We start from the raw sequence: 60,948 nt of genomic DNA on the forward strand, positions 1-60,948 counted from the left end.
TTCCTCATTAGTTCACCACAGGATCATTGATTTTATTGCCGCAAGCTTATCTTAATAGTGCTAAAACAAACATTTTTGGTATAAGGGACCCTCACACTTCCTCCAGTCTGTTTCCTTAACTTCCTTGCCACAGCCATGTTCCAGAATTTTCTTTCTGCAGTGGGATATCACAATGGGCTTTTCAAAATGGAAAGCATTTCATACTTTTTAAAGCCTACTGCACATGCATGATATGTTACATTTTATGTTTGTGCTTGTGCTTTCATTTTAATCTCTTTCTTGAATTGAAACTCTGATGAAAAGTACCCAACACAAAATCCAAGTGTTTGGTGGGTACCTTTCTTCCAACCTGCCTCAGGAACTTGAGGCAAAGTTCTGTTTCCCACCTCTGCTTACAGCTGAGCTCTGGAAAGATCGTTCTCTGTGCTTTCCATAACCAGTGACATTCCTGTCAGTGATCCAAATATTTCACACATTAACACAGACTCCTGCAGGGGTGGAGAGCAGAACTGTGCAGAACCATCCTGAGCAATCCACCTTCCTGCACTTGGTCTCATTCAGCACACCCTTGTGCAGGTGCCCTGCACAGAGTGAAAGCTCTTCAGCTTCAATTCTCTGCTTTTAGGATGTTTGGGGGGAAAATTGTAAAATGAAACTGAGAAGTATTGGTAACCCTTTCTCAGCTTAATATGAAATAAAAGAATTGAAATATCTTTTTGAATGTGTTTCTGTGAGAATTCTGTGGCGTGCTCTGTTGTGGAGCAATTGCAGGCTGCCCCGCTCTGTTCTGTGCCTCCCACATTTCTTTACTTCCTTGAATTGACTTCTCTTTGTTTTACTTCTTGCTCAGATCCCCAAAGGATCCTGATTTATATCTTAATCATCTTTTCTACTTCCTTTGTTGAATGACTTGCTCTCCATTCAGCTGGGTCCCCAAATCCCACTGCTTCTCCCGCAGCCTTCTCAGTCTCCTGCTTTGTCCCTGCTCCTCTCCCGCTCCTGGCTCACACCCGCTGTCCTTTTCCTGACCTGAGTTTGTAACCTCTCAGTCAGCCATGACTCCTCTTTCTCCACGTCCTTTTTACCAGCAGGCATTAGTTAATTCCCACCCTTACTCTTAAACATCATCTCTCAAAAATTTTTCCTCCTAGACTTCGTTGCCAAAATGATCCACGCTGTGTTAATTTTGTGGCTCATTCCCTGCACCTCCCTTCCGACGGGAACTTGGCCATACCATCTCTCCTCTTTCAGTGCACCCAGATACAGCTGCAAAATTATTTTGGTTTTTTTGCCCTTCTCTATTGTGGCTTCTCGACTTCCTTCAAAAAATCAACAAGATTCTGCTGGTTAGGCCTTATCTTCTATTTTCTGTCTCACTAAGTACTGCAAAATAGAGTGAAAAAAGGCAATTGAGCAACTGACCCATGGATACACACTCTAGAATCCCTGTCCTTAGCCAGTGTTGCTGCTCCTAGGCAGGACGACAGCCACCCATCATAGCAGTGCTCCAGCACAAGTGTGAGAGGGAAATACCCAGGGGCAGCAAAAACTCCACATAAACCCTCTTTCTTTCATCAAGAAAGCAGGAGAAAAACCTTTTTTCTCTCAAACATATTAGTTTTAATCTTTTTAAATTCCCGTTCATTCTCTGAAAAAAAAAAATCAACATATGAAATTGAAAACCATTGAAATGAAATATTAGTCCTTAGAAATACTCCTCAGCCAAACTCTTTAGTTAATTCAACTTAATCCAAACCCAAATTTTTGGTTCCACAAACTGTTCACACGAGAATAAGTCTACACAGAGTCAGATTCTCCAAGGATGTTTCATACTGTTGTTGCTGTGAATAGACTCACACTGAAAGGCGTGGGAGTCAGGCACAGGTGGGAGTGCAGCGCATTCTCATCTTGAGGTATTCACATTTCATTTGGAATGGGAAACAGACTGAGGAAAGGGAGGTGCAGTGTTTGGGTCTCTGAGTTGTTACTGTCAGCCAGACTAATGCACTCATGTACGTGTGATCAAGGGAAGCGGCTCCAGCACATCCCTCCGAGGCGCTTCCCAAGGAGCTGGCAGTCCTGGGCTGGCTGGCATCGCTGTCCCCTCCCCGCACGGTGCAGCACACGCTGCTGTCCTGCTGCCTTCCCCAGCCACACCTGGCTCCGGGAGCTCAACAGTGCACAGGGCTGGCCGAGGGCAGGGTGTGCTGCACCCTCTGATCCACCTCTCTGTCACCCTCCTGTCACCCACTGATCCACCTCTCACCCACCTGTCACCCACCCAGCTCTGCCCTGGCATCAACCCCACGGAACTAGGAGCAAAGAGTGGAGAGGGAAGACTCTGCTGGAGCAATTGCTCGAGAATTAGTGAGAAGTCAAACGTGCAGACCCACAGGTGCAGGGTGTGCACGGCTCAAATCTGGGACTGTCGACGAGCACCTGTGGTAGAATGAATCTGTCTGGAATAGGCTTTTATACACTGACATCACTGTTAGGAATTTTGTCCTTTATTTCAAATACATTTAGCCTTCCAAATACTCTGTCCCAGTCCAAGTGTTATCCTCAGTGCATTTGGAGATGTTTAGACTAGCTTGACCATTTGCCCAAGTTCAGTACAACACCTGATAACTGTGTGTAACCCACAGGCCTTCCTTTATTCTGTCCTTGGCTTACTCACGATTCTACCCCCCTTTCTCCCCAGTAAGCCCCCTTTTCTCTGCCATGCCCATAGGTGTGAAGGGTCTTTGGTGCTTTTCAGGTGTTTCTGCCAGGTGACTGCAGCCAAGGTGCTCCGTGTCCGCTCTTTCACTCCTTCCTCTGCACAGCCCTGACACATCCCTGCAGGCCACAGCACATTCCTGCTCGGTTGCCCATTTTAAAGCTCTGTGCAGTTCTCCTGTCATCTCTGGCAACACAAAGTGTTGCCAGCAGCATTTTGTTGTTTTCTTGAAATAATTTGATTTGCAATTGCTTCCCAATGCGTTTTCCCTGCTTTGCATATTGCTTTGTCTGTGCCTATTAGGCTCTTCAGTTTCAAGAAATTTCTAAACTGTTCTTAGTCCTAAATAATGTTAGGTTCAATTTGAACCACGAGCCAGTATTTCATGGGGAATTGCAGATAAATCAACAACACCTGTCTTCATAAAAGAAATTTAAGACTTTGTGTTCATAATAATTTTCTTTGTGTCTGAAGAAGAAAGCACAGCCATAAACCAAGGGCTGTTCAGCAAGAATTATTTCCAATAACATTAAAATTATTTACAACAGTATTTACAATAAACCTGACAGAATTTTCCTTTACATGTAAATGAATGAACGCTCCAGAAACAACCACAATGTATGTAACTCCGTTTCTCACGTGCACTTCATCCTCATCCATCCCAGGATTGTTTCTGTTACAAAGTCAAAGAGCCAGAATCAATCAGAATCTTTCTCAGCAGGATTTTAAGTCAACACCATTTAAATTAAATGACACTACAAAAAAAAACAAAAAACACCACACTTTTGTACTAGTTATGCTTTGGAATTCTTGTGACAGGAGTAGACATTTAGCTTGATAAAAATCAGCCACAGAAAGTTTAATTTTTGGAATGTTTTTAAGAACCCATGAATTTTCAAATTGTGATTACAATTGTGATTACAATTTTACATGAAACAAAAGTTTCATGGGAAGTGTGAGATATTTTAGATAAATTTAATGCTGTTTCACCACCAGAAATGAAATTTTCTAATGAAAAAACATGTTTGATTTGAAATTTTGGAAATGGGCTACTAGAAATATTACAGCTTAATTTTTTAAAGTTCGAAACAGACAAAATTTCTATTAAAATACTCTTTAACAAAAAGTACATTTTAATTTGAGAAGTGCTACAAGTATTTTTAATTTCATAAAAGGGATAATAATTTTCTTAAATTGTTATTTCTAATAAAAATAGTCCTCTGTCTATGTATTATTCTTTTATGTTGTTCTCCATCAGATCCCTTTTGTACTGAGGTAGGAACTTGCTTATAGGAGCATATACTTTGTTATACAGTAAGCAGGAATATTAGCCAACTTATACATCCTTCTACCTTATGTACCCATGTTTTATTCAGAAGTGCTGAGGTTTATTATGTTTAAAGTGGAAGATTTTTCAGAAGAGCTCTGAGCACAATAAACCAGCCTCCCTGGGCTCTTTTTGTCATTCACAGTGCATTTTGAAATGGCAATATCATCTAGAGACTTTTATAGCCTTTCAAACATTTTAGGAACAACTAAACACGTCTTTCTTAGACTGCAGTGTCTCTCATGGAACACAAACCTCTGCACTCAGCCGAGGTTTGTGTTCCAGCAGCAGGATTTGGCTGGCAGCAGTGAGCAGTCCCAGGGTAAAGCTCCCCCAGCCTGCGCTGGCTGATCGCTGCTCTCCAGCCCAGCCCGTTCCTCCTGCGCTTCCCACTGGTCTCAGGCTGTTTTCCAGGGAACTGGATCCGCAGCAGCACTCTCTGGTCCCTCACTGGCGCTGGAGGGAACCTTGCTGGGAGCAGAGAGAGCATTCATCCCCTACTGGCATTCCTTTAAAAAGGATGAACCCTCTCTGCCAGGCCCAACACTCTTACAGCCTTCAGGTTCTCTGGCCGGGTTCTTAACCCGCAGTGCAGGGACAGGGTGGATACTCCTCCTGTTCTCCAGGGCTCACAGACCTTGGATTGAGCTCCTGAACCTCTGGCATTGTGTCCAACACCCCATTACAATAAACCACAATGGAGAAGAATAGTATCAGAGATGAGGTAATGTTGTTTACTGTGGCCGGAAGGAAGGTTTTCCTGTTTGTGTCTGAAGTCCAGTGGAAACATCCCCACTGGGGCATGGAAAAGTGACGCTGGGCTCACACTGCAGAGGGTTGGTGAGCTGGGCAGGAGTCCCAGAGTTAGAGAAGATGCAGAAAGACTCAGTAATAAGAGAAGAGTTTGTTGGATTTTTATATTTTCTTCTGGCCTGTTTTAGAGTGCTGTCTAATGTATGAGAGTCTCAGTTAACCATGACTGGAAATAAAACCCAGAAAGGATGTTCTGAGGGACTCAGCTTTTGTCAGTTCTGTTCCTACTGACTTTGTCAAGGAGAATTTGGAAACCCAACACCCACACCTGGGTGTCCCCAGGATGCCACCCAAGCTGATCTGGGCACCTGCAGTTCCCAGAGAACATTTGTGGTGTGATTGTCAAAAGGAAAAACAGATTTAAAAAAGTTTAAGGGAATGGGCTGAGAGGACAGGATGGCACACACACATCCTGCAGATACTCAAATTGCAATATGCAGACAACCTCAGATTAAACCCCAGAACTGAGCAGCGACCAAGTCACATTTTTGATGAAATACAGTTGGAGATGTACATCTTTATTCTGGCTTGGGAGCTAATTACATCCTCCAAACTGTCTAAATGCAGCCAAATGGGGTCTCTAATTACCGTGCAGTCACTGCCTTCCCAAACTCTCTTAGACAAAAATAAAACCCAAATCCTGCAACACTGGAACAAAGAGGGAAATGGCACTGAATTGTAAAGCCATTTCACCTGGGTTTCTACACCGACATAGAAAGAAATAAAAATTAGAAATGCACATATTCTTCTTATCTCTGCGAGCAGCTGGCACCAGAGCACTTCAGGTGCCACATCCCAGGGTGGGGAGTGACATGGAACCATTTAGTGTCACCCAAATGCCTGGCCACTGCCCGTGTCTCTCTGCCAGCTGTGCCTTTAGGGCTGGGACAAGCACCGTCAGCTTAATCAGCAGCTTTCTCCATGTGGGAAACAGCAGAGTTCCAGACAGAACATGTTATTTGTGAACTTCCAGGCTTTGAGCAGCAGTGGAACATGACAAAAGAGCTACTCGAAAGAAAAAGGAGTCAAGAGTACATTCAAATCATCACAGGAAGTTTCAAGCATTTCTCACTATTTCCAAATACACTGGGAAATGATCCAGCTCACCCAATGCCCAACAAATATTTATCATATTGGAGAAGATGAAGGTTTTTTTAGAAAATAAGCATCATAGCAATAAATATTTAAGCAAAAAGAACCGTGCTTCAACAAAAATTGTTGTTATTGTTGGTATTCCTTGGTTTTAGCCTTTCAAACAACAGAAGTGGAGCTCCAGCTCCCACCTTTCTCTTTGGTTTGGTTAATGACATGTCATGCAGATCTTGTAGAATAACTGTGAACTATTTATTAGCTCTCTGAATCAACAAACTTCAGTCAAATTGCCATCAAAGGCCTGACAGACAGTCTTACACATAAGTACACCTTTCATAGGCACATCTCCAGCTTATGAAAGGGACTGACAAATAAATCTCAGGGGAGAGTTCTTTAACCAAAATGAACCACAGATCTGATTTTAAGAGATTTGCGGTGACAGGTGGCATTCTTCCTGTTCTAATGTCAGTTTGCATTTGTTGAAAATTATGAAAAATTAGAAGAGGTGCTGCAAGCCAAACAGTCTGACTTAAAAATGGAAATAAACAGACAGAATCATTTCTTTTGTGATTAGTCTGGAGCAAATCAAATCAAGCATCATGACAGCCTGACCAAATTCTAAACGGGACTTTTTGGTCCAGCTGCCTCACAGTCTGCCTTGTAAAGAAGTTTATCAGCATCCATTGGTCTTTGTTTACATCAGGCACATTGCTCCCAGCCTTATAGCCAGAATGTCTGAGGTGACAAAAGCAGAGGGGCTAGAAATGCCAGGTGGGCTTAAATACAAAAATTCTTTCTCCCATTCCTGTCCAGTGAAAACCAGAAATGATGGAAGAAGACATTAAACTCCCACCTCTATCAAGAGGCAAATCCTTTTTCCATTACTGCAGAAAATTTAGTGACCAAGGAGGTGCAGAAAGTTCTCGGGAGCAGGGGCAATCCCTGACAACAAAGAGTGCAGACAGTGCTTGGCCTTTAACGAGCAGATATTTCATTCCCTGGGGAGAGCTGTGGGTCTGTAACAGTGAACATGAGGCATGAACAGACATTTGGGCAACTAAAATGTATCTTCTACCTGTTTCAGGGACCTAGCACAGTGTATAGGAATCAGTGTGTAAAACGCTAACCTTGAAGATTTTCACTATTAAAACCAGGAGTGAGAAGGAGCCTGACATGGATGTAACCCCCCCACCCCACCTGCAACTGCAGGTGATGATGAATCCCAGCCCAAGAGCCTACTGAACACCAGGGGAGTGCTTCCCACTCTGACAGACCATGGCATGGCATTTCCTGTGGTTTGCACACTCGTGGACACTTCTGAGAGCCAGGAGCATCATCAGCAGTGTCTCATTTTCTGTAACAGCCTTCCAAAGTCTTCAGTCAGGCTGAGGAAAACACAAACCTGACACCCCCAGCCAGCAGAAGGAGTGAAGGCTGTCGGAGCAATCCACACTCCGTCCTTGCACTGGGAGAGAGCTCTTGCATTAGTGGGGTCTAGAAAATAATTGCCCAGCCTTGGCTGGTGGGCATTTGATCATTTTCTGCTTGGAAAGATGAGCAAAAATGCTCCCTTCCGACATTCAATTAGGAGAACTGTTTGGTGTCAAAGCGCCAAGGGAATTTTAAGGGACCGGTTATTGCTGCTTTATGCATAATTCTGAATTTGCTGCTCTAATGAGCTCTTCTCTCTATCATCCGTGACTGTCACTCAGCTCGGTGAAAGTGGCTTGGCCTGACAAATCCTGTTAAGTCTCAGAAATTAAATGAGATCTGAAAATGCCCGAGTCCACACCCGTCACACCACATGCTGCTTTGATCAGCAGTGTTAGTCCAGCAGGCTTGGAGGTGAGCCAGCACACCCAGGGCTACCACCCAGCATCAACAGGAGCCACCCCCAGCCCTGAGGATGGCAGGGGCTCCACGCTCCTTGGGATCACCCCCAGGCAGAGAACAGGCACAACCTAATGGAGCAGAGGTTGTTCTATTTATTTATTTTCCAGATGTAACTGCCAGGGAAGAGGGAAAGTTGCAGGATCTCTGTAGAGCTGTTTAGATTCCTTAGCTCTACCCTACAAAAGCCTTTTCCATACAGCCCGTCAGCAGAAGTGCTGTCTCATCTTCATCTTCCACTGGCCAGCTGCAAACAGAAAATTTAAAAAAACAGTATTGGGAGGGAGGGGGAAGTAATGGGCTGGGTGGCTTGTGGCATTGTCCTGTCTGTGATGCTCAGGCAGGAAAAGCTGGAGCTCAGGGGGAACATTCAAATAGAGTTTTGGTTTTAAAACTCTTCAGATTCCCCAAATCAAAGCATGTTTCCAGGAATTGATTCTGACAGTTATGTTTTTAATAATTTATTTTAACTAAAAGATCTCTAATGGTAGACAGAAAAAAGCAGTAGGGTCATGAAAAAATTATCTAAAGGAAAATACAAGGAGAGGTTGAATCCTGTAGTGTTGATTTTAGAGCTGCAAAATAGAAACTGAGCACTGAGTATTTTCTTGCATATCATTAGTAAACCAGGAGCACAAATATCACGAGACCATCTGGAAATTCACCCTGAGGTCCATATGGATCAGCTGAAACTGTATCTGAAACCGCAACGGGCTCATGGCAGCTGTGGGGACAGCCCATCTGAAGGCTGGCAGAGAAAGAATGCCAGAGCCCCACAAGATGCCCCAAACCCTCAAGACCCACCTGCTTCCAGGTGTCCAAACTCCAGTCCCTGGCAGCCTCCAAAGGGACCATTTGCACCGGGAAGACAAAAATGGTGAATGGAAAGCTGATCTGTCTCACGGCTCTCCTTTCTTTGATACCCCCTGCAGCCATTGCAAGCATTTTGAGCCAGAAAGCTCCTGCTAGGCTCACCGGGTGAGAACTCCCGGCCCTCGCACCTCTCCCCATCACTTCCACCCAACGGCTCCTCTCCCTTCTCAGCTGTCAGCTTTAATCTGCTCCCGTGTGGGAACTGCCCTGCTAGTGGCTCTTTTCAGTTTCAGTCAGGCTGAGTTAAGAAGATGCCCTTTGAAGGGTGCCGGGCAGCGTTCCGGGGTGAGGAAGAGCCGGGCCGGGGGAGCCTCAGGAGCTCAGGGGCAGCTGCAGAGGTCACACAGAGCACCAGTGACGTGCTCTGGCATGTGATTCTCATGAGTTCACTGGTTTGATGTGGCGACTGAGCACAAGTCAGCATTTATAGCAGATGACAATCATTCATCGCAGAGGTGTCAGTCACAAACAAAGCGCACAGACGCCGCTCCTGGTTCGGCTGCTCTGGCAGAGCCTCCCCGTGCACTGCAACAGAACAATCGGCTCACCACTCCTGTGGCATCGTTCTGTGTTTAACCCCAACAGCTCCACACACTCGAGTTCTCTCTCGGTGCAGCCACAGAGGTACACAGGTACTTCATCCCGACAGGGTGTAGCAATAACCCATCACACTGAGCTCTGCAGCTGGGCCTCCACAGCAGGACAGCCCTGCCTTGGGGCAGTCAGCAAACAGCTGTCCTGAGAGGGGCTCACTGTCCCTGGCCCCTGGGAGCCCTGTGGCTGAGCCCAGAGCCCCTGCAGAGCTGTGCTCTGGTGGGAAGGATCGGAGAGGTCACAGAGCAGCTCCGCTGGAGGGACCAGAGGTGCTCACCTGTGTGACACTCAAGCAGAGGAGGTGCCAGGTCCCCCAGAGCAGCTGATGCTGGAGCAGATCCACATCCCCACATCAGGTGTACTCCTGCAGCAGCCCCTGTGCTTTGTCCCACGTGGCCACTCACAACAGATGTGTAAATATGAAAAGAGCCTGTGAGACCTGGCCTCTACAAAGGCAGGCTGTGGCACAGCAAAAGGGCACAGCAATCCTGCAAGGGGAGACAGAAACCTGGGACAGTCAAGCGAGACAGGTTATTCATTTGCTGTACATTCTGCAATAAATCAGAAGAGAAGCCAAAACAAATTCCCAGGGCCTCATTTCCATCCCTCCTCCTTTGGGAAAGCAGCTCTCCTGGAAAAGGAAAACCTCGCTGTGCAGCAATGGCAAATGTGCCCCATGTGATGTGCAGCCATCGTTCGTGACCCCGGCAGACGAGTGCAGAGCAGCAGTGGAGCTCGGCACCCGCAGCAGGACAGGAAAGCTCCGGCGGAGCCGCCCTTCCTTCCTGCACACCCCGGCCAAGTCCCACACCCCCGGGCGGGCGGCTCGCTCAGCACCGCCAACGCTGAACCAAGCACTCTGCAACTAAATTTAGAGCTTCTCATCTCACACAAGCACTTCGCAGAATCTCTGAAAAGCTGCCGTGGTTGTAAGTCAAAGCACGAGCAACACATGCTTTTCTGGAGGAAAACCAGCCAGATTTCTTCTTTCAGAACATTTCTCTGATCCTGGACTTTACCTTGACCCAAAGTAAATGAGTGAGGCCCAGGCTGACATAGTCCCTGTTTAAAGCCTGCAACAGTGAAGCTGACACAGCAAATGAGATCTTGGGACAACATCTGATCCCCCTGGCACAGCGGGAAACTGATTCCTGAAGAGAACCCAGATCTACACATTTAACTTGTACTCTCTTAGCTGTTTTTCCTGTTACAAAGATAAATGAAAAGGCAGCACAACCCCCTGCACATCACCTCTAGCCAGCAAATTTCAACTCGGCTGTGACCAAGAGTTTTTCTTCATAATGAGTGTTGTGTTTCTTGGAACTACAGAAAGCCACTCATCCCTGGGAGCCACTTCTCCATGTGCTGGGAATTCTCCATGTGTTTGGGAATTTCCTATGGCCACAGCCAGCTCAAACAGGACTGACCTGCCAGGGGCCTTTGGCCACAGACCTTCCTCCATACCCTGCTGTGCAGGGCAGCCTTGCACAGAGTGCCTGGAAAGTGTTTGTTCTTCCCACCTAAATAAAATCCCACCTAAACCAACCTCTGGAACAGACCCCTTGGGCTGACCTGTGTGGCCTCACACACTGCTCCAGGCACAAGCCTGAGTGGAGCCCTTCAGTCCAGCTCGAGGCTCCAGCTCGTGGGGCTGTTGGTGGCACAGAGAATGCCAGGTCCTGCTTGCATGGCAGACTGGCAACGTTCTCATTCCCCTCTTTATGATTTCTCTTTGCTTTACCATGATATCATTTAGGATCTATTTTTATTCAGATCCCCTGTGAGACCGACTGAGGTCTGTAAAGCCCAATTGGAAATGCTCAGCCAGGAGCATTACAGGCAAAAGTAAACAAGCTATGAGAGTATATTTTTCTTGGCTGTTTACCCTACTGCTGTTAGGACTTACAGGCAGACTGAAGACTCATGTCTTTTTCCTATTCCAGTTTTTTCCAGGCTGATTTGCTACATAATCCCAGAAACAAGTCTCAGAGTTACCATAATTAGGTGTACTCTGAACTCCCACCACCTGACAGACACAAAGGCACCATCAGCCAGAACAACAGCCATGGTTGGTTGTTGGTTTTGTGAGTGACTAAAAACTGCTGGGTACACTTCTTAATCACAGAATCTCAGGATGGTTTGGGTTGGAAGGGACCTTAAAGCCCATTCCATCCCACCCCTGCCATGGGCAGGGACACCTTCCACTATCCAAGAGTGCTCCAAGCCCTGTCCAACCTGGCCTTGGACACTGCCAGGGATCCTCAGTGGGGGCTGCCTCATCTGTTGCATTTCTGATCTCTAGAGCAACCCTCCCTCTCCTCCTGCTGTACATTCCTGCTGTTTTCCTGCAGCAGCAGCAGCCTGATCCTGCTGTCAGCCCCTCCTGGCTCCAAGAGCTCCAAGAGCACAGCCCCGGCTGCCGTGGGAAGCTCGGAGCATCCAGGGTCAGCTGCAATTAAAACACTCTCAGTGTTCATGTGCAGGCCAGCTGTAATGGCAAGAACTGTGGCTATTTATCCAGTCTATGCAAGTGTAAATCAGCCTTTCCTCATCTTCTCGTTTTTTAAGATAATCAACCCCTTTTCCAGTATTCCTGGGAATCATTCATGTTTTAGCTGTCAATAATATGGCATTGAAGAAATTATTGATCAGTAATAGAATTACCTGAGATCCTGCACAACCAATTGAGACAAGCTATGGTTCAGGACACTTCAGGGTACTGAGAAAGAACCCCCTGGGGTCTGATCAGATGTAGGAAACACCAAACCACTCCCACATTGAGGTGTGTGACAAAAGCCCCATCCCAGACAGGCAGCAGGGACAGCACAGCTGCTCAGGGAAGCTCCACAAAAATATTGTTAAGGAGAAAGCCTGAGTTTGGGTTAAACAAGAATAGGGGCAGCTTAGAATAAAGATCAGCTTTGCTAAAATAAAGAAGAAAGGCACCACTTCCACCAAGCTTCTCTCCCGCCCCTTATTTGCATTTTCTGATGCCAGCTCCCAGCTACAGCATGGGAACGGTCGGACCAAGTGATGGATCTGCAGGTTTCTATGGTGATCAGCTCAGAAATTGCCTGCCCAGCCGTGTGTGAAAGGAAGCATCCATGTCAGAAACCGCAGACTGTATGGTGAGAGAAATCCCTGCTCTGGACTGGGGTGTCAGGGTTGTGCTGCAGAGGCCCAGAGCTCGCTCACCAGCCTAGGGATGTCTGTGCAGGACTGTGGAGAGCTGAGAACTCATAAGAGGACAAAAACCCCTACTGAAATACTAGCAGTCACCACTGAGTAATTACACAATATCATTTTAAAAGACTGATACAAACAAAGTACATAATATTTCTAAATATCAGAAATATCAGTTTCCTCTCATGCTGACCCCCACCTGGCTGCACCCTCCTGTCAGGGAGTTGTGGAGAATGAGAAGGTCCTCTCTGAGCCTCCTTTTCTCCAGGCTGAGCCCCCTGCCAAAGGCACATCTGCCAAGAAAAGAAAGGAATTCAATTTCTGTACTTGATAACTGCTGATTGTGTAACCCGTGTAGAAGGTTCTGAGTTCATGTTCACTGTCCTCATGAACTATAGCACAAATCCTTGTCTCTATAAAAGTGTTAGTTCCTTACAAACCTGTAAATCAGAAAGTGAGGGAGGGAGGCTTGGTGAAGAAACAACCTCAAATCCCAACTGCCATACACTTAAGGCAGAAGCACTGATTCCATCTATTTAGGCTATTCCCAGAAGGGAAGTCTGGATAATAAAAATGAGCCCTGGCAACAGGACAAACCTCGTTAATCGATCCAGACGAAGCCACTGGCTGGCATTTTCCAGCTGAGAAACATCAAGTACCTTCCTCTTGAAAACCTTCCCCTGCGGCTGTCAGGGAAGGTGATGGGCTGAGGACACGAGTTAATGCACCTACTCCCTTTAGGAATCAAACCTGGAACTTGTCAATTCAAGTGCAACTGAGAGCAGACACTGATCTAAGTTTAAAAAATAAAAAAAATTTTAAAAGACATGTTTACTCTCAGTTGTTACCCAAACGGGCTCAGAAAAGCCAGCCAGTTTGGTGAAACATAAATGGAGAAACATAAATGCCAGTTCTTAAACATATTAGGGAACTAGCGTGGCTGAGAACAAGGACAGAATACACACAATGATTTTCTTTTCCAAAGGCAATTACTGCAGCTCCCCAGGCCGAATGCAGCAGCTGCAAACCTCCCGAAAGCAGCTGCTCTGAGAGCCCTGGGAGGCTGTGCCCGGGCAGGGGCTGGGGCCACCCTGCGTACGAACCCGGCCTGGGCTGGGCTGTCCCTGTCCCTGTCCCTGTCCCTGGGAGCGCTCCTGGGCTGGGCAATGCGCTGGCAGCACTGGCAACATTGATAGCCCGGCACGGTGCCGCGTCGGGCAGGAGCGGAGGTGGGCAGGAGCAGATGTGGACAGGAGCAGAGGTGGACAGGAGCAGAGGTGGGCAGGAGCAGATGTGAACAGGAGCAGAGGTGGACAGGAGCAGATGTGGACAGGAGCAGAGGTGGACAGGAGCAGATGTGAACAGGAGCAGAGGTGGACAGGAGCAGATGTGGACAGGAGCAGATGTGGACAGGAGCAGAGGTGGGCAGGAGCAGATGTGGACAGGAGTAGATGTGGACAGGAGCAGAGGTGGACAGGAGCAGAGGTGGACAGGAGCAGAGGTGGACAGGAGCAGATGTTGGCAGGAGCAGCAGAGGGCAGGAGCAGCAGAGGGCAGGAGCAGCGGGCCGGCTCCGGGGGCACACCACCGCCCACCTGGCTGTGCTTAGCTGCCCAGCGAGGCTGGAAAAGAGCCGGCAGCTCCCGGCACAGCTCTGGTACAGCTCTGCGGGCAGCACGGCTGGGAGCGCACACGGGATGTTACGGGGCTGGAGCAGCAGAACACCCTGCGGACACCCGAGCGCAGGAAATCGCCTCCGGGAAACCTGGGAGCTCCGAGTGAAACCCCAGCGCCAGCCCTGCTCCCCCAGCTGTGCCTAGAAACACACAGAAGAAACACGTATTCAACACGATCAACAAAGGGTAGAAATTAGTAGCCCATAAACAATAAATAAATAAAGTTATCTATCATTATGTTACAAATAATTCAATAACCATAAACCTTTTAACAGCCAAAGGGAAGTCAGCAGAGTGGTGACTGCTTCTCATCAGAACAAACCCCTTTAATAGCTTAAAGCCTGATTATTAATCAGCATTCATTACTTCATATTAGCGTTTGTAAGTTCCCTCGGCACGGCACAAAGGCTGAGGATCGCAGGTCCCAGCCAGGCGGGGGCACAGCGGTTCATGCAGCGGGTTGTGTTTCAGAGCAGGCAGAGCTGCTGTCACACAGCACCTGTTCCACACCCGTGAAACGAGCGGGGACTGCAGCGGCGGTGATGGGAAACGCACATTGTTGATAATCCTTGTGCAGAGCCCGAGTCCTGAGCCCCGGCTCCCCGCTCCGGGGCACCTCGGTGTGCCTGGGCAGGCTGTGCCCCCGCTCCGGGGCACCTCGGTGTGCCTGGGCAGGCTGTGCCCCCGCTCCGGGGCACCTCGGTGTGCCTGGGCAGGCTGTGCCCCCGCTCCGGGGCACCTCGGTGTGCCTGGGCAGGCTGTGCCCCCGCTCCGGGGCACCTCGGTGTGCCTGGGCAGGCTGTGCCCCCGCTCCGGGGCACCTCGGTGTGCCTGGGCAGGCTGTGCCCCCGCTCCGGGGCACCTCGGTGTGCCACAGGGACCCGGGGCTCCGGACACACCCCCAGGGCACCGACACCGTGCTCTCCTTCCAGCACCCCCAAATGGCACCGCGAGCCTTGCATGTGTTCCTGCTGGGGGAGGACTGGAGGGAGCAGAAGTGGGTGTGGGTGTGTGTGACACACCTGTATGTGTGTGTGTATGTGTGTGTGTGTGTGTGTGTTTGTCTGTGAGTGTGCGTGTGTGTGTGTCTGTCTGTCCTGTCTGTGTATGTGTGTGTGTGTGTGTGTGTGTGTGTGTGTGTGTGTGTGCACTCTGCGTGTGTGTGTGTTTGTCTGTGAGTGTGCGTGTGTGTGTCTGTCTGTCCTGTCTGTGTGTGTGAAGTGGGAGATCTGAGGCAGCCGAGATCAGAGCAGTGTCCCGAGTTCTTCAGTCTCTTCCCCTGCAGAGCCGCAGGGAGGGGCACGAGCAGGGAGTGGAGAGCAGAGCAGGGGACACGGGGCAGCGCTGCTCTGCCCTCGGCCCCCCGAGCTGCCGCTGGAAAGCACCGAGCTGGAGAAGGTGAGAACTTCCCCGTGCCCAGCAGCGGCTGCTGAGCACAGCCCCGGGCTCTGGGGGACACCCGGGAGAGGCTGCCAGAGCTGCCCTTCCAGAACTGCTGTGCCAGAACTGCCCTGCAGGAACTGCCCTGCCACAGCTGCCCTGCTGGAACTGCCCTGCAGGAACTGCCCTGCTGGAACTGCCCTGCTGGAACTGCCCTGCTGGAACTGCCCTGCCACAGCTGCCCTGCCACAGCTGCCCTGCTGGAACTGCCCTGCTGGAACTGCCCTGCTGGAACTGCCCTGCCACAGCTGCCCTGCTGGAACTGCCCTGCCAGAACTGCTGTGCCAGAGCTGCCCTCCCAGAACTGCCCTGCTCGGTGGGCACAGTTCTGCCCTCCCACAGCCCAGCCTCGCTGGAAACATCCTCAGGGAAGCATCGGTTTCCCATTGCTGCAAAACAAGAGACCAGTGTAGTGTCTCCTAGAGAGAGTTTGCATAAATCAAAATCTGATTATGCTACATTTTGAATGCTAGATTTTCCACAAGATGGTGAAGCACAGTGATCTATAATCTGTTTCGCATTGAATTAATTGTAATAAATTACCATAATCCTCCCTGAGTCCTGCAATCACTGTTTTTCACATTGAACCTTTCCTGATGGTTTAAAAAAAATCATTTGCTTTTTCCACGAGGGTAGTTATTAGACTTAAAAATAATACCTGCCCTTGGAAGAAAGCTCAGCCCGAGCTGAGTACCTCGTTACCTGCTGGCTCAGCCCTTTGTTAATTTGGTAAGTGCTGTGATGTACTACCACAAAAGCCCATTTTCAAGTCAGTGTGTTTCATCTTGCAAAGAGATTGATTTGAAATTGACCCCGTTTCAAGTGACTAAAAATTGTAAGACTTTCTAATTAATTCAATTTTGAGCCTACTCACATCATACGTTTTCCATCCCACCTCTGGATCCCAGAGAGTATATCCAGTTTTATTCAGAGGGGAGGGTGGGGCCACCCAAAGAAACTCATCCTTCCTTCTGAGAAGTTTCTACAGTCTAGTACTTATACCAAGGCAACGCAGCAGTCTTGCTTCCTGAAGCATAGAGCTGAAAACTGGGGGTTTTTAGTTTTGAAACATGTATGTTTTCATCTATGTGACCACACACCCCTGCAGTGACCCACAGAGGCTCACAAAGCTCCCGGGTGCAGAGGAGGCAGCAGGGCAGGAGGGGAAGGCAAACTCAGGGCACCTTTGTTCTCCCTCCAGTTCTGACATAGTTCAGGGGCTTATGTAGCTCTTGGCAGCCACTGAAAAATCAAAAAAAAATCAAGTGACGGCTCTGTGTAACTTGTGCTCTTTGATTGAGCAGCGAGCAGCTGCAGAGGCAGCGTTTGGGATGCAGCCCCCATCCCTGCTCCGAGGGGATGTTCCTCAGAGCTGCTCACCCCACCAGGCTCCAAACCCTTCTCTTCCTGCCTGGCCACCACTGCCACTGCTCCACACGATCTCTGCCTTTTGAAACAAACACATGAAAAAAAAAAAAAATGTAATACACCTGTTGGCATTTCAAGATAGAGTCACAATTTACATGAACCCAGTGTCAACTCAGGGTAAAATCACCTATAGAAAGGGATAAAAATAAGTTTACACTATAGACAAATGAGAATTCAGCTACAGGCACAGGGGAAGAAAGGCTTCCTTTTATAATGAAATTACAACTTTTTGGAAAAAAATAACACTACCAGGTGCATGTGAAATATTTAAATTGAGGCTGTGGTTAAATTTGCCTAAATAAGGCTCTGATTTCAATTAGAAATCTCTGATTAGGGACACACATCCACAGAATGAGAGAATATGTCAAGTTCTAATTCAAACAGTGTTAAGTCAGTGCACAAACAGAACTTCAGTCATGAATTTATATTAACAATTCTATTGTTGGCAGTGGGGACACCAAACACATTTGCTTAGGTGTGTTTACATCCTGGAATAACACAGTTTATGTCTCCATGTGAGTATGCACAAACATGTTTTCCAAATGAACTCCAGTTCCTCATCAGCTAATTGCTGTTAACTAGTGAGTGCTGAAAACAGGAGCGATGCCTCGGTGTCTCAGCACACCTGGAACAGCTGCACATCGAGCAACCCCAGCCTCCTAAAGCCTGTAAGGAGTCCAGGAATAATCTGTCCCCGGGCTCTCAGCAGTTCATCAGGCAGGTTTGGCTCCCTGTCCCCATCACAAGGACACAGAGGTGACACAAGCCTGGCTTCCCTTGCAGACCGAGCTGCCACAAAGCAGACAGGTTGGACAGGTCAAGGCCTCACCTTTAATCACCATGGGGACCTTCTGGTTTAGCAATGCTGAACTAATCTGTGCCAGGTCAAAAGTGCTTGAAGAGAATCCAGAAAACTCTTTTTAGGTTCTTATTATTGGCTAAATAAACACCTCATTTTCTTATGCTACTGGCCTGATAGTCAGTGAGTGCAGGCACACCGTTCCTAATTTTCTGTGCTAGAAGTAGAAAAATGTGGATGTTTCCCAAGTTGTGGATACCAGATACAACTTTGTACATATGCATAAATATTTACGCTCAGCAATCTGTAACTGTCACTGCACAGGCTGAAGTACAGTAATTCTGTAAGGGAATAAATGCCTCAGTATCTGTGAACTCTAATTCACTCCAGGCTGACCCAGTTCTTTTGGTAATAATCTTTTCCAAGCTGTTTCTCTGCTGAGAGTCCAGGCCTTAGAAATACCTTAAACATACAGCATTCTCCTTAAACTTTATTGCAAAAATATGTGGAGACATGGCATGTATTTCTGGAATCTGTGCAGCCTGTGCTACACAGCAACTCAGATTGAATCTCCTCTCTATTTTTCCCTTTAATTAGAGGAGAAACCAAAAGATCCAACGACCAAGGGGAAAGCAAAACCCACACTAAAGCAAATATAACATTTGAAACAAAAAACCCAGCAGAAAATAGACAGCCGATCTGGGATGCAGCAGAGTAACCCAAAAAGAAGGGAAATCAAGATTGCAAACATTAGAAACACAATTACTCAAGCACTTTGTTAGCATGCTTTCATCTTAACTTTGGTAATCATCAGTAAACTTGGCCAACTCCCCATATGAAATGGGGGTACACGTGATACTGCTGTAGTTCATTCAGGGGATAAAATTATCTCTAATCTCATCCTTCAGCACACACAGCTCCCAAGTCCCCTGAGTCACATTGCAACAATCATCACCAGAAAGTTCCACACAGCTTAAAAGAGATTTTGCTGATTAGTGGTGTAGAGAAGCTCAGTCTAAACATCAAACTCATCCCTGGTGGAGAGCACATGTTGGACAAATGTTTTTTGCACTTTGGAATCAGCTTAGCAATGTAAGGAGGGAAAAAACCCAGTAAATCCATAAGACACACACAAAAGGATGTTTTCTACCCAAAACAGAAGAATGGAGCCCATCTCCCCAGCTCCCAGTGAGACATCCTGCTCCCTGCCCTGCCACACCATGTCTGGCATTTGGGGAACCTGGCTCTGTGTGTCCTGCTTCCCCCACCCCACAAACCACCCCACAAACCACCCCCCAGTCCTCCTTGGCAGATCCCCACCCTGCCCAGCCAGGATTTCATCATCTGAGCTTGCTCCTCCAGCCCCAGCTCAGGAGCCCCAGGCAGCACCACTGGGGAAGGCACCACCAGCACCCAGCAGAGGAAGGGAAACACAAGGCACATTTTGTGTTTTTAAGGTGCATGGAAACATGCAGTCTTGATCTCTTGATCTTGAATGTACTTATTTTATGCTCCTACAGAAAGTGTTTTTGGAATATCTGCAGAGATTTCTCTTTCAAGCTACCTCTCTGGACAGGAATGGATATAATACCTGTCCCCTGGATTGCTGAAATTGGGATAACTGTAGGAACACTATAGAGACAAAGAATTAGATGAATGTACCCACAAATGGGAAACTGGGAAGGCACATCTGTTATAAATACTGACCTGTACCTTTTGCAATCCTGATTCAGAGGGAAGAACAGCCAATTTAATTTCAGATTAGTTTTCACCCAGAAGTCCATTTACAATCATCCTCAAAAGCAACCTAAAACATCTCCTTTCATCTAATTAACATGATTGTATCAAAAGGCAAAAACTGTAGCAATTTTTTGATCATTCTGTCCAGTCTCATTGCTGCAGCATTTCTTGCACAATCATTATTGGTCTGTCAAGCAGAGGAGAAACATCTGGGATCTGTCTGTACCTGGACATCAAATCTATTAACTTAGCGCTTTTTATAATGTTCCCTTACAGAACTTTGTAGAAATAAATGGGGTTTAAATCATTGAAGCTGAAATTACATGTCAGGCACCATTTTCCTAAAAATCTCTCTCTGTCAAGGACTACAAAACAAAGCTATGGCTTCTTGATCAGTCTGCTCTTCACCCAAACCTCCCAAAGACCCAAGACTGCCAAAACTAAAAATAGAGTCAATACAGAACAGCTGCTTTCAATATTTTAAGACTTACTTGAACAACTTGCAAGTTCTAGTTAACTGACTTCTAATTTTACAATGGTTTATGTAGGATCTGGGACTTGTTGGATAGTGCAGATTAAGGATTTGAGTTCTTGCTTTATGCACCACATGCACCTCTGGCATGGACAGCAGCAAAGCAGGCTGGCTGGAGCACTTGTACCCTTCAGAAATTTAGAACAGCCACAGAGAAAATGTGATGGCTGTTCTGGAGCTTTCTGCACAAACATCCCTGCTCATCATCATTGACCAGGATTTGCTGGGTGCTCCTTCAGCACCATAATGACTGTTCCATAAGGAATGGTCCAGAACTGAGATCACTGAGATCACCTGTGGGAAGGGAGGAATTCTGATTCCACTCCCAGTGAAGTCAGATCACACACACACACACACACACACATACACACACACACACTCTCCCTTGGGAAACACAGCAAGAATTTTGATTACAGACTAACAAACTCTACACAAATTAAAACACAAAATCAATAAAAAAACCCTGAAACCCCAATACATGCAGCCCCAGCAACACACTTGCACTCCATTTCTCATCACTACAGCTCACTTGAATATCTTTGGCTTTTTGCACTACAAGTTTGCTTTCAAATCCCTCTCATCTGCTGCACACAAGGTTACCAAAGACTGTCAGCCCCAAACACAAAGTTGGACAGTTTGGGCAGATGCTGGATTCCTGCAAAGAGGAGGTTCTCAAACCTTGTTGTAGCAATGTGACAGGAAGAAGAGTCTTTGACACATTTTGCATGAGGCTGGAAACACTGTAGGAACAGGCTGTAAGCTATAAATGTTGATATTTAAAACCATTTCCCCTTGGAACTGAGCTCACACACGTTTGCTTCTCGAGCAGGTCTCAGATCTGACCAGAACAGGAACAGCTCTGCCCAAGGGGAGAGCGAGGGCTCACTCAGAAGGCGCCTGGGTTGCTGTACAAACCTGGATGGGGACAGAGCTTCCGATGGCAGCAGAGCTCCAGCTGTTTCCATTTACCTTGTAGGAGTCATCCGTGCACGTGTGCCACTCCTTTTAGCACAAAATTCTGAAAGAAAATGCAAGTTTCTGCATTTTGTCACTCCTCAAGGAAATCTGACCCCGAACAACACCTGCACACAATGAGTACCCAAGTGAGGAAGTCATAAAGAGCCAGCTGCCCTTTATTTAAAATGCCCTTTGCAAACAACTTGCTGTACATTCTTTTGAGAGAAGCAGAACCACCAGGATCCCACAGCCACAGTTCCACATCAGCTCCAGCACCATCAGATCAGCAAATCCTGAGCATCGTGTCGAGCAGAAGCACATTGCTTTGGGCCTGGGGCTGAGCACACATTACAGTCACGGACACCGGGATGCCAGACACGCTTTCTTGCAATAGAACAAGCTTGGAGTTTTAAAAATACAATCATTATATACAGCAAAATATGTGGTCACAAGACCAGCCTTAAACCAAGGCCTTGTTTACACAATTTCTGCAATGTCAGGAAGTATTTTGGCCGGGAATGTAATTTTTCTTCCAAAACAAGTAAATATTTGCAAGTCTCACTGTGAAAAGAGTGATATACCACCTCTGTATTGACACGGGTGTAACATATTCCCACAGGGAAAAGGAATAAAGAGTACCTTTATATTGATACAACATTTCCCTCAAGTGTCGAAGCTAATATAGCTTTCATCACTCAGTCAAGTTAAAGCAGGATGATTTTTTTCAGACTTTTTATAGACAAGGCCTATGTTTAACAAGCACCAAAACACTTCAGAGTATTTGGAAGATCAGACTACTGAGCTCTACACTTTGTACTGTCCTCACCAGTCACAGAGAACATGGAATGCCTAAATACATTCAAAACCCTGATCAGACAGTGCCATGGCTGCTTAAATGAATGCTTCACTGTTTAACAAGTACACCTTTTTGGCCAGAACTAGAATGTACCACAGAAAGGCCCAGCACAGCACAGAGCTCAGCTGGCTGCCTCTGCCAGGCTGAGCAAAGCTGGACTCTGTGTGCTACAAACACCCACTTTTGCTTTATTCCTCAAGCACAGCTCAGGCAGTGGGGAAAGAGGCACTGGGGAACGTGAGGGATCTGCTGGCTTCTGGCACAATTAATAAATAAATACCTGCTTTTATCAACCAGAGCAAGCTGCTGCCAGTGCACTGATCTAGAGCGAGGCCTGCTGGGTGCTAAAACTGCACATTCCAATTGAATTTAAGGCAAAATTGAACCATGGCAGTAACTGAGATGTAAATTTATTTCTTTTTAACATCAGACATGCAGTTTGTAAGCTGCAGATTGTGGCAGCAGTCAAGCTTCCTTAGCTTTCAATGCAGTACTGGGGTTAAAAGGAACCCCTTCTGTCAGTGTTAGTCCCCTGTCCTCCCAGCATGGGAGTCCCCTGGCTTTTAATGAATTTTTAGGAATTTCTGGAGGATGAGCTGCGACGAGGTTTTCAATTTCCACTTAAAAACGGGGGTAAATTAACGTGTGTGTTACAGGGAGAGCCCAGGCAGCAGCAAGGGAGCCAGCACTGGGGCTGCTTCTCCAGCCCTCTCTGTTTTTCACTATCACCCAGACTGACACAGCCCCACTGACTGGTCCCTGCTGGAAGGACACACCTGAGCTCAGGAGCAGAAACACCCTTCCAGCACACAGCCTGCTACAAATTTTCAGTAGATACTTGATGTTACAAAAAGTATCCAAGTCTGACTAAAGCACAAATGGCAATTTCATTTCAATCAGCGGGATTTCAAAAGGTAGCATCAAACTGACACTACACACTCATCTTCCAGGGCTGAGGCACAAAGTTTTCCCACTTAAAACAGGAGAAATTACCAGATTCCCAGAGGAATCATGGCAGTTACTTTTCAGTTGGCCCGATTAAAAACCCCTTTACATTACACATCATCGCTCAACCTTTGTTTTTGAGATGTAAGATAATTTCAAGACTTCTTGGGATATGGGGGGGAAGGAAAAAGAGAGTTGCAGGTTTTGTGTGCAGACCTTTAAAGAAGGGGCAAAGAGAGGAAGGAAGCAGGTAAACAAGCTCCTTGGATCTTCCAGCTGATGGGAGGCACAGGTCTCCTCCCACCCCAGCCCTTCTGCAAACCAGAAAACAAAAAGGTCTGGTTTATCATTTTAAAGTGATAATGCAATGAGACTAAAAGCTTAAATTTCATAAATAATTGACCTTTAGAACTTCACCCCAATAAACCATGCTGCTTCCAGGAGGGAAAATGGCCTAATCTTACAGGGCCTGTTGCAGTAAGCCCACATTACCTGCTTAAAGCTGCCTCTGAGCACAGCCTTCTTCTCACAGCTTGGCATCACACTGGGCCAGGGCCTGAACACAGGCAAAAACCTGCATCAAAAATGACTAAATATTAGGTAAAACAGCAATCTTGTGGTTTGCCTTTTTTAACCACTGCTCTTAGCTAAATCAACCCCTCCAGCTTCCACTGCTATTGAGATATAAATCTGGATTAAGAGCCTGTGTGAAAGTCAGTGTTTCATGTGATACATAACAATGCACAAAGTTGTTTTCTAAAAAACAGCGTCTGTATTAAAATTCTTAAAATGGATAGACATCTCTTCAATTCATGTCCGCAATTAAAATGACAGTTGTTAGAATTTTCTTGGTACATCACAACGATAAGATTTCCTTCTTTGCTGACTGGAGGCACATCCCACGTCAAAATCAAAGGGAAATAGAACCAAAAAAATAAAAAAGCCCTCACCCCCAAAATCCCAAAAGGCTAAATTCTTGTAAATTTGAAGTAAATGAAGCCCGAACTTGCAAGACATGGAAATAACAGTTAAAAGGCTCAGATGGAAATAAGAAATAAATTCCACTAACAATAGGCCCTTTTGTCCTGGCTTGCTCGGTGTGATTACTGCAAGGAAACTGTTAAGTAGTTTTTGGAGTAGTAGATAATGGGATTCTGTGGAGCTTTCACAGGTTGGCACCGGCTGGAACAGCTGAGTTTTGAAGGCACTCTACAGACACAGGGCTGCCCTTGGCCCTGCATCGCTCATGGGAAGTCTTTGCACTTGAGAGAGCTAGTCATCAAAATCAGGTATTGCCAACCCAAACCCAAAACCCCTTGGCACAAAAAGCACCACCGCCCCCCCTCCCCGCCAAAGGAAAAACCAAAACCACAACGAAATCACACACACACGCACACCTAAAAAATTGTGCAGATTTGTAACATTTTCACAGCTGATTAAGAAAAAAAAACAAAAACAAAAAACAAAACAAACAAAACCAGGAGAAAAACCACCACGCTACCACTCTCCTGCAAACTCCCATCCGATACAGCAGGTAAACAAAATAGAGCATTATTCCAGGGATATCGGCGGCGCTGCCCGGCGCCCCGTGCCTGGCAGCACCGATCGGGTCACAGTCCCAGTTCCATGTGCAACTCTCCGGGCGGGACGGCCCCGCACCGCCGCCCGCTTGCATAGAGACCGCGGGGAGCGGTGCCGGGACGGGCCCGGCTCCCCGGGCTGAGGGCACCGCTCCCCGGGGCTGTCCGGGCTGAGGGCACCGCTCCCCGGGGCTGTCCGGGCTGAGGGCACCGCTCCCCGGGGCTGTCCGGGCTGAGGGCACCGCTCCTGGCCGGGCTCCCCGGGGCTGTCCCGGGCGGGTTGCCCGCGTGGCTCCGCTCCCCGGGCGGCGGGACCGGCTGCTCCCGCGCCCGCCGCCGACACTGACAGGAAATATGCCATGACCAAGACTGGACGAAACGTACATGCCGAGAAAAGCCACATTTCCACCACGATGAAATTTTTTCCCCGATGTTTTGTCCCCGAGCGTGTCCGCCGGGGCGCGGGGCCGCCGCCGCCCTCAGAGGATGGCGCAGGAGGCGCAGCACGGCTCGTCCCCGTTGGGCTGCGCCGCGTAGTTCATCTGCCTGACGATCTCGGCGAACAGCTCGTCCACCGAGGCTTTGTTTTTGGCCGAGGTCTCCATGAAGGGGCAGCTCCACTCCTCGGCCAGCGCTTTGCCCTCCCCGAAGGAAACCTCGCGCTCGCCTTCCAGGTCCACCTTGTTGCCCACCAGGATCATGGGCACCCGCTCGTACCTCTTGACGCGGATGATCTGGTCCCGCATGGGCTTGATGTCCTGGAAGCTCTGCTGGTTCACCAGGCTGTACACCAGGATGAAGCCCTGCCCGTTCTTGATGTAGAGGTCCCGCATGGAGGCGAACTGCTCGGTGCCCGCCGTGTCCAGGATCTCCAGCACGGACGGGGACGAGTCCACCTCGATCTCCTTGCGGTAGAAGTCCTCGATGGTGGGGTCATACTTCTCGATGAACGAGCCGGTCACGAACTGCACGGTAAGGGCGGACTTGCCCACGCCGCCCGAGCCCAGCACCACCACCTTGTACTCCCGCATGGCTCCCGCCTCCCTCCGCCGCCTCCCGCTCGGGGCTGCCGCGGCGGGCGGGGACGGGGCGGAGGGAGGGGACGAGGGACGGCCCCGCGCCGGGGCGGGGAAGCGGCGGCTGCGCCTTGCGGAGCGGCGCCGGGACAGCCCCGGCGCCGGGAAGCGCCGAGAAGCAGGAGGAAGGGGATGAGGATGAGGAGGAGGAGGGCGGGAGAGAGGGCGCCAGCGCTGCCGTTACCGGCCCCGGCGCGGCGGCGGGACAGCGCTGCCGCGGCCCCTGGCGGCCCGCCCCGCCCATTGGCTGCGGCGCGCGGCCCGCCCCGTTCCCATTGGCTGCGGCGCGCGGCCCGCCTCCACCCATTGGCTGCTGTGTGGCGCCGCCCGCTCCCATTGGCCGCCGACGGCGAGCGGCAGCCGCCCGCGCCCCGCCCTGCATGTGTGACCCCGCCCTCCGCGGGGCCGCGCCGCGCTCGGGATGACCGCGCGTGCCCTCCTGGCCCGGAACCGCGATCGGAACCGGGATCGGAACCGGGATCGGAACCGGGATCGGGATGACCGCGCGTGCCCTCCTGGCCCGGAACCGCGATCGGAACCGGGATCGGAACCGGGATCGGAACCGGGATCGGGATGACCGCGCGTGCCCTCCTGGCCCGGAACCGCGATCGGAACCGGGATCGGGATCACCGCGCGTGCCCTCGTGGCCCGGTATCGGGATCGGGACCGGGATCGGGATCACCGCGGGTCCCCTCCCGGCCCGGTGGTCCCGCAGCCAGCGCTGCCGTGGTACCGGGGTGGGACGGGCAGTGCGGGTGCCCCACCCCGGTGCCGCCGTTCCGGTGCCCTGCCCGGTGCCCCCTCCCGTTCCGGGCCGTGCCCCGGGACGCGGGGAGCCGGGCTCGGGGTGCCCGCAGCTCGCCCCGCTGGCCCCGGAGGCTCCGCGGGCCCGGCTGCCCCGCTCCGGAGCCGGGCCGCCGGGACAGCCCCCGCTCCCGGTTTCCCGTGCTGCGGAGCGGCACCGACTGATGGCTCCGGCGGGAGATGTGGCCGCTGCCAGATGTTGCCGCTGCTGGCACTTGGTGGCCCGGCAGGGCTGAGTCACAGGGTCTGGCTACGGGCCACTGTTTGTAGAAGTCGTCCCTTGGACTTTCTATGAGACATTCCTTTCAAGAAAGTGTCATTAGTTGTTTTGGCACCCTCCAGTCTTTGCTGTTGCATCTTACTCAGTTCTTTACAATTCTCAGTATTTATTCACGTAATAGTGACATTTAGATCCTTTTTACCACACCTTGTTTCCAAGCCTAATCTAAACACAGCAGCTGGGGCAGGCAAAGTCTAAAGGATTTGACATAGGTTTTGTAAATAATGTTCTCTTATTCCTGAACAATTTTCACAGAGGCTAAATTCTACTGAAATTATTTTTGCAGCATTCAAATGCTGGGGGGAGCATTCATCCCCGTGCTCACTGATCCTCTGGTGAGTACTGTGCCCGTGGTGATCCCCTGGAGCTCAGACTGAACCCCTCTGCTGCTGCCATGTAAGTCTTTGCAAATAAAACCTCTCCTGAGGAGCACAAACGTGTTCCAGCAGCCCTGCTGTGGGGTGGGCAGTGGCTGGAAGAACGGTGTGAAATGTCACACGTGTGGGACAGAGCCGTGTGCTCTCTGTGTGAGACCCGCCCGTGTGCCCGTGTGTGAGACAGAGCCGTGTGTGAGACCCACCCGTGTGTGCTGTGTGGCTGCAGCCATGTCCCGCTCCTGGCAGCTGAGTGTCCCCAGGAAGGATTCTGGTCTGTCAGGCCCCCACCTGATTTCTCCCAGGTGTGCATTTTTCTCAAGCACCTACAAAACCTGTGGGCTGCAGGCTGCTTGTGAGCTGCTGCAGGTGCTGTGCAGGTCAGCCTGGGATGCAGCAGGTATTTTATCTCCTGTGGCAGCTCCAGGGCTGGGCTTTGGTCCCCTGTCTGTTCTGGGCTCTGCCTGCTGCCCATGTAAGCCTTTCCTTGTGCCAGGCTCGTGGGCCATGGTTTCCCAGAGCCGTTCCAGAAACACTGAGCAAGACCTGAGCACTCACACCCATTGTTCTGTGAGTTGTCTGTCCACGGCTGCTTAGTCCATCCTTTGGAAACTGAGTAACTGAGCTCCCTTGTGAGCTTTCAAGCCATTTCTCCACTTGTTCTCATTACTGTTGCTGTCTATCTGATTTTTCCCCTCCTGGCAGTACTCTGGGAGCAGAGCTACCACATCACCCAGCTTGGTGTGAACCAGCCTAAATCAGTCACCTGCTGGCAAGGGCTGGCAAAGTTCTCTTCAAAACCAGCTGTAAGAATTGCTGAAAGGCCACAGTGTAAATGCAGAAATATTTTATTTTCTTGTTCTGTGATCAGGTTTTGGGTATGATGTGGGCTTGCTCACCTTCATCACTTCTGTAGCAAACCCACAGCTAAATTATTCACGTTACACTTTCTCCCCAGCATGCCAGTAGCTGGTTTTATAAAGACCAGACTGTAATGCTGGTTTAAATCCTGTCTATTTAATCCCAATTCACTGCTGGATTGTGGTGTGTGTTGTTTTTTTCAGTGACAGAATAAAATTACTGTCCATTTTTAATTCTACACTATGCTATTAATTGCTGCTGTTTCTGAAGAAGGAAATGTATTGCGTTCAAAGTAACGAATGATCTTTATGCTGTTAGTTTAAATATGGAATATGATTTCTCAAGTGCCAGTGCCCTACTACATGTATTAATTGAATCTCTCATTACCAGCCAGCTCTAGGTAATTAGTCAGTCTGCAGTGCAAGGAGTCTGTGGGAAGTAACTGAAAGAATCAAGTCTGGTTTTCTTAGAAATGAATTCTGGTGCATGGCTACAGACCACTGAGGGATCTGTGGGTTGGAAAGTTTGAAAATCCCTGGCTGAGGGTTCAGACACAGAAGAAGTTAAATAAATCACAAGATGATGCAGCACATAATATTTGAATTATGAAGCGTGCATTGCATTGGGTGGTTGTGCTTCATGAATGGTAGTGGTTTAGCTTCTCAGGAAAAAAATTAATGTTTTCCTGAAACAAGCACTGGTTGGGCAACATGAAGGCATGACAATGCAGCAGGGTCTAGGCAAAATATAATCATCAGAGTTGGCTGTATTAATTTGATTTTCAAAATGATCAAGCATATTTTAAAAACAATTTTAGGATGATTTGATGCTATCTTAAAAATGCCAAAATAAAATTCAGCTGAAAAGCATAAATTTGGTTACTAAGCAGCTCAGCATACAATATTTACATGTATAACCATCTTTGACTGTGCTGAGTAACCCTGCTTGTTCAGTAAAACTGCTCATACAGGCTGAGGTTATTTCTGTGCATAGTTAGAGCGAGTCGTGAGCTGCTGCTGTTAGAGATATTTTGTGCAAGTAAAGCAGTGGCCTTGGGTGGGCTTTTTAATGTATTGTACTTTGCAGGCAGAGATTAAACAAGGGTAGTTTAGATCAGTAACAGATACAATATCTAAAGTTTGAGTACCCTGAAAGTTTGTCAGTGCCTGATGACAAGAAGATTTAATAGTACAAAAAGTGAAAACGACCTTCTAAGCAGCTCTTTTTAAAGATGCACAGTGGCAGCCAGGGATGTGTCACCTCCTGAGACCTGAGCGAGTCCCACTGAGCTTAGTTTGGAAGAGATTTTACAGAAAACCTGTGCTCCACCTGAGGAACAGAGAATGCTGTGAGGAGTGGGCTGAGTTTTGAGGTATTTGTGTTTCTGCACAGTGTTTGCTGCTGGATCTCGGAAGGCCCGAGCTCTGGAAGTGAAACTGAGCTGCAGTCTGGGAAATGCAGGGCCCTGGGTAAAAAGGACCCTGAGAACGTGCTCAGAGTAAGGGGTGAGGATGTGCCTGTCTGAAATCTGAAGCTGCAGCTCTTGGGCAGAAAGAGCTGCTTGCCTTCAGTCAGTTTCTCTGCCCCTGTTAGTGACCACACGTTGAAATAAGGTGTATTAATACGTGGGAAGTTCTTGGGACTGTGAAAGAGACTTCTGAGACCATAGTGCTCTGCCAGGTACTAGCTAGGCAGGGTGGTAATTGAATTTTAAAGCTACAAATCACACTAAATTATGTATTTTAATTTCTCAGCACTGCTGCTGAGAAAATCCCAAGGGAAGTCACGGGCTAAGGATACTGCACATCATTTCATTCCTAAGATGGCAATGTTCCCTGGATATAACAGATATACCTCACCACTCACTTAAGATTAAATGACTTAGCTGGCTCACAACCCAATATAAAACAGTTAAACTGAGAAGATTCAAAATCATTTGGGGAAGAGTTGCTGTTCTGTCACTCCCATGCTGTCAGTATGTAACATTAATATTAATAGTAAACCTAATGGTAAAGGGAGAATAATTACCAAGGGAAGCTAAGATGAAATAATCATTCAGAGTTCAAAGAGCAGAATTGCACCAAATGTTTTCTGGCATTGAACAAATGGAGAAATTGTTCAATGTTTATTCATTTTGAATGTATGAAATTAAGCAAGATTTTGGGGTCTGAATTGGTTTTTAGTGCAGTGGTGTACAAAGAAGTCTTTATTTTGCATTTGGCAGCAGGGTGATTTAGGTTGCTTTGGAGGGGTTGAGGAAGGAGAAGACGACAAAAATAACCTGGCATCCAACAGCATTTAAATACAATATTTAACTTATCTGCACCTTGAGTAATTCTCGATAATTCCATATGTGAATGCATATCTGCAATAAGACTGCCTAATGTGTGTTTATCTTAATCCAGTGGCATTAACAATTCTCATTCCAGAATCAGGGTGTGCTCACAGGGAGTAAAAGGAGACAGCCAGGGTGATTTCTTGGGCAGGTTTCATACAGGTGAGGCTGTTCTGGGGCAGCCCCAGAGGCCCTGGTGTCACGGGCTGCAGGTGACTCAGCTCCTGGCCTGGCTTGGGGAAGTGCAGCTCCATGGGGACTTTCCTCTGCCAAAAGATCCTCAAATGCAAAATACCAAACTTGTGTTTTTTTCAAGAAATAATCACAGCTGCTGGTGGGTGTAAATAAAGTATAAAAAAAAAAAAAAGAAAAAAAGAAAAAAAAGTGACACACATACACAAAAAAGAGTTCATTATTTCCATCAAAAGTCCTGCCAGAGATCTTATCACTATTGCTAAAGTAGCCTGTGCTGCCAGAACTTATCAGATGTTTCCCTTGAATCGGTGTCATAATGCCACTTTATGTTTCTTTATAAAGAACGTGTTCCATGGCGTGCTTCTATCCCACTCCTAGACGTGATGTTTATATTCAAAATATGCATAATTGGCAAAGTTCAGGTCTATTTCTGTGTTCATTATTTGTTGTCAACTCCCTTCTATCTACCCCAGGAGCAGTTTACCTGAAAGGTTATGGGGTTTGGGTAAGTGCACAGAACAGGGAGAGCCCTTCTCTGTTCCTGTGTGCAGCACTCAGGTTGTGTGTAGGTGTGGTGAAACAACTTTTGGAACCATAAACGTAATCTTGATAGCACTTGCATGGAAACAGTGCTATTGTGTGGTAATGAAACCGGTGTAATCAGCCTGGAGTGAAACTGGTGACTAATTCAAAATCAAACTTCCTGTCTGCAGCAAAAGCCCTTCTGGAGAAAAATGCTTCTTCACTGCCCCGTGGCACTGTGTCACATTGCAGCCTTAACTCTGCTGCTGGGAGTGCTCAGATACAGCAGATAATTATCATTTGGAATTTTCACCCTTGAATTTGTTAAATTCCTCAGTCTCCTGACCAGGAGCAAAGAATTTTACTGACAGTCTTCTGTCAGGGCAGGGTGGGAGGAGTGCTTCCAGCTGGGATCTGTGGGGATGAGCTGGGAGTGTTCCAGAGGTCCCAAAGAACCAAAGCACGTGGGTCAGCGGGTGTTGGACTTTTCCTCCCGTGAGGAATCACTGCAACAATCTGCCTTTGGTCTGGGGTCAGTGGTGTGCACCTGGGCTTGGGGGTATTGGTAGGTAGTGAGGTCTGGGGAATTTCCCCACTCTTCAGTCAACTGAGGATACCAAAACCAGGTTTTGGGAAGGGTGGCATTGTTTCATCTCTGAGACATGGGCTGTGCTGTATATAGTGCACAGAACAGCCCCTGCTGTACCTAGCTCTGCTGCTTTGGGTCCTCCAAAGCATCCAGGTGTAAATATTGATTGTATTTGAGCATTTTAAAGTAATTTGGGGGTAAACATATCATTGAAGGAGATAAGGATTTTTGAGGCCCATGTTAGGCTCAGTCTGATGTCAGTAGTTTGCAGCCTCAATAGCTTCCAAATCTCTTTTAATCCTTTAACACAAAGCTATGTTTTCTGTGTTTTTATGTTTAAATAAAGATTGTTTTAGAAGGGCTGCTGCTGTTTCTGGCTGCTCAAGGCTGAAGGGATCATTGTGACTGGCCACTGATTGTGTCACCAGCCTAAAGACTGTTTCATCTTCCAGGCCTTCAGGTGCTGGGCCAGATCAAGGTGAGCATGGGAGCAAACTGAGTCTTGCAGCACTGGCCCTGCAGATAAGCGGGCTCAGACAGCACTACCGAGCTCTGAGAATGAGCAGATAAGGCTCAGTGATGTGGACACCACTTGATCTGTGAGCCATGTTCCATATTGTCAGGCAGGGCAGTCAGGAATGCTGATGTGACCACGAGCCCCCAGAGGATTTGTGTGAGGGCTGGTTGTTGTCACAGCCTGTCAGGACACAGCGGGTCCCCGAGGGCCGTGTCCCTGCGGGCTCCTCACACCGTGGAGCTCGCTGCTCGGGTTCCTGTCTGCGTGCCACAGTCCACAGCTGCAGCAGTGAGTATGAAATATTAGCTCTCCCTGAATGGAGATACATTGCCATTCCTGTATACTTTATTTTGTCATAAATATTTCCATTAAGTGTAGTGACCTCCACTGGTGGCACCCAACTGCTCCCAGCAAAACACACCCAAACCAGTCCTGTCATGGGAGAAGTGCTGTCTTGTCATGTACCAGAAAAAACAGGATAAAAATGACTTCAAGCATGAATTGATTCTGTTTGTGGTCCTTCACTTCACAAGGTGGAGGGACCTGCACCTCACGTGGATGGAGCTGACCTGGCAGTCGTGGCTGATTGGAAGCAGATCCGTGTGCAATCAGGAGCTGCTCCATAGTGGCTGGGGAAGAAAACACAAGTTATTTTATTACAATAAGCATATTTCCCAGGACAGAGTTGAACTCATTTGTTCCACTTGAAAACAGCCAACAAGATCCCTGATCCTAGGACCTGCTCCAATTAATCCTGCTAATGCTGCTGTTCATTTTATTTTTGACTGCTGAAGCAGAGATGAACTTTGAGGCTCTCTCAGTATCACTGAGACAGATGTGGCATTTTAACACTGTCAGCAAGACAAAATGTCAGGATGGTCGGAGTTTCAGCTTTCCTTCTTGAAGGATTTTTGCCTGGTTTTCCCCTGGCAGCAAAGCCTGTAGACTGCTTCCCCTGCCAGCAGATCCTTTCTGGGTAATGGTGAACTAAAGTGAAAACTCCATGCACCGTCACAGATGGCATCCAGGCACAAATGTCTGTCAAAAACCAGTTTATCAAAATCACTGAAAATTCTAATTCTGTTCTCCAGGGTGCTGACAGAAAACTTGATAGCATCAGCAAATTTTGGGTTTACACTCTGGTTTTCAAGGCACTAATACAAACCATAGACAAAGCTCTGGTATGTCTTCCAGTTTCATGGCAAACTACTGACATGTCAGAAGTTTTTAAACAGGTTGTTTATCTTCTAGGTGTTTTCCCAGACTGTTTGATGAAGTGCTGTAGTGTTCAGCCAGGTTTGTGGGCTCTGAGGTGACTGACTAATGCAAGTAGATATCTGAGAGTCGGGCTTGATTTCAGTGTTAACAAGTGCCTTGGAACCTGTCTTTGTTCAGTAAACAACATATTTCATAGTTTGCATCAGATTGAATCCTTCTGCAAATATAAACAAATACTTTCATGGAACAAGAAAGTAAACTCTGTGACACTCATGGCAACAGTGACTAATCAGTTTAAGTCTTTTTATTGCTGACTATTTAAATCAAAGCACCCAGCTCTGTAGTGCAGGGCACCTGAAGCAAGAAGTGTTTGGGGTCTGCACAGCCTGGAGAAGTGTTTGGAAGAGGTTTGGGATCTCATGACTTCTGGGACCTGGAAGAAATGTATCACTTCTCTGTCATGACCTCAGCCTGCACTGTCATTGCTTAAATAATGATTTTAAAGCTCCTGTTACTCTTCCTGACGACAGACTCTCCTGTGAAAAGGCTCGGGGCAGAGCAGGGAGGGTCCCTGTCCTTTGGGGAAGGGCTGTCTGCTGCTCCTGCCAAGCTTCCAGCTGGCTGGGGAAGGCTTGGCACACGGGGACACAGGCAGTGTGTGGGATCTGCTCTACCTGTACCAGTACCTGGCAGCTACAAATACCCCGCAGCGTGAGTCACACCTTGGTGGCACCCAAAGCCTCTCCTGCCACTCCGGGCAGTGCAGGCAATGGGAGAGCACGAGAGCACACCAGAGCTGCCACATTTGACAAGGTGTGGTGCTGACTCAGGGCAGCTGCGGCCAAATCTCACCCTTTTCCTGACCAATGAACAGAATGAATCAGTGGCAACCCAACAAAACCCCACGACTTAAACCTCACCGAGCGTCCTTCTGCCGTCCCAGGAGAGCACCAAGCCCTGCATCCACCTCAGCAGCCAGCTGGGAGCTGTCGGGGTTGGGACACCACGGGCACTCAGCTGCTTGAGAGGATGTCCCAGCACCCTGATGAACGTGTCCTGTGGCTTTGGACAGCACGGATTGGGAAAAAGGAGCAAAAGTTGCCTGGAACATTAAAAACCTCAATAAATGGTAGTGTTGCCTCTGCATTGTAACTGTACCAGGAGTCTGCAAACAGACAGCCTGTGTTCTTACTACAGTTACTTCACTTTTAAAATAGCATACTGGTAGCAAAAGTACAGTTTCAAAGTAAAGTTTGGTGTAGATAAAGACCAAGCCACCGTTCCTACTCCTACTTACCGTATGGAGAAGCCACTGACTGTTACAGCCCTGCCAATAACTGAGCTCACAGCACAATGAAACTCTGTAAATAGTATTTAAGCGTTGACAGTATTTAAACATTTAACTCACCGAGCCTGGTGTGAGTACGCTTTCTTAACATTAGGAAATCTATTGCTTAATTAATGTTTTATGGCAGTTTGCATATATAAAGCACTATATATGAATGCTGAGTATGATTCAGTTGTCAGTATCTGAACATGAATTACATTTCACACAGGGTTTGGGAGAAGAAATTCCATAACATTAGGCAAAATGGCTTATGCATTCCCAGTAATTTTACATAAAATCTATTCATAGTGCCCATTGACTGGAAACAATATATGGGATTCTTTTAGTTGAACTACTTAATTCAGCAGATAACCACTGCTGCTTCATAGTTCACGGATGAGAATGTAAGGGAGCAGCTGAGGCATCCAGCTGAATTCGATTAATGACAAAGGAACGTTTCAGAGGACAGAGGGGACACTGTCCACTGTGCCCACAGCACAATCAGGGAGTGGAAGTGACCACTTGGAGCTGAGCAGTAAAACCAAAGACCTGCTCCAGCCCCAGAACTGATCCTGCCCCAGAACTGATCCTGTCTCAGAGCTGATCCTGTCCCAGAGCTGATCCTGTCCCAGAGCTGATCCTACCCTGGGAGCTGATCCTGCCCTGGGAGCTGATCCTGACCCAGAGCTGATCCTGTCCCAGAGCTGATCCTGTCCCAGAGCTGATCCTGCCCCAGAGCTGATCCTGTCCTGGGAACTGATCCTGCCCTGGGAGCTGATCCTGCCCCAGAGCTGATCCTGCCTTGGGAACTGATCCTGCCCCAGAGCTGATCCTGCCCCAGAGCTGATCCTGCCCTGGGAACTGATCCTGCCCCAGAGCTGATCCTGTCCCAGAGCTGATCCTGCCCCAGAGCTGATCCTGTCCTGGGAGCTGATCCTGCCCTGGGAACTGATCCTGCCCCAGAGCTGATCCTGTCCCAGAGCTGATCCTGCCACAAGGAGCTGTATGATACAGCCAGGCCTGAGTGGTCCTGCCAGATCCAAACTGTCATAGTAATTTTTTCTGACATTCCATCAAAGTGAGACAGTGCTTATTGTTTCTGGGTTTTCTTTTCTGCTTTTGATGATGTCAGAGTTCTTAGGGTCTAATACTGGAGGGCCATTGTGGAGTATAGTCTTAGCACAGCAATTACCAATGAAAAGTGGCAAATTAGGATGAAATAATTGCCTGATACTGTCTAAAACTGACTCATATAGAAATTTCTAACAGCAGAAAATTTCTTTTTGCTGTTATTTTATGAAGTATTGTCAATACTCAAATAGCTAAATGCTTCAATAAATTGCCTTTTTTTCTCTGTGCTGAGTGTCTTGCAACTTGGTGACAATGCTCTGGTTGTTTGTCACCAGAAGGTGACAGTTTGAGCTCATGGAGAAAACTATTGCAATACACATAGTTACAGAACAAGCTCTCCTTGTCCATTGTTTTGGATAAAATCCATGAAATCTCACTCAGAAAGATGTAAAACCAGACCCAAGGGCTCCTGGTACTGGTTAATTGCTATTTCCTGCTGTTTTCCCCTCCTGTTTCATGCTTCCTTGGGGCAGATCCCCTGGAGCTCTCTCAGAGCACCGAGGGAGCTGGTCAGACATCCCGGTGTGAGTGAAACATCTCAGCACCAGAGTGCCCAGAGAGGATCCCAGGCTGGGGCCAGGTCCCATGGAGAACCAGCAGCCTCAGCTGTTTATGCTGTTCTTAGATCTTCAAATTGAGCAAGAGAGGTCTGCAGCCTCTCCCTGCTATCAGCACATCTGCAGAGATAACCAGGGTGTCCCAGCCCCTGCCTGTGCTCTCATTAAACTCCAAATAGCCAAGTGCTGCAGCTGGGGCTGGGTGGTTCAGGGGCTGCTCATGGGCCCCGATCCCTGTGGGTTCCGTGGGTTCTGTGGGTTCTGTGGGACAGACACCCTGGCCAGAGCGCTGGGGTTGGTCACTGTGTGTGCTCCTGGTGCCCTTCCCAGCTCAGGCTCTCCCTGCTGGCTCTCCTGGCTAAACAAGCAGAGCCTTTCCAGGGGTGCAGGGACAAAGAGCTGCCCTGCTCCTGCTCCTGCTCCTGCTCCTGCTCCTGCTCCTGCTCCTGCTCCAGCAGCATTTGGGGGATTTGGTATTTAACAGAACCACTCTGCTGGATTTTACCCATCCACAGCCTGGGTCTGAGACCTTGGAGGGACAGCACTCACCTGGCCACAGCCTTGGATGGGGCAAAATTCCTCACCCATGCTCTGACCTCTGCTGCTGGCCCAGCACAGCACAGCTTGGGCTGCAAGAGGCTGTGGAGGGAGCTGAACACTGGAGAATTAAACTGTGTTTCTCTTCAATTAGTTATTTCTTGTACCTGCCTGCGAGTGATCTTTGGGGTGCAAAGGAAGGAGACAGCAAGGAGTGAAGCATCACTATTTCTCCTGGTGCAGGAATAACTGAGTTTAAGGAAGTCACATATATTTATTTGTATATAATAAGATAAACCATGGTATTGTATATATACATACACAAATTTTGAATATATATTTAAACACATAAATATAGATTATATGTTTTTATATGTAATACATGATATACATACTTCTCTCTTTAATAGAATAGAACTATTCCATATTAAAAATAAATCTAGAATTCTGTATTCTCTACAGTTCTTGCTGTTCTGCCTTGGGAATTACAGGCACCATTCCCCCCCACTTTATTTCCCAGGGATTCTGTGACCTGAGCCCACCACCCACAGTTCAGCCCACAGCCAGGCTGGCTGCCTCCTCCCACAAATCCTCTTTTTCTTTCTTTCTTGGGTTTTCTGTTCCTGATAAAATTGTTATTCCAGTTTCCAGCTCTTCCTAAATGATTTGCAGAAGGCAGTGACAGGTTGCAATTTTAAATCCACTTAGCTGGGTTTTTTGTGAATAATCCTGTTTGACAGGCTTTCCTGCCCTCCCTCCCTGTCATTAGGCACGGCTGCAGCTCTGGCTGCGCCAGGAGCAGGGGAATGGGTTTGCTTGGGGACACAAATGAGAGAGGGGGAGATTTTCAGCGACTGCAGCCGAAACAGAAACAACAGAACTGCTGTCTGGAACCCAGCTGGAAAGCAGCTTGATTGGTTAGATCCCATGAATATCTATTAATTAATGCTTGAGCTGACATTTCAGTATCGTATTTGAATAACTTGCTCTGAGAAAAGATGTAATTTTATTCATATATTTTTTAACAATGGTCTATTAGATAAGATGAATCTCTTTTTTGTTAGCGCTTATGTTAATACTTTCCAATAGCTGGGATGGGGCAGCCACAGCTTCTCTGGGCAACCTGTGTCAGGGCCTCACTCCCTCCCAGGGAAGAATTTCTCCCCTGTCCATCTTTGCTAGCTCAGGAGGACAGCCCAAGGCATGGTCAGGAGCTGCTGCCCTCCTGCTGCAGATGGGCCAGAGCCAGCCAGGGCCATGGGGAGATGGGTGTGGGGCACAGCTCTGTGGCCAGGCCCTCAGAGCAGCCAGGCCCTCAGAGTGCAGGGAGCAGCCAGGCCATCAGTCCCTCAGAGACCATCAGTCCCTTGGAGTCCATCAGTCCCTCAGAGACCATCAGTCCCTCAGAGTCCATCAGTCCCTCAGAGACCATCAGTCCCTCAGAGACCATCAGTCCCTCAGAGACCATCAGTCCCTCAGAGTCCATCAGTCCCTCAGAGACCATCAGTCCCTCAGAGTCCATCAGTCCCTCAGAGACCATCAGTCCCTCAGAGACCATCGGGCCCTCAGAGTCCATCAGTCCCTCAGAGACCATCAGTCCCTCAGAGACCATCAGTCCCTCAGAGTCCATCAGTCCCTCAGAGACCATCAGTCCCTCAGAGTCCATCAGTCCCTCCGAGTCCATCAGTCCCTCAGAGACCATCAGTCCCTCAGAGTCCATCGGGCCCTCAGAGTCCATCGGGCCCTCAGAGTCCATCAGTCCCTCAGAGTCCATCGGGCCCTCAGAGTCCATCGGGCCCTCAGAGACCATCAGTCCCTCAGAGTCCATCGGGCCCTCAGAGACCATCAGGCCAGGCCCCCCGAGCAGCCATCCCCTGCTTGCCCAGGCAGAGTGCTGAGCCCCACGGGGCCCTCGCTGCCAGCAGAGCTCTGGGCAGGTGGCAGCTCTGCTGAACGCTCCCTGGGGAGTGGAGTTAGCAAGGATAACCCAGGGATTGCCATCTGATACCATCATGGGAGGAAGCTGTTTCAATAAAACCTGGTTTTCCGCTGGGAATTTGTGCATTATTCCATCTGCAGTGTTGACTCACAATGAAGTTGGGCTCTCAAGGCAGAGCCGCGTCCGGCAGTGTACAAGGGTTATTCCTTCCTCAGACCTGGCCTGTTCCTCTGCCTTTGCCTCAGGCAGGTGTGTGCTCCTCAGACACACACACAGCCCTGCGGTGCCCAGAGCTGCTGCCAGAGCTGGGCTGAGGACACTGGAGCTGGGGTACCGGGGCCAAGGCCCTTGCTCTGCTCACAGACACCAGAACTGCTCCTGGACCTGTCACCGGGCTGAGGACACGGGAGCACAGCACTGGGGCCAGGCCCTTGCTCTGCTCACACAGACACCAGAGCTGCTGCTGGGACAAGCCCTGGGCCCTTCTCTCTCCCTGCCTCGGGCTGTGGCCAGGGCAGGGCTGCCTGTGGGATGGCCCTGCCTGGGCTGCTGGGTGCAGGGCCGGGACCCCGGCTGGGCACAGGCACCGAAGGCAGCAGCAGCAGCAGCCCTTGGAGCCAGGGATCTCCCCCAGCCCCAAACCATGTGCCAGGCAGGACAGCATGAAGTGGGACAGCTGTTCTTTGGGCTGTGCTTTTCTTCTTGAAGTTTGTTTCCTAGATCAGCCCCTGCCCTTCCAGAGGTGCTGCCAGGACTGTGAGATTTTATTGCATATGGCCTCCATTGTGCCACTGCCCTTTCCAAGCCAAATAAGTGCAGTCTTTCCACCTAAATGCTTTTGACTGGAGTTTTGAACAGGCTGGAGTGAATGTGATGAACACTGTAATAACAGCTGTTAGCTTTAGCCTGCCTGAACCACACACTGCACACATTTACATTGTTGTGTCCCTTCGTGTTGAAGCAGTCTGGGAAAATTAATTTATTTTGCTTCTTATTGATTAGTATAAAAGGTTTTTGCTTACCCTGTGCTCTGCAAGAGATATAAAGCCAATTATTTTGAAAAACTAATGGGAATTTTCAAATTGTAATGGACACGTTTATTGCCATCCTATTTAAGAACAATTTGCCTCACACCAAATTGTTCAAGCAATCGGCGGGCACGACACATTCACTTGGAGATGTTTATTATTCTGGAGGGGAGAGAGGGAAATAAAAAAATAACCTCTTGTTGCCTGTTAATTGCTCATTTCCTGCTTGAGACAGCAGATGCCATTTGGCTGCTATAGGAGAGATAAATGGGCGGGCCAGGTTCTGCCTGCATGAGGAGCCAGAGCTTTGTTCATTTGCACAGAACCCAACGGAAAAAAAAATCATTAGGAAAGGAAGCCAGAGGTAGCATTACTTTCTTAAGTAAGGAATAAATGCAGATTTTTTCCCGCCAAATGCACAAAGGTTCCAGAGCCACCTATTGTGGCACTAAATGATTCAATTTCCCTGTGCTGCTGCTGAGCACAAAAAGCTGTGTTAGATCCAGCGATACCATGGAATCCTGAGCTGGAAGGGACCCAAAAGGACCATCAGGTCCAGCTCCTGGTTGTCTGTGGGATGGAGCCTCAGTGTGAAGGTGGCTGGTGTGGTGCTCTCTGGCAGGGCAGCACAAACAGCCTACGTGCAGCCTCTGAACATTTATAGCACAGCAATGCCATGAGTGTATTTTTGTTTGTGTTATAAAATCTCTGCCTTTAATTTGAGTCTGGAATGGGTTTTAGATTCAGTTATATTTAAAAATGAAAAGAACAAGACCCCACAAGCAAGCTGCTGCTCCTCACTCAGAACTGGTAGTCAGGGAATCGAAAATGAGGGTTTGGTTTTCAACAACATTCAACACCCTGAGCTAAAGAGCTTAACCTGCTGTATTTAACAGATAGATCATTACAGTAATTAGATTACAGCTTACACTGGTAAGGAGCATGTGAGGCTTCAGGTTGGCCTGACCTGGCAGACGGGTGTGAGTTAGGAGCCAGTGACAGCAGCTGGGGCTCCAGAGTGGGACAGCCAAGATAACCCAGCATGGAACAGTGTCCTGAAAACGAGAAGGAGCCTCCTGGCCTTCTGTGTTTGTGAGACCAGAGGGGTTTTCCCTGCAGGAGCTGCTGCAGGCGGGCAGGGATGCACTGGAGAAGTGCTGCGGTTTGTGGTATGGAGAAGGTCAGACTGGAAACCTTCAGTGATTTCTTCTGGGTTTGGATTCCTTGAGTGTAAACTCACAATCCACAGCAAGCAGAAGTGCAGAGCAGGGTACCTGGGGCAGCACAGCAAAGGTAATAAGCGCAGCCATCGTTGGAAGGTGCAGGGCTCAGCGTCTCGTGCTCTTTAGTGCAGAGATAAGGCACTGAACAGCCCCACCCTGGTGGGCAGGGCTCATCAGCCTCGCTCCATCTTGTGCAAGATGGGATGAATCACATCCTGGGCCAGGAGGGGAGAAAGCACGTTTGAACCAGCAACAAATCCTCGAGTACCTTGAGTATCTGTGGCAGAAGACATTGAAATCCAAGGAATATCCGAATCCCACACTGGTTTGTAAGGGGCCTTAAAGCCCATCCCATCCCAGCCTCTGCCATGGGCAGGAACACCTCCCGCTGTCCCAGGTAGCTCCAAGCCCTGTCTGGCATGACCTTGGACATTGCCAGAAGCACTAGAGGCACTGGAAGGGGCTCTGAGCTCTCCCTGGAGCCTTCTTTTCTCCTGATACCTCCCACAGCCGGTGGGGGGCTCGGGCAGCACAGGAGGTGGTGGCAGGGACAGAGTCACTCTCTGACCGGACCCGCTGCTCTGTCCCCAGCCCCACTGTCCCTGTCCCGCCGCGCGGGGGGCCCCCAGGAGCACCCCCGTGTTCCGTTCCTGCCCCTTCCCATCCCGCCGTTCCCATCCTTCCCGTTCCCATCCCGCCGTTCCCATCCTTCCCGTTCCCATCCTCCCCGTTCCCACCCTCCCGCTCCGCTCCGCTTTCTCCGGCCGGGAAGGAGCTGCGGACGCCGCGGGCGCCACCTGCTGCTGCCGGGGCCGGCGGGAGCGGGGCAGGGACGGTGCCACAGGCGCCCTTTGGGGGCAAATCCTCGGCCAAGGGACTCCCACTTCCCTCGGGACACCTCCACGCGTCCCTCCGGGAATCTGTCCCACGGGGCGGGAGCAGCCGGGTCTCTTCAAAACGAAACCTGGAACTCCAAAATTTGTGAGTTCTTTCCCAATCCCACAAACCGATGGCATTTAATTCCTTTGCGATGGAATTAAATTTAGTGGCATTTAATTCCTTCAGGCTGAGAATTTCCCCGTAAGTGGCAGGAAGGCGGCCAGGGAAGAGCGGCTTTTGTGTCCCTTGCTTCCCTCGGATGCTGCCATGAGCCGCGTCCCTGCAGGAGTCACTGACCCCGCTGGGCCGGGCGTGACACCAGGGACACTCTGCTCCTCTCCGGCCATGGATCCACAGCCGCGGGCCCTGTCCGGAGACACCCCACGAGTCTGTCCCCATGGGCCGCACCTCACCCTGGCTCCACGGAGAGGGGTGGGAAGGAGGGGGATTAGATGGGATATTGGATGGGATGGAGCGCAGGGACACACAGGGCACAGCGCTGAACCAGCAGCCCGGCAATGCATCGCGTCCTGCGGACACGGACACCTCTTTGGAGCTGTCCTGCTCCATCCCCCCGTGCCCCTGGGCACAGCCCTGGCTCTCGCATGTCTGTCCAGGGTGTGACGAGCAGCAGTCTGGCTCTTGGGTGATTTTTCTCCCCCCACACCACGTTTGCAGCCCTCGGAGCCCGGCCGCTGCTGCCTCGCCGTGGCTCCTCGCCAAACGTTACTCACCACACGCTACAAGGTATTTATATTTAGCCAGTGCAGAGACAATATCACCAACTTAAAAATAGGTATAAACGAGGCTGCAGCTCTCATGAAGGCTCTGGGGTGCACAGGAGGGGCCGTGGCTGTGCTCAGCCGGCGGGCAGGGCAGTGCTGCTGTGGTACCACCATGGACCAGTGCCAGAGCCAAGGCCAAAGCCACCTCTGCCCTCGCACACCTGGGCTGGCACCGAGCCCTGCCGGGTGCTGAGGCTGGGGATGTGCAGGGCAGCCCGTTGGGAAGGGAACCCCATCTTCCCACTTGCTGCTTTCGGGAGGTGCCCGGCTCTCGGAGCCCCCCGAGCACCCCGCGGGAGCCGGCGCTGCGCAGTCACCATGGAGATACCGGCAGCTCTGGGTCCATCCTTCGGGGGAGTGCAGAGGAACGGAAAGGCTGCTTTGCAGCAAAATTATTAGCTATAATTTTTATTTCTATTTAAAATATTATTTTCATTCATCCCCTTCTTGCTCTTTGTAGATCCTGGTGGATATCCCTCCCAGCGCGGGCTCTCCCCTGCCCCACACAGACCCAGCGTGTCGGCCACTGAGGCGGGGCTGGCTCCCCTGCAGCTGGGGACATCGGCAGCTGTGCCAGGGACTCAGAGCTGAGCTCGGCACAGCTGTGCCCCCGGGCCCTGAGGCAGCTCTGTGTCCCTGCCTTTGCAGGCTCCACCGGGGCTGCTCAGGAGGGGCAGCAGCCAGAGCCAGCCAGAGAGAGCTCCCTCACAGGCTTTGCACGTGGTTATGCTTCCCATAAAGGGGGTGAATCTCTAAAAATTACCTCTGTTTGGAAAGTTTTGTCAGGGACTTTCACACCCCTCCCTGAGCCACCCCATTCCAAGGTGTTTCGGTGAGGGAGCTCATCCTGGGATTCAGCCAGGTCTCCAGTGCCGTGGTGCCTACCCATGGGATACTTGGCTTTTCTACTTTGTAGAAAAAGAACACACTACTCTGTGTTGTGCTAAACACGGGGAAAATCTGAGTCAGAATGAGACCAGCTCCATGGAATAGGGACGGGTGTCATTCTCTGTCCACACTTGAAAGGAGATAATGCTGCCTTGAACTGCCTGACACAGTTCCTGTGCTGCTCCTGACATCCTGAGGGGAATGAGAGTGCAAGTGGCACTTATAAAATAACCTGTTGTTCCCACAGCTCCCTCACTGCAAAAGACAGATCAGCTTTGGAAGGCACAGGCCATCAAAAACAACAAGCCCAGCGGTTGCCAAGCATCTGTGAGTGGTGGGCAGAGGCAGCAGGCACTCGCAGTACCTGAGGCACTGCAAGCCAAGGGATGCATCACCATTCCCACAGGGAGTAAAACCCCTCCACACTAAACAATGCTTTGTCGTGTATTTGTAAATTGATTTGTGATACATTATTTAGGAGCTCACATCATAAGACCATCATTCTTTTAGAGGGATTAGGAAATTGTTAAGATCAGGAGGAGCAATACATCATCTTTCCAAAAATAAAACACCTCATGATTTTAATGTGACTTCTTGTTACTGACACACGTGAACAGCCCGTGATAGCAGAACCCCTCCCTTACCCTGCCGAGGCTCTCGGAGAACGTGACATTTACCCTGCTCCATCCCAGTGGATTTCCTTTCACATGGGATGGATGTTTGCTGAGTGTGCTGCTAGAGCTCTAATTTGCACTTCCCAAACATCACGACTCTTTTCTCAGCCCCATTCCACCCACCTCGTTTGGGGGTGCTCATCCTGCCATGCAGGTTCTGTGCTTTTCCCTGTGCCGCTTCCCGCTGTCTCGGGCACACGTTGGTGTCCCTGCCCTTTTTGTCACACCATGTTATTCCCCACACCCCCGAGGGTTTCTTCCCTCTGCTGCCACGGGAGCTGGTGCCCACAGCCCCTGCCAGCCCCCAGCTCACAGCCCTTCTGCTCTGGGCTGGGTCAGGCTGAGTGTGAGGAGAGCAGAGGTGAGGAGCAGCGGTGCTTGGGAAGGGCTGGGAGCTGCCAGCACCATGCCCAGCCCATCCCACACACACTGCTCGTGGCGTGTGACATCCAGCACCGAGGTTTGATCCCAACCCAGGAGTTTTCCTGGCAGAGCTGCTGCTTCTCATGAAGTCCAGCTGGAGAGCGGCAAAATCCAGAAGGTTTCTAAGCAGGAGAGACTCAAACCCTTCAGCTGTGCTAAGTGGGACTTGCCTAAAACAGCAGTGGGTTTGTGTCTGTGAAGGTGACACAGAAATACTTTGACATCTCCTTGCTTCAGCTCCTTAACAGCGCTGACATATCTTCCCTGAGTTTTTATAAATAACAAGTGTAGAACACACAGTGGTTGTAGGGAACTGGCTCTAGCAGCAAATCTCCCCTAATGGTTTCAGTTCCTGTGGGAAGAGGGATTCTTATCCTCAATGCATTTGTCAAAGAAGCTTTGCTAAGATATAAAATTAAGCTACTTTATTTTTTTTCTTATTTTTAAATGGTACTAATCAGCTTAACACCATGAAAGACACCATGGAGAAGTTGCTTTGTAATTTTAGAAAACCTTGGAATCCTGACCTCACTGTGGAATTACCCCAGGGTGCCGTCTCCAAAGCTGTGGGAGGGGAAGGGGATGTAGAGGGACACATCGTCCTCCCCAGTCTCTGCTGGACATTCCCTGGGTGGGGGTCCCCATGGATCCAATGCACCTGGGATGGACGTGGGGACCCCAGGGTAGCATCCAGCGTCCTGGGGTGTCCCCCCAGAACAGGAGGTTCCATTGGAGCTGGGCTCCCTGCTCACAGCCAAGGAACTTTCACTGCTGCGTTTGGGGCTTCTCCAGAGCAGGTTTTATGGTAAAGGCACATCAGTGCAAAAGGGATGTGTCCTGGTCCTGTCTGGTTCTGATATATACAGATAATCTGTTTCATTTAAAGAAAGTTTACCCATAATTATTCCTTCCCGAAGTCTGGACATGAGCTTCTGTGTGCTTCCAGCTCCCTGCCCTGGATCTCGGCACGGATCCTGTCCTTGGCTGCAGCATCGCTCTGGGAGCAGCCTGTGCACTGCAGCAGCTCCTTGGTGGCCGGCAGGGGGAAAAAACCACCCCAATGTTTAAATAAACCTGCAGATTAATGTGGATATTGCAATGGAGCAGCACCCGCCCTCCTCCCGCACTGCTCCAGCCCTTCCATCTGCATTCCCGGCTCCTGGAGTATTTCTAACCCCTGGATGTGTGCATCCCCAGGAAAGCAGGAGGTCAGTGGCAGCCCCTCGCTGGCACACTGCTGGGGGCAGCAGGGCTGGGGACTGACCTGGAGAGACCCTGCCAGAGTCAGTGCAGCTCCCACAGACCCTGCTAGACCCCGCAGCCCACTCGGGAACAGCTCTCTCCCAAAGTGAGAAATCACATTTCCAGAAGAAGGGATCCTGCTGCAAGTGTCTGGGGAGCATGAGGTGCAGGAGCTCGCTCCGAGTTGGATTTCAAGCCGCAGGCAGTGAATGCCCCGGCAGAGCTGAGATGCAGCAGCTCAGAGACATGTGGAAGGGAAGGGAGAAAAAAAACAAGTGAGAATAAACCCAGCAAGATTCCTCCTTCCTTAGGAGGTTATAAATGCAGTCTTTGGAGGCCCAGGGATGCTGATTAACTTGCACAGGCAGACAAAGACCCTGACATCAATTAAATACTGCTGATGAGGTGAGGTCAATAGTAATTATAACCTGCTCATATCTTCACACACTAGAGACATGTTTAATCTTTTTATTGAAAAGCTTTTTACTGAAATTAAGTAGTATGATAATTTCCTGCAGTGTCCTGTTTCTAATTAAGTAGGTGGAAAGACAGGTGGATTGCATTTCATCAGCAATACCTTTAGGACTTGTTTGCTGTTTTGGCTGTTCATTTTTTTAAAAAAAGGTCTTTCAAGTGTCTTTGAAAAGGGACCTCACACACCAGTATTTATTTATACCCCCTTTCCACCATGAGCCTCAGAGTCAATGACCATGGCCGTAGGACAGCCGTGCTTTTGTGTTTTCCAGGGCAATCCCTGCTGTGTTTGTGGCTGTGCTCCCTGAGGAGCAGGAACGCCAGGAGGTTCGGGAGGAATGGCACATGTTGGAGCTGCAGAGGGAGCTCTGGCTTCCACCTGCACACGGTCTCTGCCCCTGGGTGTCTCCCACAGGGCAATTCTCAGCCCCGCGCAGCTCTTGTCCCCAGGGCAAGCCCAGGAAGGAAAATCCTGTTTTTTCCTGGCTGGGGCCGTGCTGCGTGCCCGGGGGACCGGCAGCACCGGGTGCCACCGCGGGCAGAGACGGGCACGGCTGTGCCAGCTCTGCCACCGCTGCTGGGGCTCCGAGCGAGCCACAGCGCCGGAGGCGTTCACAGCTACCTGTGAAACCTCACAGCCCTTAGCCCAGGCGGCTCGGAGAGAGAGCAGCTCCTAAATATAGTCCTGGAGCAGCGACAGCAGCAGGGCTTGGGAAGAGGTTTGGAAGGGAGGCTGGGAACTGGGAGTGCTGGAGAGGGGGCGGCCGCCAGTTCACACTTGGCTGCCGGAGCTGAAAGTGCATCCAGGAAAGGCAGCGCAGCTCCTCCCTCGCTGCCGGCTGGGACCGCTCGCAGCCCCCTCTCCTTCCTCTGAGCCCCTCTCCTTCCTCTGAGCCCCTCTCCTTCCTCTGAGCCCCTCTCCTTCCTCTGAGCCCCTCTCCTTCCCCTCATCCCCTCTCCTTCCCCTCATCCCCTCTCCTTCCCCTCATCCCCTCTCCTTCCCCTCATCCCCTCTCCTTCCCCTCATCCCCTCTCCTTCCCCTCATCCCCTCTCCTGCCCTGCAGCCCCTCTCCTGCCCCCTCTCCTGCCCCTCAGTCCCTCTCCTGCCCCTCAGCCCCTCTCTCTCCCGGGCTGCCTGGGGGCTGCTGGCACCAGGAGCCCTGGTGGGGAAGGGCGAGGGCCGGTGCCAGACGGGAGAGGGCAGGGACGGCTCCCACCCGTGCCCGGGGTGCTCCGGCAGCTCCCCTCCTCGGCTCCTCTCTGCTCCTTGTCCCGAGGCTGGCTTTGTCCAAAGCCTCTGCTGCCTCCAGCAGCGGCAGCAGGCACCGGGGGCATCGCTGCTCCTACTGCGGGCACAGGAGAATCGGGGGCTGTGCCGGTGCCCCAGCTTTGGGACCACATCAGGTCTCACGGCATCATCCCGGGGCTGCTGCTCATGAGGGGAGTCCCTGCTCCCACGGGATGAACCTGCTCTGTCCACCACCAGCCCCTGTCTCTGAGCTGGAGCTGGCATCCCCTCGGCATCCCTGGCACCCACGCCTCGGGGTAATGGGGTTCTTGGATCGCGTTTGCTTCATGGTCAATTGGCAGCAAGGCAAATGTATTAGATTTGTCTGGGAAAGTTTTATCCCACTTAAGTAGCTTTCACAGAGAGCTGATGGAGTCAGTGCTTCTGACTCGGTGCTTTGCTGCTCCACAATTCCCACGTGGTTTGGGGTATCTCCACCATTCCCTGCCACCCTTCTGTCCTGATGGCACCATCCCCTGAGCCCGGGGGATGAAGCAGATCCTAAAGGCAACAAGGCTCAGATACAGCAGTGACCAGAGGGGTTGAGACACTTGTGGTGGTTTGGCGACCCTTAAGAGAGGCAGGGAGTGCCCAGCCAGGCCCAGGGCATCCTGCAGAGCCAAGTGGCAGCGCCAGAGCCTCATGAGCTCAGAGGTGTCACTGCCACCTGCCCAAAAAAGCACCTTGTTCAACTGGATACAACATGTGAGCAGCTCTACGGTTTGGAGTTGATGAAAATGAGCACCACACTTTAATCCCTCTCAAAGCAGAGACCTTGGAAACCACTGGAGCCTGACACACCTCTCCAGGGGTTATGTAAAGTAACTGTTCACAGCACGAGCTGACAAATATCATGTACAGTATCTAATAATTAGATGGCACTGAAATATGACTCATTTTCAGTGACTTCGTGTGGATGTTTATACCCTTCCAATGATACTGAAGGAGAGCAGAAGCCTCTGGAGGAGCCCCAGCCTGGCGTGTCCCTGTTCCCATGGGTGGTTCTGGGGCACACAGCCGTGCTCAGCCCCAGGGAATGCAGAGCAGGGGCTGCAGCCAGCCTCACGCCTGTGGTGCAAGAAGAGGGGAGCTGTGGCTGCTGCTGGAAGCATCCTGGCTCCAAAATCCATCTGGGAAGCTCCATGGCCCAGCAAGGCTCCTCCGGCTCTGCTCCTGCCCTGTGACCCGTGTAGCTGCAGATGTTGGGTTGGGGGAGCTCCAGGCTTTGTGCTCCAGCTTTGGCTGCAGGGGCAGGACCAGGCTGCCGAGGCACACAGCTCACACCTTGAGATCTGAGAGCGTTTCACAGCATGCACATTGCTCCTGAGGTTTGCTGTGCACATCCTGTCATGAGTTAACTGCAGTTTGTCTTAGTCTGAGAGGCAAATTCTTCTGTTTGCTGTTTTAAACAATTCAGCCAAAGAGGCGAAGCAAAGCCCTGAATGCAACCCCTCAACTCTTGGAGTCGGATGCTGACAAGGACAATGGTTCAGACTGGCTCTGGCTCCTCTTTCCTTCTGGAGGTTTCCCAGCAGTGTGAACTTTCCAATGCTTCTGGATCTGCTCCTGAGTCTTCCTGGCACGGGCTCTCCACAGCAAGGGACAGCAGCCCCATTTGTGCGCTGCCAGGGCATTTTGTTTTCTGCCTTCACATCTTTTACAGGAAAGAATCAGGAATTTGTGTAAATTACAAGTGTATCTTAGAGTTTTAGGGACATGTGCACATGCACACAGTTACACACACACATATCCATCTGTGTGTAGCCGATGGTGTATTTTTAGATGTGGTGTAAATTGATCCTGTTCATGAGCTCTGGTCAGCGTGAACTGATCAAGAAAAGGAACCACTGAAATTTGTGTTTCTATACATTCAATAGAGGGGATTGATGTCTGAGGGTTTACTTTGGGATCCTCTCCTGGAGGGTGAAAGCAGGTGAAAAGCCAGGGCACCTGTGGTGCCACCCTGTGTCACCACCAGCTCCCAGCGGTTTAGGAGACATTCCTGGCTGACCTGCACCCAGAGTTGCTGCAGGGCTTGGCTCTATTTTGGGTGCAGGTAACTATACTTAGGGCTGAGTCATCCCTTCCAGTATCAGTTACAGGAGAGCTGAAATGAGCAGAGCTGGTGGCCAAAGCCGGTGGCGAGGGACGGGGGCCGCCGAGCCGGAGCCTCTCTGGTGGCTGGGCACAGCAGCAGCCCTGCCCCTGCTCCCTCCTGAGCCCAGCGTGGGCCAGGGGCTGAACTGCAGCTGCCAGCCGAGGGGTGGGTGCTGCCACTGCCCAGCTCCATCCCTGCTGTGGGCAGGGCACCCAGCAGTCCCCACGGGGGCTGTAAAGGCAACATCCCTCTGTGGAGCCATTCCTTGATGCCACCATGGCCTGGCATGCTGCAGAGAGCTGCCAAATTCAGCCAAAAATTCAGGTCTGCTTCCTTACGTACATGCACTAAGGGCAACTTATGCAGTCATTTACTGGGGAATGGGGCTCCCTGGGACTCACTGGCATTTAACCTCTCTTGGTTTTAGCAGCCTGTTGGTGACCCCAGAGCCAAGGCAGCTTTCAGAGCTCAGTAAGGATCGTGCCCGAGGGCTGTGGCAGTGCTGGATCCCGCTGGTGTGGCACCAGCCCTGCCAGCACACAGCACCAAGAAATGTTTTCCTTTGCAGATTTATCCCCATGCAGAAAGGGAAGGGTAGAAAACATTTTCATTGAATCACAGCCAAAGAGACAAGTCAGCTCCTCCATCTGCTCCCCACGAGGGTTTGCCTGTTGATTTGCCTCTGTGGCTCTCTCTGGACCTGCTCACTCTACGTTCCACAAGACACCTGTGGGTCAGGTTTCTTCTGGTTTTTCACTGTTCTCAGCTGTCTCAATCAAGTGACACTTTGCCCAGAGCCTGAAGGAGAGGATACAACTCAGAAACAAAGGAATATCTTGGTGTAAAGCTGTTCTGATGGTACCGAGAGCTGGCTTGAAAACCCAGAATTTTATTCTGAGTCGAGTCCCTCAAGTAATACCTGAATATTGGCATAATTTGTTTTTAAAAGTGTTTAGCTTTATTTTTAGTGTGTCAGTGTCAAGGTGAATGACAGATTTTCAATCTTCCCTTGGCTCCTCCTGCTCCGTGCTCAAAGCTCCCCTCTATCACCCTCGGAGGGGCCAGGAGCCTCTCCATGGGAGAGGAGGAGGAGGAGGAGGATACTGCAGGACCTGGGGCCAGGAGGTGATGCAGTGGGGGTGGTGGGATAGGGGTGAGCAGGGGTGATGGGATGGGGGCTGATCGAGGTGATGAGACTGGGGAGGGCAGGGGGAGGAAGCAATCCTCTCCCAGCTCTCTCCCTTCCCCACAGGACTTTGTTTTAAAACAAGTAGTCTTTTAAAAATCTAGGGCAAGTCAGCCTTCTGCCAAAATTAGTCTTTGTGCAAGAGCATGAGAAGGAATTTTAATGGGTAGCTGGTATGTGGGGATGAGGGGAATGACTGCTTTTACTATCTAAATGCTGTTTAAATAAGGCTGTAACATCAAACAGCTTTGCCACGCTCGCAGCTCTGTTTTACAGGAAGCATCACTGCCACCGCTCACAAATACACAAGAATGTTAAACAACAACTTTTTATTTGTGCCAAACGTGTCCTGACACATTGCTGAGGAGGAGGAGGAGAGCTGCAGTGCCAAGGGAGCTCAGGCAGCACCAGGACCTGCTTCCCTCTGGCCTGGCTGCTGTCCCTGCACTGGAACCCCTCCCAAGCCCTGCAAGGCCATTTTTCCTGTTGGATTGGCCCAGTTGCAGTGGGGGGGGAGCAGGGAGAGGTGAAAGCCATCCTGCTGCACCCATCTGGGTCCTGGGGCCCTGTACAGAGCCCACGGTAGGGATGGGGATAGTGACAGGCCAGTAATACCAAACAAATAAATAATTTGTCCTCTACAGTGCAGAGCTTTATTATCTTCAAGGTATGACTAACTACTCTGGTGTTTTTACTGAGGATATTAAAACTCAATAGTCTGCTAAGAATTTAACTTCTGTGGAGTCTTAAAAGTACTTTTTAATTCCAAAATTAGCAATAACAGAATATTTGGTACAAAACCTGTTTTATAATCCCCAAGAGCTTCTCCCAGCTGGGTCCCAGAGAGACCAAGCGGGCAAATCCTCACCCGTTGTTCCCAGGGCTGTGCCCTAAGCCTCTGGCATGGGCATTTGGGATACTTGGCTGTGTGCAGGAGCATCCCTTCCCCTCCTCTGCCAGTCCCTTGGGTCTGTTTGGGAGATAGCAAGGCTGGGTTCCTGTGCACAGCTCCTCCAGAGCTCTGCCCAGCCCCAGCACCTGACACCACCCCAGCCCACTGAGCCAGCCCTGGCTCCACGGCTGGCTCATTTCTCAGTCTCTGTCTTGGAGAAAAATCCGTTCCCCACAAAAAGCCACTACTGCCAGTGGAAGGAAGTGCGTTTGTGACCAAGCAGCCTGGCTTCCACAGGGAAATCTCTGTCAGTACATGCCTGAATGCCAGCACAGCATGGGGCACAGCCCTGCCACCCACCAGGAACCAACCTGGCCTTGAGCACATCACAGCCTCCTGAGAAACCTGGGCCAGGGTTATACCACCCTCATCATAAGAGTTAGGACCTGGCTTTGGTTAGGGACCGAGGCAGAGTGAGGCTCTCACCCTGCTGGGAAGGTCCCTGGGAGCAGCAGGGCTGGATGGATGTCAGTCTGTCCCAGGTCTGTGCCCAGCTCAGGGAGGAGGGTGCGGGGCAGCTCCTGCTGCTGCTGTGTGGAAGAGCCAGAAACTGAAGGGAGAAGCCATCTATGAATTATTAACATAAACAGCTCTGCTGTTCCGTGGCTGTAGGGGAATGCCAGGAAGGGTAAATGGTGTTTCCAGCTCTTTAAAGAGCAGATTTTCTGACACAAGGAGGCTCCCATGGGCAGGCAGCAGGCACTCAGGGTCCTGGGAATGGGTTTGCTGCTGGGAGTCTCTGCCCAGTTCTGGCTTGGGATCCCCCGCTGCAGGGGCAGCAGGACACAGCACCCGTGGGTCACTGGCACAGGGACAGCGCTGTTCACAGGGAGTGTGGTGTGAGCTGTGTGCTGGGGGATAAAACACACCCAGCACTGCACAGAGCACGGTGTGAGCTGTGTCCCAAGGGATAAAACACACCCAGCACTGCACAGAGCACGGTGTGAGCTGTGTCTCAGGGGATAAAACACACCCAGCACTGCACAGAGCACGGTGTGAGCTGTGTGCTGGGGGATAAAACACACCCAGCACTGCACAGAGCACGGTGTGAGCTGTGTGCTGGGGGATAAAACACACCCAGCACTGCACAGAGCACGGTGTGAGCTGTGTCTCAGGGGATAAAACACACCCAGCACTGCACAGAGCACGGTGTGAGCTGTGTCTCAGGGGATAAAACACACCCAGCACCACAGGGAGCACAGTGTCAGCTGTGTCCCAAGGGATAAAACACACCCAGCCCTGCACTGTTCCCTCGCTGGTGCTGGCACAGCCGCAGGCGGCTCCAGGGAGCGAGGGCAGCACTTGGCACGTTGAGCTGTTCGGGAAGAGTCCCTCAACATCCTGCAATAAACCGAGACCCAGCAGCTGTTGCCAGAGGGAAAAAGACAGTTTCTGTAGGACAGATCAAGCTTTGATCTGTACAGGGAGAGGGGCTGGGAGCAGCTTCATCTCTGGCTGAACACTGGGAATGGGAGAGGGCTTGGAGTGGGTGGGAATGGGGCAGCAAGTCAGGCTGCTGCCTCTGGAACTCCACAGGTGTGACCCCTGTTGGTGCCACCTGTGGAAACGCTGATCCCAGATGTCACAGAATCATGGAATGGCTTGGGTTGGAACAGACCTCAAATCCCACCCAGTGCCACCCCTGCCATGGCAGGGACACCTCCCACTGTCCCAGGCTGCTCCAGCCCCAATGTCCAACCTGGCCTTGGGCACTGCCAGGGATCCAGGGGAGCCACAGCTGCTCCGGGAACCCTGTGCCAGGCACTGCCCACCCTGCCAGGGAACAACTTCTAATATCTGATCTCTATCTACCTTCCCTCAGCCTAAAGCCATTCCCCCTTGTTCTGTCACCACATCTCGACATGTCTCCTTTGTCTTTGAAGGCTAAGCATCACTCATTTATTCACCTATTTTGATTCTCATTTGGTTTGCCTGCTTCCTCTCAAGGTTTTAAATTGCATATATTTTGCAAGCCTTTTATTACCTATTTTTAAAGACATATCACAGCCGGAAGAATCTCCTGGAAACATGAATTAACAACACAAAAGGCAGAAGGAGTGTTTCATAATGACTGAGGTGGCTCCAACACGAGTTGCTCGGTGCAGTGGTGCAGTGCCAGCAGTGCTGGGGCCACACTTTTGCTGCCACTAAAAATAGTTGCAACTTCAAACCCAAATATATTTTTGTTACATTAATTACTCTTTAATTAAAGCAGCTACATAACCTAAGTGCAAATCAAAGGTAGCACCGTCCCTGCAGATGTTGCAGTCAGATTTCAGCAGCATTTACAAAAAAATTGAGCTTAACAATATTAAAATCACAGCACACCAGAAAAATAAGCATTTTCACATACATCCTTGGAACACACAATAATTCACAGCCACATATCCTTGGTATGTGTCTTCAGTCCCGTGCCTCCAGGGTGTTTGCAATTGCTGTGCCCATGCAGTCTGGCTCCAGACACCCCAGGAGTGCCTGGAGCCCACGTCCTTCCTCACCCAAAAGAGGAGAGCAGGCTCAGGGAAGCTCCCCGTGACCCCTCCTGGGCTCACACAGCCCAGTGCTGAGCTTTGGCCTCTGGGGGTGCAGAGGCAGCACCGGCACAGGGGCTGGCAGCCACCAGAGCAGCCCTGCAGCTTCCCCAGCCCCTTCCACGCAGGGCAGGGCTGGGCACGGGCTCAGCAGCCCACCCAGGACACCTCACTGCCCAAAGCAGGGCCAGCTGCTGCTCCTTCCCCACCCTGCCCAGGAGCTCAGTTATCTGGTGCTGTATGAAGAGGGTTAAAACGAAACAGTCCACGGTGCTGTGTTCTGTAAATGTACAAACTGACAGCAGTTCACCTGTGGGTTTCACACTGACTTCACCTTGTGTTAAAGGTATGTAAGAGTTACTGGGCATAAATGGGAAAAAACATTAACCCATAAGCTGCAGGAAGCATTCTCATGAATGAGAATTGGTGCTGGTGTGGATCTGGAAAACATTAAGCTCTAAATAACTGTTTATTTCAAACTTCGTGCTGTCTTAAGAGAATGATTTGTAATTAGAAGATTCCCAAACATACCCAGGGGGAAAATAGGTTACAAGCATGACCACAAAATCAGAACAGGTTTAGTCTCATTTGCTAGTCAAAGACTGCACAGCATGAGGGAAGGTGGAACTTCTAGATGGTCAGAGTATTGAGATAATGAGCTGAATCTTGTGCCTAGTAATCATAACCCATCGTTGTCACTGATTATTAATTACCAGCCTAAAGGCTGGAGCTGCAGTTGCATTCTCTTTGCATTTTGGATGGATTAGAAACTCCAGGTGAGTGGTCAGGGAAAGGCCTCTCCAACTACACCCACCTCTGAGGTTTCTGGATAACCACAGGGAGCACCCTGGGCCCCTGCTGCTGGTGCCTTCCACAAAGCCATCACAGAAGGGATCAGTTTGGTGACAGCTCCAGCGGAGCCCTTGGCTCCAGCCCTCACTGACCATTCTCCCAGGTGAGTCCCAGTGTGTGCTTCTGGCACGTCCCAGGGAAAAAGGAGGTGTGGGAGCAGACAGGAATTTGGTGATTTTGCACCAGCTCCAGAGACCCCATGGCAAACACAGCGAGGCTGGAAAGGCGAGCAGCAGCTCTGCAGGAGGGTGTGAGGCTCAGCCCCGGTCCCAGCGGGGCTCGGCGTGTGCAGCTGGCAGTAACAGGGCATGGAGAGAGCAGGAGCCTGTGCAGGGCACAGCAGCTGCCAGCCCCACAACCAGCTGCGAGTGAAAGGTGCTCAAGGACCTGCCCAGCGTGTGCCCAGGCTCCTGATCCGTGTGCCCAGGCTCCTGATCCGTGTGCCCAGGCTCCTGATCCGTGTGCCCAGGCTCCTGATCTGTGTGCCCAGGCTCCTGATCCGTGTGCCCAGGCTCCTGATCCGTGTGCCCAGGCTCCTGATCCGTGTGCCCAGGCTCCTGATCCGTGTGCCCAGGCTCCTGATCTGTGTGCCCAGGCTCCTGATCCGTGTGCTCAGGCTCTCAACCCATGTGCCCAGGCTCCTGATCTGTGTGCCCAGGCTCCTGATCCGTGTGCCCAGGCTCCTGATCTGTGTGCCCAGGCTCCTGATCCGTGTGCTCAGGCTCTCAACCCATGTGCCCAGGCTCCTGATCTGTGTGCCCAGGCCCTCAATCCGTGTGCCCAGGCTCCTGATCCGTGTGCCCAGGCCCTCAATCCGTGTGCCCAGGCTCCCAATCCGTGTGCCCAGGCTCCTGAGCCGTGCCTGGGAAGCTGCAAGCATGGCTGCCAGGTAGTGCCAGGGACCATGTGGGGTATCCAAGCAGGCCCTGCTGCACGCTCCCTTTGGCCAGCCCAGTGCCCAGTGCCAGTGCCCAGTGCTCAATGCCCCATGCCCAGTGCGCCATTCCCTGTGCCCCATGCCCAGTGCGCCATTCCCTGTGCCCCATGCCCAGTGCCCAGTGCCAGTTCCCAGTTCCCAGTGCCCCATGCAAGCTCAGCCCCACAGGTGCACAGGTCTCAGGGCCCCCCACAGGTGCCAGTCTCGCCAGCCAGGCTCTCCCTGCCCCGCTGGACACGGCTCTGTCCTGCCCCTCGGGCTCGGAGCACACCGGGAAGGGCCGGACGCTGAAGGCACGGCTGCAGAGCCCGGCCTGGCCGGCGGCTCCGCGTCCTGCTGGGGCTGCTCGGCACCTGTCTCCAACCTGGATTAGTGGAACTTTTCATTTCCTAACTGAAAGCCAGAAATCGACCACAAAATGCTTGGAAACGAACAGGATTTTCAAACAGAGAAGCAGATTCAAAGAATATCCCATTTTTATGCTCCCTCTGCGTGTAATTCATCTGCCATTCCAAACAAGACGTGCCTCAGCTGAATGAAGCCTCAAATAATCACATAACAGGAGAAGTCATTTATTGTGAATCAGGCTCTTTCTGTGGTATATAAATAGTCTGTGCTGTTCCACAGGCTTTGTCAGTCAGAATTAATTAGCAATTGACCCTTGCTTGAGATTTCTTCACTACCTCTACATTTTTCATAGGGCTAAATGAGCTCTCCACATTGCTTTAAGAGGTTCTTCCTAAGCTGGAGCTTCATTTACCTCTAGGCTATAAATCAGTAGTTTAATTTATCACTAGGTTACATATCAGCAGTGAATAGTCAGGGTGGAATTGAGTTTATTATAAAGATGTTCTGTTAGAAGACACAGTATTACAGTGATTGAAACATGCTCTTCAATTTTCCATTAATGCCCAATTCTGAGTATGACCACAGAGAACCACACTTTACAAACTTTACATTTAGCATTCTAATAAATAAGTTCAATAAATAGGGACTCTGCAGAGGAAGCCGTACATGTCAACAGAAGCTGCTTAACAATGTTGTCAAAAAATAACTAGAGCTACTCTCATTTGTAACCAACCACTGGAAATCGGTAAGTAAAATATGAGTATTTTACTCTTATGATGCAGACCAGAGGAACAAAGATCTGTTAAAAATCACCCTTAGGATTACATCGAACTTAATTTTGTACACTAAATTCATAATTCAGAGCATGCTTTTATACCGCTTTTAGCACAAAATATTTCCAAACACATTTATTAAAAATATGAGAAACGAGTGAGACTGCCCATGTAGAATTTCATCTGTGCCTGATCACTAGCTCTTGTGTTACACAATGTTGCAGTTTGGCTAATTTTGGAAGAACTATTCCCCATTTGGAGAAGATCTATAGTAAAGGGCCGGATTTAGCCTGTAGTATATTGCAACATCTTGTCAATACAGTAATTTATCTGTCAAAGTACAAAAAAAATTAATTCCCCCCAATCACTGTTCTATATATATATATAATATATCATATATATATAATCCATTTATATGATCCATTTTAGTAGTGACTGCTGTTGGGACACGGCTCCCGTGCTATCTGCAGAGCCTGCAGGAGCAGAAGCGCTCAGCTAGCAGAGGCAGGAGCACGCGTTCCCTGCCGGCCCAGCCGCTCCCAGCGCGCCCAGCTCGGTTCCAGCGCGGTGCCAGCGGCGCCCGGGGACACCCGCGGTGCCCAGGGCCCGGCACCGCGGAGCCTCGGCCGCCGAGGGGCTCGCCGTGAACAGCCCGTCCCAAAGCACAACCATGCACACACCAGTACAGCCTACCTGGACTAGAACACCGGCACTGAAAGAGGACTGAACCATAAATGCCACCAAACTATCAAGTAATTATCAGCACTATAGATGAAAAAAATAATAAAACTGAAAATGATAACTGCATCGTGACTTTGATTTAAATCCTTGAGTACAACAGCGAGTGAGCAGAAAGCCTGGTCTGTGACTGAGCCTCAGAAGACAAGATACTGCTCTTATTTTTATTTCCTATTTTTAAAGACAGGCTGACTGAGAACATTTTCAAACGTGGGAGACTAAGTCATTAAACCAGATGCACTTGGATCGCTCTCCTCCTTTAGGGGATTTACTTCATTTTACTTTATCTGACACAAGTCAGAAATAAATGAAACTACTGAAGGAAAGCTGAATTTTGACACATTATTTTCCATTAAAATTCTTCCACTGACTTCGTTAAGCTTTTTCTAAGACCAGAAAATGAGGCTTTATCTAAAAAAGAATTTGAGACTGGTAGATTTTCCTCACACACTTGTAAGCCCTACAGTCTCCTACTGCCTCAAAGCAGAGGATATTTTCAAACCGTTCCCAAATCTTCTGCATTTGTTCACAAACTGGTATCTCCGTTCTGTTTATACTCTGTTAAAATATTGAGAGTCATTTCCTCACTTTTGGACTGCACATTGTGCTCGCTCCTTCTGGATGATTTCCTGGTGGCCCTGGAAAGCCGCCTTCGGAAGGTGTCACCTGCCAGGAAGTAAAGGATGGGGTCAACGCAGCTGTTGAGGCTGGCCAGGCCCCTCGTCACTTGGTAAGTGGCATAAACCTTATCGTTGAAGGCACACATGTCTGGGGTTTGAAAATCCACCCTGGCCCTTAGATTTAAGGTCTTCATCACGTGGAAAGGAAGGTAAGACACTGCAAAGACCGTCAACACAATAATGACCAGGTAAATGGATTTTCTCCTGAGAGGAGAATTGTCCAAATCTTTGTAAATCAAAGCTTTCACGATGAGCCCATAGCAACCAAGAATCACTATGAAGGGGATGCAGAACATCAGCACTGTGGTGCACATGCTATAAATGAAGTAACTTCTCAGGTAATCATCAGCCGTTGTGTCGTAGCACGTTGTGGTTTTATTTTTCCTTATCCCTGTTCCCGAGTAGAAGAGTATTGGAGAAATCACGCCCACCACGAGGACCCAGACCAGGCTGCTGATGTACACCGCGTTCTTCTTCTTCAGCCTCCCCAGCGACTTCAAGGGGTGCACCACTCCCGTGTACCTGTGCACGCTTATGCAGGTTAGAAACAGGATACTGCCGTACAGGTTCACGTGGAAGATGAACCTCTGCAGCTTGCACATGATATCTCCGAAGATCCAGTCCGTTTTGTTGAAGTAGTAAAAGATGAGGGCGGGCAGAGTCAAGACATACAAGAAATCGGCTAGTGCCAAGTTGAACATGTAAACTGAGATGCCGCTCCAAGGCCTCATGTGGAAGACAAACATCCAGATAGCCACGCTGTTGCCCAAAAACCCGGTGATGAAGACCAGAATGTAGACGGTGGGCAGATAGTAGAACTGGAAGCCGGTTTTGGTCAGGGAGCACTTGGTGGTGACGTTTCCCGCAGACCAGCCGCTGCTGGATAACAGGTTGGGTTCAGTTCCGTTCAGAGCAGCAGAGAGAAGGACTTCGGTCATGATCCTTTCCCCAGAGTCACATAGGTCTGAGGCGAAGCGACGAAGTCTCTACAGGCACTGTAACACATCTGAAAAAATAAGAGAGCAAAGGAAACCTAGCTGGAAGGTGAGCCCTGCCCTTCTTTTCCCCGGCGGTTTCCAAGCGGCGGTACCGGGCCCCGCTCCGCTCTCCGCCCCGCTCCCGAGGAGCCGCGCACGCCGTGCCACCGCGGGGACGGGGACGGGGACGGGGACGGGAACAGGGACAGGGACAGGGCGGCGGCAGGATCGGGGCCGAACGGGGGCAGGGAGCGGCCAATCCACCCGCGCCCCTCGGCGATCGCAGCCACCCCGCGCCCCCGCGGCTGCCGCCCCGTCCCGCCGCCCGCCCGGCTCCCTCCGCCCGCCGAGCCACCTCCGGCCCCGCCGCACCCCAGCCCGGCTGCCGGGGCCGCCCCACCTGCCTCCTCCTCCTCCTCCTCCTCCTCCTCCTCCTCCTCCTCCTCGTCTCAGCCCTCGCTCGCCGCTCCGCGCCGCCGGCAGCGCCCGCCCGCGGGGGGCGGCGTCCCGGCCGCGGCCGGTCCCGCGCCCATGGCCGGGCAGGGCCGGGCCCGCGGCCCCGGAACCCCCGGCGGGCTCGGAGCGCGGCCCCTCGGCGGGCACGGAGCGCCGGCCCCGCCGGACTGAGCCGGGCGGGACGAGGCGCGGCTCGGCCCCGCTGCGCCGCCCCCCCCACCGCCCCCGCACGGGCGGTGCTGCCGCGGGCACGGCGTGGAACCGGCACTGCCCCCGCCCCGGTACCGCAGCACCGAGCCCGGACCGGACCGTCACACTGCCCCCGCCCCGGTACCGCCGCACCGAGCCCGGACCGGGCCGGACCGCACCGTCACACCGAGCCCGGACCGGGCCGGACCGCACCGTCACACCGAGCCCGGACCGGGCCGGACCGCACCGTCACACCGAGCCCGGACCGGGCCGGACCGCACCGTCACACCGAGCCCGGACCGGGCCGGACCGCACCGTCACACCGAGCACCGCGCCGGGGCGAGGCGGAGGGCGCGGAGCCCGGGCACGGACAGCAGTGTCTGGCGGTGTCACCGCCCAGCCCCGGCAGCCGCACAGGGAGCGCTGGCCGCAGGCAGGGTCACCTCACGGAGGTGGGGCAGCGTCACTGCAGCTCCCGCAGAGATGGGGCAGGGATGGGGCATCCCTCAGAGGGATGGGACAGGGTGGTGCTGCCCCAGGGCTGAGACCTCTCTGTCCCACGTCTTTGCCAAGGGTGCTGCTCCCGAGCTGCTGCCAGAGGTGGAACAGCCCTTCCCCGA

The 60,948-nt window shown here is 50.5% G+C and overlaps 2 protein-coding genes across 3 annotated transcripts; both read right to left on the reverse strand.

Annotated features, from left to right (window-relative positions):
* Positions 1 to 19,295: 19,295 nt before the first annotated feature.
* RAP2B (RAP2B, member of RAS oncogene family) lies at positions 19,296 to 25,520 on the reverse strand. 2 transcript variants are annotated; one of them, XM_005525143.3, is made up of 3 exons: positions 24,829 to 25,520; positions 23,357 to 23,438; positions 19,296 to 21,124 (listed from the first exon to the last, which is right to left on the reverse strand). In XM_005525143.3, the coding sequence occupies exon 1, from the start codon at positions 25,473 to 25,475 to the stop codon at positions 24,924 to 24,926; it is 552 nt and encodes a 183-aa protein (XP_005525200.1). In that variant the 5' UTR covers positions 25,476 to 25,520; the 3' UTR covers positions 19,296 to 21,124; positions 23,357 to 23,438; positions 24,829 to 24,923. The 2 variants fall into 2 exon arrangements, with proteins under 2 accessions (XP_005525200.1, XP_014109932.2); XM_014254457.2 differs by lacking the exon at positions 19,296 to 21,124 and adding an exon at positions 21,135 to 23,178 and having other exon boundaries at positions 25,162 to 25,520.
* Positions 25,521 to 56,986: 31,466 nt separating this feature from the next.
* Positions 56,987 to 60,528, reverse strand: P2RY1 (purinergic receptor P2Y1). Its single transcript, XM_088061310.1, has 2 exons — positions 60,508 to 60,528; positions 56,987 to 59,712 (listed from the first exon to the last, which is right to left on the reverse strand). Exon 2 carries the CDS (start codon positions 59,642 to 59,644, stop codon positions 58,553 to 58,555), a length of 1,092 nt encoding a protein of 363 aa, XP_087917436.1. The 5' UTR covers positions 59,645 to 59,712; positions 60,508 to 60,528; the 3' UTR covers positions 56,987 to 58,552.
* Positions 60,529 to 60,948: the final 420 nt, after the last annotated feature.

This window comes from Pseudopodoces humilis, chromosome 11 (genome assembly GCF_049639895.1).
Source record: "Pseudopodoces humilis isolate 2021_Gansu_Grassland_sample_001 chromosome 11, ASM4963989v1, whole genome shotgun sequence".
Lineage (NCBI taxonomy): Eukaryota > Metazoa > Chordata > Aves > Passeriformes > Paridae > Pseudopodoces > Pseudopodoces humilis.

What these genes read in the sequence shown, in the direction of transcription:
- P2RY1 (XM_088061310.1), bottom strand. Translation starts at nt 59,644, where the DNA reads ATGACCGAAGTCCTTCTCTCTGCTGCTCTGAACGGAACTGAACCCAAC.
- RAP2B (XM_005525143.3), bottom strand. Translation starts at nt 25,475, where the DNA reads ATGCGGGAGTACAAGGTGGTGGTGCTGGGCTCGGGCGGCGTGGGCAAG.